Genomic DNA, 72,089 nt, shown 5'->3' with positions numbered 1-72,089 from the left:
GTCAAATGGGAAAACAAGTAAAGGCTTCTTTTAAATCAAAAAATATTGTTTCTACCACAAAGCCTCTACAACTTTTGCATATGGATCTTTTTGGACCAACTAGAACAATGAGCTTTGGTGGAAATTACTATGCTTTGGTCATTGTGGATGATTATTCTCGCTATACTTGGACTTTATTTCTTACATATAAAAGCGATGCTTTTAAATCATTCAAGAGACTAGCTAAGTTTATTGAAAATGAACAATCTTCAAATATTGTTTCAATTAGAACCGATCATGGTGGAGAATTTGAAAATCAAGATTTTGAAACCTTTTGTGAAGAAAATGGTATTGAACATAATTTTTCCGCTCCTAGGACCCCACAACAAAATGGAGTTGTAGAAAGGAAAAGTCGTGTATTGGAAGAACTTGCTAGAACCATGTTAAATGAAAATGATCTTTCAAAATATTTTTGGGCGGAAGCCATTGGCACCGCGTGTTATGTTATGAACCGTGCTTTAATTAGACCTATTTGAAGAAAACTCCCTATGAACTTTACAAAGGAAGAAAACCCAATATTTCATATTTTAATGTCTTTGGTTGCAAATGTTTTGTTTTAAACAATGGAAAAGAAATCCTTGGAAAATTTGACTCTAAAGCCGATGAACGCATATTTTTAGGCTATTCACTCACATGTAGAGCTTATAGAGTCTATAATAAGATGACAATGGTCATTGAAGAGTCTATTCATGTTCTATTTAATGAGACTAACAATACCTTGCCTAGAAAAGAACCTTGTGATGAAGATCTTATAGAAAGCATGGAAAACATAAACTTGGATGGCAAAGGGGAAGATGAAAGGAAAAAAGAAAAGGAAGCAAACAATGAAGAAAACCAAGTCAACAAACAAATGATGGAAACAATCTACCACAAGATTGGAGAGTAGCTAGAGGACACCCCATTGATGTGGTAATTGGTGATATATCCAAAGGGTTAACTACTAGAAACTCAATTAGAAATATTTGTAATCACCTAGCATTTGTTTCTCAAATTGAGCCTAAGACCATAAATGAAGCAATTAATGATGAACATTGGTTCTTGGCAATGCAAGAAGAACTAAATCAATTTGAAAGAAATCAAGGTTGGGAACTTGTGCCAAAACCAAATGATTATCCAATAATTGGAACAAAATGGGTTTTTAGGAACAAGCTTGATGAAAACGGAATAATAACTATAATTAAAGCTAGACTTGTTGCTAAAGGATATAATCAAGAGGAAGATATTGATTATGATGAAACTTATACTCCGTTGCTAGATTAGAAGCCATTAGATTATTACTTGCATTTGCATGTATAATGGATTTTAAACTTTTTCAAATGGTTGTTAAAAGTGCATTTTTAAATGGATATATTCAAGAAGAAGTATATGTTGATCAACCTCCCGATTTTAAAGATCATGATTTACCTAACCATGTTTTTAAACTTAAAAAAGCTTTATATGGTTTAAAACAAGCTCCAAGAGCATGGTATGAAAGATTAAGCAAATTTCTTTTAGAAAAATGTTTCTTAAGAGGAAAAATGGACACAACTCTCTTTATAAAGAAGAAAAATGATCATATATTATTTGCACAAATCTATGTTGATGATATTATCTTTGGTGCCACTAACGTTCATCTTTGTGAAGAGTTTGCTAATCTTATGCAAAGTGAATTTGAGATGTCCATGATGGGAGAGCTAAACTTCTTCCTTGGTCTCCAAATAAAGCAACAAAAGGATGAGATATTCATCAATCAAGCTAAATATTGCAAGGAGTTACTCAAAATTTTTGGAATGGACAACTCCAAGGCCATTGATACTCCCATGGGTACATCTTGTTATTTAGACAAGGATGAATGAGGTAAATCCATAGAAATTACTAAATATCAAGGTATGATCGGCTCACTTCTTTACTTAACCGCATGTAGGCCCGATATTATATTTAGTGTGTGCATGTGTGCTAGATTTCAAGCTAATCCTAAGGAATCACACTTAAGTGCCGTAAAAAGAATTATGAGATATCTTGTAGGCACTTCACAAATAGGATTATGGTACCCTAAGGGTGCATCATGTGAGTTAATAGGCTATTTCAATTCCAATTTTGTGGGATGCAAATTGGATAGGAAGAGCACTAGTGGCACTTGCCACTTCCTTGGTTGCTCTTTAGTGCCTTGGCATAGCTAGAAACAAAATAGTATGGCTTTGTCCATGGCCAAAGCCGAATATGTGGCGGTCGGAAGTTGTTGTGCTCAAATCATTTGGATGAAACAACAACTTAAGGACTTTGGGGTTGAACTTGATCACATCCTTATAAGGTGTGATTACACTAGTTCCATAAACCTCACAAAGAATCCAATAATGCACTATAGAACTAAACATATTGAGATATTAGACATCATTTCATAAGAGATCATGTGCAAAATGGTGATTGTGTCTTGGAATTTGTGGAATCTTCAAAACAATTGGCTGACATCTTCACCAAACCACTCCCAAAGGAAGTATTTTACACCTTAAGAAGAGAAATTGGTCTCATTGATCCATCCTATATATAGTTACATCATTATGTGCTTGATTTGTTTCACGTGCTTTAATCATTTGAATTCACTTATTCCTTGAAACATTTTTCCATGTTTAAAGAAAGCATTTCCACTTTCTTTTAACTTTTTAAGACACATCTTCCATGTTCATAAGGAATTTATTCTTTCCCCCTCGTCCCTGTGCCTCTACTGGCTCTAGTCTGCCCAAATCACTTTGGTAATCGATTACCATTCCATGAGTGTAACATCCCGTAAAATTTAAGAAAGTATATAAATTTCCATTCGTAATGTCAATGCATGTCTTGAATTCGAAATAATTGTATGTACATTCAGGGTTGAATTAATTGGACTTAGGGAAATTATTTTGTTTGCATGCTATTAGGGATTAGTATGTATATTTTCTGAATTTGAATATTAGTTATAAGTATGTGATTAATTTTAATTTAATGAATAAACTCCCTTAGTTAATGATTTGAGGGTACATAAAATAATAAGGCATGGGTTAGTTCATATGATAGGAGAGCCCTTGGACTTGAATTGTTGGACCTAATCATCCCCATAACTGACGGCCAAAGAGCCTTGAGGGGAACTTAGGTTCAGCCCTAACCTCTTATCTCATCCTCACCTTATCCTAAGAAACTTACAAGGCTGTCCATGATTGGCCTAGAACCAACACATGGCAAAAATTCAGCCATCTTGTATTCCCTTGTTCCATGCGCTTAGGGTGGAAGAAAAGCAAACTGATTGCTTGTGGGATTAGCCAAGCTCAACCAGCCTTTTAAACATGCAACCAATAAGAGAGGAGTGGTCAGTTTGCATGTGTTCCTATTGGGCAGAAATCTCACACTCTTTCATACACTCTCTTGTGCGCATAGGAGGAGCTACATAAGTTAGTTTGCTGGTCATTGATAACTCTCCCAAATGAGAGTTAATTTAGTATTTTCATGATGAATTTGTTGCATAAATTCCATATAAGTTGACCTCTTTGCATGATAATTGAGCTAAATATTGTATATTTATGATTAAGTGCTTTGAGATGACTAAGTATGGAAAATAAGACAATATCCCTTGATTTTGTGTAAGAAAAGATGGCTTTTTGAGTGTTTTTCTTTGCAGGAAAAATTGACGTAGGAATGTTGTAGCAGAGAAGCTGACGAAGTAATGATACAGCAAGCGCTACAACATGACAGCGTGGACAAAGGAACAACCGAACTTTTGAAAGTCAAAAGTTAGTTATTCTCCAACCATACACCAGCAAGCAAAGGAAGTTTCTGAAGATTTAATCCAGAAATCACAAGGGTCAAAGACAAATTCAAAGATTGAATCTAATCCGAAAATCCCAAAGAACAAGGACAACAACCTTGGTTTGGTCAACAACATTGGCACAAGAAATCCAAGAAGATAAAGATCTTATCCAAATAAGTGCCAACAAATCCGAAAATCCTAAGGAACAAGGACAACAAACTCAGCTCCTATTCGGTCAACAACAACATTGGCACAAGGATTCCAAGAAGATCAAGATTTTATCCAACAAGTGCCAACAGCCCAAGAATGGATACGATAAGGCTGCAGCAACAAGATTCATGGATTTTCACTCTTAACCCTAAAGCCCAATTATCCAACCACTTTTCCTATTTATAGAGGAGTTCCCCCACGGATTCAACAAGCGAGAGAGAGGTCAGAAAGGCAAGAAAGAAGGGAAGGGAAGAATGTAGTACCCCTCCCATGTTTTAGAGAGAGAAAGTAAGGTTCTTGGAGGAGGAAGAGCTGCTGGAGCAGTGCTGGAGCAAAGCAGTGACAACATTTTCCTACAGAATTCGTTTTCATCTTCTTTTCTGTTTTCCAATGAGTTCTTTCTTTCTTTTCTCTGTTTTATTTAATTCCATTATGAGCTAAATTGCTCTATTGGTTAGGTGATAAAGTATCTATGCTGTAACATTGAGATGTATGCCTAAACTTTGTTCTTATTAATGTTTAATCAGTTATTCAACGAGTTTTCTTATTCTTATTCATGTGTGCATGTCGAGAGATACACATGTGATATTGAGGAGGTTGGGGCCGAGAGGTTTCCGAATCCAGACCCTTGTTGAATTGTGTGGATTAATTAGGTTAATTATAACTTGATTAAGTTGTGGGTAGAGAGATCATTCACACCACATCGCCTAGAACTTGAACTTGAACAAATTCAGTGATTAGTTTGGCCATAGAGATGTGGGAATTAGTTGTTGGGTATATATGTTAGGTTGGCCAAAAGCCCCAGCATACCTTAGTGTTCGGTTACTAATTAAGCATTGATGTAGCATCGTTAAAGCATCGTTTCGGTATTGCTGTATCAGGGAAATTGAATCTGACCTATATCTCATCCATCATCTTAATACCTTTGAATTTAGTTTACTGTTTTCTTATTTTTAATTGTCTTTTATTTTATAAACTCCACCATAAAAATCAATCTTTTTATAATTTCTTTACTTAAATAATTATTGCTTTATAAATCATCTCTGTGGGAACGATACTTGGACTCATATATCCCTTTATTACTTGTGACACGTGCACTTGCGTATTTGTGTGATTGATTTAATTGATTGCAAATTGCACAACAGTCATCTCCTTCAGAAATATACTACACAAACTCCTAATTCCCCATCCTCTCTACACCGCCAGCCCAGTAAAGGAAGAGCCCAAAGACATAAGACTCCATCTCATCCTCACTTTCCACACAAAAACCGTAAACCATCAAACAAGAACCCTCATCTCAACTTCCAATTCTTTTTTTTCTCCTCTTCTCCTAGCTAGGCCGTGAGTTCCATGAGCAGGGAGTAAGGATAACTCAGCATCATCTTCTTCTTCTTTTGTTTTTTGTTGGCCGAAGACCCCATTCAAGGAGGTGAGTTATTTTCTCTTCTCCTTGTTCCTCTCTACACACTAAATCGGTTCTCATTGGGTTGTCCTTTTTGAATGAACAAGGTTCTGTCTTGATAAGTCATCCCCTCCGCTGCATGTGGTTGGATTAGAATTCTTGGAACGTTGGAGGGAAAAGTTGGCTTCTTGTCCGATTGGTAGCTTTGGTGTGTAGAGCCAAGAAAATGTAAGTTCATCTCAAACCCTTCCTTTGTTTCCTTGTTGTTTGACCGTGTCTTCATGATAGGAGAATGTAATTCTGGGTGTCATTCTTTTCCTTGTGATTCTGCCCTTGTTGAACCGATTGAGCTTTGTGCTCTCAAGCACAAAGGATTATTTTTGGGAGCTTGGAATAAAGTCTCCATTGTTGAGTTTGCTGTTTTGTTAAATTAGATGAGGTATCTAGTGTTGGAATAAGTTGTTGTATCAAGCTTTACATGAATTAAATTAATTTGACAGCATGCTATATGTTCCCCTTTAGCGCACCATAGGTCTAGTGGAGTGGAAAACATAAATAGAAATCATGAGACTATTTTTAGTGTTGAAACCGAATTGTCATGCTTGAGAAACCTTGGATTGTTCACTGTTAACAAGTTGATAAAATTTATTTGAAGTCAGAAACTTATTAGAAAAAGAACCCTGTAAACCGATTGGGAACTAAGGGTAAAAAAGAGTGAAAACATATGCTACGTATAGGAAAAAGATGTGACGTATAATTCTGACTTGCTGTATTTTGCTTAGGTTCGCATATTCCCTAGTGTCTGGGCCGAGTTTGGTGCTGTTTGATTAATATTTGGGCACACAAGGTAAGTGTTTAGTGGTGAGGCCTATTGTGACTATTAGCTAGTACATGTAATTTTGAACTGTTGCTCACATGTGCCTTTGGATTCGTATTCTATTAAATATTAATTGTAATCTGCCTTGGATTTGACATAATGGAAATTTTGTTTGGAAGTATTCGTTATTCGAGATATTGGTATTAAAAATCCATGTTATATATGGTACTCTGATTCTGACTCTGTCATGCTCATATACATCATTACTTCATCTGTTTCTTTTTGTGCGTGCGAAACATATCATGGCATACATGCACTATTTTCATGTTGTTTTGTGAACTATGAATATTTATGAAAAGACACATGTGTTTGAGCATGCATCATGTAGGCATCCCTCATGTACCAGGGAACGGAACCGTGGCTCAGTTCGCATAGGTCACAGTTGGAATTCCCCTCTGATGGGCCAAATGGAATCTCCACTGTGTTAGTTAGTTAGTACGTGCACTGCAGTGCTATGAACGTACATTATTCTAGCATTATATATGCACTCTGATTATATGTTAGTTCTGTCAGAGTTTTATTGTTGCTGCGACTGTTTTGGAATTCTGTATCAAGTCTAATATTGTTGCATTACTGGTTTTGCTATCACACTACTGGGATTTTTCTCACCCCTTTTGGGGCTCAATTTTAATAAAATTGCAGGAGGAAGAAAAAGCATTTGATGACTTAGTTATTTTGGATATTTGCTGTTGACTGCAGCTGTTTTGGCATTCCTGCTGTTTGCATGCTATTTCTGTTGGATATTGGCTGACTACTTTAAATTGATGTTATGTTTCGGAAGATGGATTATTGTTGGAAACCTGTTATGATTCGCTGTATTTTGGGATTTTACTTTCAGCTGGAAACTTATGTAATTCTGATGTTTAATTTGACAAAACACTTTCTGTCTGTTTTACCATTTTAAATTCTGAATTTTGAAACTGATTTAGTGAGAACTTTGCGAGTTCTGTTTCTGGGGATACAGACCTCCGATTGACATATAATTTATATGCAGGTAAAGCCCCAGATGTCTAGTTTCTGATTATATAAACTTTGTGCCCAAATTATGAGAATTCGATTTTATATGATTTTTGCAAGACATGAGGTTTTCTGGAAAAATTTACAATTACAGCAAGCATGCGTTTTTTATAAATGTTCAGCTGTTTTTCTGTGAAGCCGATTTTAATACAAGGTTTTTTATTGGGACTGAAAATGCAAAATTTTAACGAATATATTGATGTTGCGATTCTAATCCGCTTAGCAGACATCTCCCTTGGATGCATACAGGGGAGGGTGTCATAATGAGTAATCGATTACAAAGAAGGGTAATCGATTACCCATCAATTGGTAATCGATTACCAATCGTGTGCATCTTTTAAAAATTACGCACAGAGACGTTTAGTTTCACTCCTTTTATCTCTAAATCTCTTCACTATTCAAACGAAAAAAGGAGAAACCGCTCAAACTTCCTGAAGGCACATTGGTTCCTGTAAGTTCATCCTCTCAATTTGGGGATTTCCATCTCACTCTCAACGTACAGGTTCGTCTTTCCCTTTCTTGGCTTCTGATCATCTGATTAAACTCCTTCTTTCTTTTCTCGCTGGTTTGATGAATATGTTGAAAGCATTTAATCAAATTTTTTTTTGCTCAATCGTTGTACTGTTTAGGGTTTCTTACTCAGTCTCTTCCACTATTGGTTACACATGTCTCATGCATTTCATCGCTGGTTTGAATCGCTAATTTCTCCCTCGGCTCTCCCATTCACGTTTCCACAATCACAGTTTCAAAGTCTCCTTTGCATGATTCATTGTTTTACAAAAATTTTCTGCACAATGGTTACTATTCAAAAACGATGCTCCAATATTTCATATCTGTTCTTCATTTTTCTCTTTTTTTTTTTTATCGAAATTTTTATTTCCTTCTTCTGCACAGTAGGGTCTAATTATATAATCATGATTTGTGGCTGTGTATTCTTGAATCTGTGATAGTTCTCTTTTAATCAATTATTTTTATAATTCTGTATAATGAGGGATTATTGGACCGTATTTTGTGTTTTTTATTCTTTTACTGTCCATGGCAGATGTATGATAGGCAACTCAGAATCCCTCTGAAATTTGGTTTTGGATATATATGCCCATTTCTTGCTAACCTCTTCATATATGCTGATTCCCAGACTCGTTTTTCATTCACAGTGGCTGCTGACATGTTATATGCTCAATTCCCTTAATCGCTCCTCATGCTGCATCCCATCTTCACTTGCTACTCGATCATGTTTGGGCATTTGGGCATCAATCTTGCTTTTGTTAATTTGGTCCTTCCATTTCTGTGAACTCATTTTCCCCTATTTAGTGATATACATGCTATTTCTGTCTTGCTGTCCTTAGGCTCGAATTTATTTTTGGTGATATACATGCTTTGTTAATTGCTCTCTCAATTTCTTTGTTCTGTGCTATTTGGAAATTACCCCTCAAATCAACTTACCTTTGATTCTGTGACAACTTCTATTTGAGTACTCTCTTTAAATTTTTTTTTGGTTTGTTCATTCGGTCATTTTCGTGTGGATATAAGCAGATACCCCTACTGAATTTGTGATGGCTGCCGAATGCTTATATGTAATTTGTGTCATCTTTCTTCAATCATGAATAAGCTATCTACCGAATGCATACTTATTTGTGGTATATATGCATGTCTATGATTCTGTTTAGTCCTCACTTGGTTCTATTCATATTGTGTTATTCATCTTGTGACTTGGATGGTGACAAGTTCTATTATTCTGAGATATATATATTTGGAACCTAACTTCATGAAATTCTATTTTGTAGGATTTCCATTTGCCCTTGCTACTGTTGTGAATTTAGTAACTCTACTAGTCACACAAGTAATAAAATGATGAGTAAAGATCGTTCCCACGAGGATTTGTGTTCAAGCACTGACTAACCATATATACTTAAGTTGAATCAACCAAAAGATTATTAATTGCATTGATTTCTTGTCACCAAAAATTTAGTTGAATTGCATAAAAACTTGATAAACAAATAAAATGTGATTATAATTTAAACAAGTAGTCAGATGTCAATTTCTCTCAAGCATGAATTTATGGATGAACCAATTTCCATAATGATTATCTACTATGTGATGTTGATCAACCTTTTTCTTATCATCAAGATGTAATGTCTTACTACCCTGATTGATACATTAATCAGAAACCCCAATGTCTTGTTGATTCCCTTCTTAATACATGCATTAATTACTAAGGTCTTAAGATCACATCAGAATCCTAGCATCAATGTCTTGACTCCTAGAACACTGATGATGAAGTTGTCAGATACAGAAACAATGTAAACATGTCTGTTCTACACTATTCCCTTAATAGAAAGAATTATCAAGACAACTTCATAGAATCACATAAGAGATAAACAAAATATCTAATTAACTATTCATAAATTCACACTTGAGTTCCATTGAATCAGACTACAAAGGACTCTACTCAGACATAATTGAAATATAAACAAGAGAAGAAGAAAGATCAAACTCCATATTCACGATAGTTGAGTCTTCAATCTTCAAGTACAATTACATAGAATGAACTAACTAATACAAGAACTAAGGCCTAAAGAATTTGGAAAGTCAGAGAAATAAAGTGTCAGATCAGAGGATATGAGATAGGATAGGATAGATGGGATATGAGATATGTCAGAATGTGAATGCCCTTTCCTTTTATAGAGTTACAAAATACAACTGAAAACTGCCATGGACGCTAAAACGTTCATTGATGGGCGTCTTAGCGGTAATGTTTGACGGATGCCCAACTGCTTTTAACTGATTCCAACGCTAAAACTTTTGACTTGGACTTTTTAGCGTTCAAGACCAGAGTCTTTTCCCACATCAGAGCGCTAAGACGTTTGATCAGGAGGTTTTAGCGCCCAAGACCAGAAACTTTTCGTACAACAGCGCGCTAAAACGTTCTGTGTGGACGTTTTACCGCTCGGCACCAGCAACTTTTGTGTTCATTTTGCAGCAGCGCGCTAAAACATGTGTGGACGTTTTAGCGCTCAACACTTAAGCATTCTCCCTTTCTTCATAATCTTCTTTTTCTCTCTGCTGCTCCTTGAGCTTCATTTCCCTACAAGACAATGTAAATTTTCCACAAAGCTTTCAGAACTTGTACTTGAGAGATTTCCAGGACATTAACCTCTTTTCCATCCATTTAATCACACAAATTGATATTAATTCATGCTTAAAAACCTGATGAACTAGGGGTTTATCATAATTCCCAGATTTGGACATTGCTGTCCTCAGTAATGAACTTACAACAGAGAGGGATTCAAGATTCTTTACAGATGAAACTCATGAGGATGGACTTCATTTAACAAAAGATCACATTGATACAAACTTATAACCATGGAATCTCTTATTTCCTATAATTTGCCCAACATCACATGTGACTTTTCAATAGATCAGTAAAGATGATATACAGAGACTTCCAAACAAAACACCCCCTCACTAGGAACTTCTCAAAAATTATGAGAATTTAACTCTCTTGCACACTAGTGTTTAAGGATGCACTTATCACTCTCTCTTCACTGCACTCAAACTGCAATAGGTTTGCCCATCTTCTCACTATTCATAGTAACAATGATTTATAAGGCAGATCAAAAATGTCTTGGTGTGATTAGCAATGAGGCTTGGTATGTGGCTTGACTAGAGGTAAGGATTTATGTTAAAAGGGATGTTCAGATCAAATGAATCAGATTCAGATAAGAGGGAAATCACAATATTTATCTAATTCTTCCTAATTCCCCAATCTTTCTTCCTTTTCATTCCTTGTGCTTTTCTTTGAACTTTTCTTCCTGACACTTTGTGTCTTTAACAAAAAAAAAAATATATTTCTTTTTCTTCCTTTTCCTTTCAGACACTTTGTACTTTAATACTTCCCTCTGTATCTTCCAGACACTTTGTGTCTCATACCTTTTTCTTTCTTTTCCTTCCCTCTTTCTTATATTTCCAACACTTGTGCATTCATTTATTGCAAAACACTCTCCTTCCCACAGAACACTCCATCCATTATCACTTATCTGAAACTTTTAATCTGAAGGATTGGAATAAATGTGATTCTTGGTTTTATAAACAACAGGCTAGGCTCAAGGGTTTCATGCAATGTACACATTAAGGATTGGCCATTTGACTTTCTGATTCAAGAAGGAGATGTCTCTTTCATTTCTACCCTACACATCAGCAACCATTTCAAGCAAGAAACAAGGCAAGTTCTAGAGTTACTCATGCAGTAAAGTGCTCTCTGAACAAAAATTTTCTGTATAGGCTCAATTTACTCACAGTTCAGAGTACATGCTTGACTTTCTCTCTATGCATCAAAACTAATCTCTCTACTCTTACACATTGAATGAGTCATGCAATCATTTCATTTCTCAACAAGCAAGGCATAACATTGTATCCTTAATTTGATCAATCATCTAAAATTCGGATCAGTCAAATCCTCATGGAATTTCATATAACAAAAACTGAAATCCAAATTCTGAATCACAACTAACATCTAAATTACACTAAAAACTTATTCACACAGAAAACGTAAAGAAAAGAGATTGAGATGTTTCCCTGTTTTGGCTCATCCACTCGTGTGACATCTCCATGAAGTTCGCATGCCATTCAATCACACCCCAATTCCCAGATTTAAATGTTGTTGTCCCTAGCAACTAATTTAAATCTAAAACAGCAGTGGATCACTGAAACACATTCATATATATCTCAATAGCATCAGTACTATTGCAATGTGCATCAATCAAAACAATGAATATCTCAATGTACTAAACCAATTTACAGCATAAAACTAACACAAAATGTAATCAATGTAGACCAAAATAAAACACTTTAAACTAAAATGTAAAAACATCAGGAGTCTATGTCAGACTTTGATTCCTCCTCAGTTGAAATGAGGGGATGGGATCCTGGATCTGTGGTAGGTAGCGGAGTGTACTCGTCATCAGCAGCCTAGTCCTCATCCATAGCGGACGCATCTCCAGCAGGCTGATCAGCAGCAGTCTGGGCATCAGTAGGAGCATCAGCAGTCTCTCCCTCAATAGTCTGAGCAGCAGCAGTCGAAGTACTCGTACCCATGGCAGCCTCATACCTATCAGCACGCTCCTCAAAGTATGTTGTGGCAGCAGCCTCAAATTCATCCTCCTCCTCAGAACGAGGGTAATCTGCAGGCTGAAATGCAGCTAGCTCTAAGCCCTGAGCTTCACACAGATCTGTCAACATCTTAATCATCTGGGTGTGAAATGTACTCTGGCTCGTCTGCATGAACTTGAGACGGCGGCGTAAAAATCCTAGATGAACCTCAGTGTTCACCATACACTGCTCCCCAGATTGCACCTTCATTTCAAACTCAGCCTCTTCCTCAGTCATAGTTTTCTTTCCTGGTTTTAGCCCTGTGGGTCCTTCTCCTCCAATCCTCAATTGTCCCCTGATGAGCTTGGAATCAATGGTGGGGTGCAATTTAACTGGCACCCCATTATCAGTAACATCAACACCAGCTTTTTGACACAGAAGCTGGATCAAAGAACAGTGACCCAATGCAGCAGAACTGCTATCAGAATGGGCCATGCATAGATGCTGTCCTGAAGAATGATGGGAAGCTCCACTGTCTTCTTGGTCATAATAGTGTAGATGAGAACAGCCCTCATCAGAATTACCTCCGCTTGGTTGGAGGAAGGCATAACATTGGAGACTACAAAATGGTACCAAACCCTGGCCTCCCCATTCAGTTGCCTTAACCAAAGCAACTTAGGATTCACCTCATCCTCTGTCATTTGCCATTTTTCATTGAGCTTGGCTATGGTTTGCAACACAGGCTCAGCTGCCCCTAACTTGGTCCAAGTCTCAAATTCTGGGCTGCTTCTCCTTGGAGGAATGTCAATGTTTTGCCAATTTCTCCTGAACTGGCAGTTTTGGTTCTGAATGTAGTCACAGTGTTTGATCTTCAGCAGCTTTTGAATGGTGTGAGCATCATATTTCACTTTCTTCCCCCTCACCCAACTGGAGAAATGTCTCTGACCACCCTCATCACCATTGTAGGCATTAGCATAAAATTCCTTACATATAGCCGGGCTGCTGTCAACCAGAATCTAACCAAAAGTCACCCAGTCCCTTTTCTGCAGCTGGGACTGGAACTCCGGGTACTCATCCTTATTCAGGATGAATTTCCTTTCCCGAACAAATGGCCTGGAAGAGGTCTTGGTATTGAAACAGACCTCATGATCAACACTCTTCCAGAAATGGGCATCAAAGGCAGGTGGAGGTGGTGTAGGCTCAGATGCCTGAGTCAGCCTGGACCTCTTCTTGCCTGTTTTCTTGGGTGGAGGTGTAGACATGATCCTGAAAAATCAGAGAAGTAGTCAGTATAGCATTCGAACATGTGGATCCAATTCCCAGATTTAAAATTGAAGAAGTGATGGAATTAGATCCAAATTCATGTAAGTAAACACCCCCCAATGTCCAACTCAGCGGCTTAAATCATGTACGCAGCAGGGCCTGGGCGCTAAAACGTCCACACTGAGCGTTTTAGCGTCCTGGCCTTATGCGTGTGTGAAACTGGTCGAGCGCTAAAACGTGGAGTGACCAGCGTTTTAGCACCTTGACTTTTCTGCGTCAGGCATTCTGTCGAACACCTTGTGTGTGTGTGCAACATACAATAGGTGTAAAACGGATGAGAAGCACTCAAAACCCAAAAAAAAAAATGAAAAATCAGTAGCAATCACAATCATTAACATACATGTAACAATTAAAAACATTGAATCTCATAGATAGTGCATGTGATGAAATTGTTGGAACCCTAGATGATATGCCATATACACAAAAATAATACAAAGAATGGAAAAGAGAAGAGAAGTGATACATACCTTGATGTTAAGAGGAGTAATGGAATGGAGAAGTGAAATTCAGAAAAATTTGCAAATGGGAGAATAAGAGAGGAAGTGAATGAGGTAGAATGAGAGTGAGGGAGAAGTGAAGGAAAACCGTGTATTTCAAAATAAGTGACAAAGCGCTAAAACGTTGAAACACAACGTTTTAGTGCCCAGGACCAGAAATATGTGCACACGTTGAGTGCAGCACCGCGCTAAAACGGTCACCAAGGACGTTTTAGCGCGCTGGGCCAGAGTGCTTGCAATCTGATGCATAGGGGAATGCTAAAACGGTCAGTATGAACGTTTTAGCGCTCTGGGCCAGAGTTTTTGCATTGTGATGCAACTCTAGACCGCTAAAACGTCAAGAATGGAAGTTTTAGCGCCCAACACTTGTCAAAAAAAATTTCTTAAAAATTTCTAAAACTTTTCCCCCTTATCTTTTTTTTTATATGTTATATGTTATGAACACTAATATTACATACCTGATACAGTGGGTTGCCTTCCACTCAGCGCGTGTTTAACGTCACGAGCCTGACGGTTCTTATTCTAACTTACCTCCAACAAAGTGTAACACCCTCTTTATATACTCAATCCATAGGTGTTAACATTGCTTAACTTCCTACTTAGCGCGGAAGACTTATTCTAAGCGTGGTCTACTTTGGATTCTAAGAGGGATTAATTTCGTTCTTCTTCCCTCCAACCTAACAATTGTAGTTATCCATTTAGTCATGAGTTCTTAGCGTCTACGGTTTCCCCAAAGCCTAGGGTACATTATGTCATGATTCGTATTCATAGGAATTTCTAATTCATCTTGTGATCTACTTCTATCCATCCTTACTTTAATCACCATGTACAGTTTTATTATTAGGTCTTCCTATTATTCTGAAATTCCAGCCACGCATGCAATGACCTTTGAGTTCTTTATGAAAAATTACTACAAGTTAAATATCCCTTCTTGGTTTCCTTAATAAGTCGTAGGTATCATGGTGAAGTCTTAGCCTTATTCATACCCCCTAATGCATTAGGTGACATATAAAACTTAATCAATTACCCATAAATAACAAGGCAAGGCCGAAATCTATAAGTCCTACTATTTAATTGCCTAGTCCATAAAATATAAGGCCCTTTAAGTCCAAACACTCAAAGTATAATACCTTAACCGCAGGTTAAATGTCTAAAGTAGCATAAGTAAATAATCTATTAGAGTCATCCAATTATAAATAAAGTGCATCACTCAATCCATAGTGTAACGCCTGGCCACTTGCAAGAATCAATGACTGTCCCCACACACTAACACGAGACTTTTCAGTGTTCTTTGTCTTCACTCGCACACTTCCCGGAAAAACTTCCCAGGAGGTCACCCATCCCAGAATTGCTCCAAGTCAAGCACGCTTAACTATGGAGTTCTTCCGATCCGGGCTACCGAAAAGTAGATGCATCTTGTTAGTATAGGTAGTACCAATTAATTCTTATAAGTCATTCATAACTGTACCGTCCCATACCAGCACAGTCTATGGAATCCCTCTCTTTCGGGTGTTGATTCGATTCATTCATGAACCCCTAAGCTGTAAGATTTGGCATGAGCTGCTCATTGTCCGTGCCCTTTCGCACCGGCGATCACTCCCTGCCTTTGCCAGCTCTTGGGATGTTACATGCCCACCAGCTTCCGCCTGGTTCGTCCTCGAACCACACCGTACTAGAAGAGAGACCCTGCTCTGATACCACTTGTAACACCCTCTCTTGTAGGCCTCCAAGAGAGTTGTTTGCTAAGCGGAATTAGAGTTCTTTAATAGTATTTTAGAGACTGAAAAAAAAAAAATCGCTTTTACATTGCCAACTAAAGAGGGGATCTGGTTAATTACAAAATCAGAGTACACAAAATTTCTTAAACTTATTAAAAATATAAATTTCCTGATAAACCTTGCTGTCTTTAAAAATTCGTATAAAATCCAGTTCAACGATTCAAAAATATATTCTTTGTAATATGGAAACTAGACATCTGGGGCTTCACGTTCATATAAAATAATCGTGATTTGGAGTTCGTTCGCCCCTCGAAACATAACTCGCAAAATAAGAGATAAAGTAGTGAAAATATCACAAACGTCCTGGCTGGAAAAATTTCATAATAAATCAAGCTTTCAGAATTTCTTTGCAAGGTTTATATATAATGAAATTAGACACCTGGGGCTACGCGTGCATATAAATTATAAGAAAATCGGAGGTCCGTAGCCCCAGTACGACAACTTACAAAGTGCTCGCAAAGACTTTTCAAAACTCAGCATTTAAATAACATGTCAAAATCCTTTTCGCAAACGTTTCAACATCTGTTACCAAAATACTTGCTGGTCATAAAATCGTAATGCAATAATAAAATCATAGTTCACAGTAATACAAGCTTCTCAATTTCATACAGTCATCCATAAAATATCACATCAATAGCAGCATGCCCAAACAGTAGAAGCCAACAGCAAATATCCAAATCCTCAAAAGCTTTTACGTCCTCCTGCCATTTTGTAAAAATAGCAGCCCCAAAGGGGTGAGAGAAAATCCCAGTAGTGTGGCAACAAAACCATAATGCAACAATATTAACTAGGCACAAAATCATAAATAGTCACTTCAAACATTTAATCCTTTTCATCATATATCATAACGCGTATATAACGCCCTTTTTCCTTTACGCTCATAGCACCGTCGTGCGCGTAGCATCACAGTGGGTATTCCTAATGGCTCCCATGAAGGTGAATCCCACTGTGGAACCTATGCGGACTGAAGCCAAGTGTCCCCTCTCCTGGTACCAGGCATGCCTATATGATGCATGCTCAGTCACATGTCCTCAATACAAATATATATATATTCAAGATGTCATGAATCACGTATACATGCCATGTTATGCAATCGCACCCAACAGAAAAATGTATTATGATGTAAAATGCATGCATATATCATATCATCTTTTCCTATTCTTACCATTGGCTCATCATCATCATAACATACATAGAACAAATGTGAGCAACACATCACAATTCCATACACTAGCCAATAGTCACATTAGGTAATACCGCCTACACATACCTCGTACGTCGAAAATTTACTTTACCGATTCACAACGAAACAGTCCAATGTCTCAAGGATTTTTCGCACCTAATTTAGAAGTTTAATTAATTAGTATATGTTTCACTTTATATAAATGATTTAATAACAAAACTCCAAGTGTACAAGTCCTTATACCATTCGTCCATGTAGTCCCATTTTTTCCTAACATTATTTTGACTCTTAATCAATTCTTTTGAACGCTAAACAGTGGGGAAAACAGTGGGCGTTTTTTACTCAAAACAGTGAGCGAAACATTGAGCATTTCTCAGCAACGTTCTTCCGTAAACAGTGAACAAAACCAACATATTCAAACAACAACCAATCAACAACCAGGCACAAACAATAAACAATTCCTCAAACACAGCCACCTTGAATCAAAACTGCTCTGATACCAATTATAACGCCTGGCCACTTGCAAGAATCAATGACTGTCCCCACACACTAACACGAGACTTTTCAGTGTGCTTTGTCTTCACTCGCACACTTCCCGGAAAAACTTCCCAGGAGGTCACCCATCCCAGAATTGCTCCAAGTCAAGCACGCTTAATTGTGGAGTTCTTCCGATCCGGGCTACCGAAAAGTAGATGCATCTTGTTAGTATAGGTAGTACCAATTAATTCTTATAAGTCATTCATAACTGTACCGTCCCATACCAGCACAGTCTATGGAATCCCTCTCTTTCGGGTGTTGATTCGATTCATTCATGAACCCCTAAGCTGTAAGATTTGGCATGAACTGCTCATTGTCCGTGCCCTTTCGCACCGGCGATCACTCCCTGCCCTTGCCAGCTCTTGGGATGTTACACATAGGGACTCAGTATAGTCATAGCCTCCAAATAATTCAAGCCATATAACATGCATAGCCTGCTCAATCTGTCCTTCATTATAAAGCTTAAAAATTTTATCCGAAAGTGACTGCGTAGCATCATCTTCAAGCCGTACCAATCTCTTGCATTTCCTTACCCACTTGGTCAGTTTTACCTGAAATGGGGATCCCCAAAGAGGGGTGAGATTGGGGGTCTCATTAAGGACTCACAGTTGGAGCAACCTCCAAACCATGATGCTTACTCCTGCAACTGTCATATAATAACATATACAATAATAGAATGGAAAACATTTGAAATATAGTTTGGAAGATAATCATGCTTTCAAATCATCATACCAATCCTGCCATGGCAATTACTCTCCATGGTCTTACAGACGAATACCCAGGGTCCTCGTCAGGTTGCCTCTGTGGTATTAGTGCACAGGCCATCATAACAAATCTTGCATGAACAAGACATCAGTTCCAAACAGCCAAACATATCACTGTAATGCACCATATAACAGATTGCAGTCAAACCAACACTTTACATAATGGGGTGGCAACCATAGGGAAACTACTACAACAACCATAAATCACTTACACTACTGTCTTGTCTTTTCACTTCTCAAGAGTTTACGTTCGGCCACGTGGGTTTCTCGAATGCTCTAATCTTCCCTTGCACCTTTGGTTCGGCCTAATCAAATAATAAAACTTAATAGGTGATTCTAAAACTTACTTGATTCATTCATCTCATTTAGGTTCGGCCTTTAAGGATGTTAGGTCTTAGGAGATGGTCCTAACAACATGGGTTCATGCATAGCATTCTAACAATTCAGTTAACATATAATTCCCACTTAACAAGGTTTTCCTTTCTTTTAGTTCTCAAGAATTCGAATGAGGGAAGAGGATTTGTATTCCTTTAGTCCTTATAAAATCGAAAATCTTAAAGAGGGATGGAGGTTAGAACTTGAACATAGAGACTAAGGGACCTTACCTCAAGTGATGATGTTCAATGGAGTGTTTCTTCTACCAATATTTCTTTTAAGTGCCCATCTTCCACGAGTTCTTCTATAGATGATGAAGGAGGCTTGGGAGTTATTTTTGATGTTCCTTTACCCTTGATATGTAACTGGCCGAAGCCTTGGGGAGAGAGAGAGGTTGGTTTTTCTTGTGGGTGCTTGTTCCTTGGGGAGAAGGCCGAAGCCTTTGAGAGGGAAAGAGAGAGTGTCTTTGTTTTCCTTTGGTTCCTTGCTAATCTTGAGAGTGTGAGGGAGTGTTTACGGTTTGCTTTGGTCTTCTATTTTATCTAAGTCCTCTAATCATTACACCTAAGAGGGGGAAGGGTTAGGTCTAGGTTGAGTGTGTGGGTTAGCAAATCTCCCACCTTGTTCAAGTGTCATATGCATGGGAGGGACTCTTGCATTTCTTACCTAGAAACCAACTCATCATTAATCACTTGGGAGTGATGCGTATAAGGAGGAGAGTTCTTGCATGTCATGCCTTGGTTAGGGAGATTCATCATTATTTGGGGAGTGAGGTGCATGGGGAGGGGAGTTCTTGCATTTTATGCCTTGGTTAGGGAGATTCATCATTATTTGGGGAGTGAGGCGCATGGGGAGGGAGTTCTTGCATGACATGCCTTGGTTAAATGCTTTAATCATTACTTGAGAAAGGTTGGTTAGTGTGTAAGGCTTTTTCCTTTTAACTTTCCTTAATTGAAATCCTAGGAGAAAGTGTCATTGTGATTTCACAATGCATGGGGTTGGGGGTCACCTTGAGTGTCCCATACTCAACGTAAAGTGTGTGGAGAATCCTTCCCTTTTAATGATAATTATTGCGCCTAGGGAAAAGAGGAAAGGTGGCTCCACCTTTTTAATCATAAATAGGGAAGGTTTAGGTTTATGAACCCTGTGGTGTGCGCCTAGGGGGAAGGGAAAGTGAACCTACTTTTAATGAGGAAAACCTTGATTTATGATCCCTTAGTGTATCACCTAGGAAGAAAGAAAGACACTTGTCTTCTTGCTTCTACATGGTCACAGCTTTGCCTTGGGAATAGTCAAGTTCCATTCCATTCCTTTTCCTTTATTGGTTGCATGTAGTGGCATCCATTCATCATGTGCCACGTCACTCATCATAGGTCTATGGACTTTGGACTTGTTGCCCACTAGGGGTCCACGGTTTTGGGTTCCTAATGGGGTGGGTTTGCTTTGCATTTGGGCCAAGGTCACACTAAGTATTGGGTTCAGCCCACTTGGTTTTTTGGTGTAGGATTTCCATAGAAATAAATAAATGGGCTTACTCTTGTTCCTTTACATGTTGGGTTCGGCCCAAGGAGTCTCTTTGGTTGGGCTACTTATGTTTACCATTAATGTGGGCTTAGTCTAATATTTTATAACTTCAAGAGCCATGCGTTTGGGCCATTGAGGCCATTACTTGGTGTGGGTTTATCCCATCATGCTTGGGCTTTTAATTTGTTCAACCATACTTAACTTGGACTATTCAATATAACTATCATCAATTAATTTGCCCACACAAGATTCATTAATAAATAAGGCTACATAATTTAGGGTTATTACACAAAGCAACTGAAATAAGTTTCCTGTCCACAGCACATCCAATGTATAGTTTCAACCTCTGACCGTTGATAGTAAAACTTCGGTCAGAGTCCCAAGAACAAATTTCTACCGCTCCATAAGACTTCATGCTCTTAACAAAATAGGTATCTCTTGAGTATCTGTGATAAGATCACGATCATGAGGGTTCAAGGATACCAGATGTTTATTCCTAAATTTTATGTTCCTAGTCTAGAGACACTGAGAATGGGGATCAGTGATCTCGGGTAAGACTAGCACGGCTCATCTACTTGTATTCAGATACAAGATAAAGACCTCACGAACTAAAGATATGGAGATATCTTAGCTAAAGTCGTGAGTGGACCTATAAGGGTATAGCTCGCACTGAACAGACCCACAAAAAGACTCTATGAGGAAATCTCACAAACAGTATCATTAGAGCAGCCTCTTATTATTTGAGTATGTTTTTCCTTAGACCAGAAGTTTTCACCTAGACTGTGTTCTAGAAAGCATGTTTTGATTGTATACCTCGTCTTCCAGAAACATGGAGATACATAGGTATATCTTTGGGCATGTCCTGAAAGAACACAAACCTAGAGTGATAAGCTGAAGGAATTCGTCAAATCTATGTGAGGGATTAGGTTATCTGTAAACCGGAGAAATCGGGATGACTTTTACGGGACTCGAGAATCTATGCATAGTAAAAGAGATCATGAGATGATCTGCCTTTAGAGTCAGTAAATTGAAGATTCCCTATTTCGAATTAAAGCTTACCCTAAACCGCAAGGGTTGATACATCTCCTCACCCTAGGTTTAATGGGAAGGTAATCGAGACGAAAGGAAATACATATAGTAACCAAATTCTTTTAATAGGATGATGATGTCATTAACCTAACTAGCTCTGGGGAAACAAAGCATTGCTAGTGCTCTGTGTTGCCATTAAATGGGTTGTTCTCTTGTTGGGCCCAAGCCCATTTATGTCAGTGGCTATGTTGGGCCTAATCGGTCACACACTAACACCTTATTGTCTTGACATTATAGCATTAAAGGTTTTGGATCTAATAATAGTTTTTAGCCCAAGAAGAAGTTTGGAAACCTACCTAAGAAGAAAAGAGGCGCATGGATGGTGATAATGGGCTTGGATAGTCCAAGACATTATTAATTAATTTAAATAGTTAAATTAATTATCTAATATTTAATTTCATAATTTAAATATTTGAATTTAAATATTTGAATTTGAATTGACTATAGTAGTTTTGTTTCATAACAAAAGGATAAGATAAGAGCTAGATTTGAATTTGAATTCAATTAGCATCTTATCATAATCATGTCCTTGATTTTAGGAGAGGATTTTATGGCTGAATGGGGCGCTGAAATAGGCAGCCATATGATGGTTGTTAGACCAATAAATTGACTTGGTTGTCAGCCTTATTTCGCTCCATGATTTGTGCGCTCCATGATCTGATTTTGGAGTGATTTGATGACTCAAAATCAGCAGCATCTAATCCTCCTTTAGTCTCCTTTTAAAACAGAATTCCGCTAAGGGTTGAGTGTGAAAAAACCTGCCATTTCTCCTACCATTCTATGCGCCACTCTTGTGATTTTTCTTGCTGAAAATTCACTAATCTAAACACCTTGAAACCTTGCCTCCTTCCTCTCCTATTGGGATGCCTAGCTTGCTTCCTTTTGGGTTTTCGATTGGTGGTTTTCAAGAACGGTTCTTGCATCTTGACAAAGGGTGGTGTGGATCAACATTAGAGGGTTTGAACCTTCAAGCATAACATTGATCATCTTCGAGGTTTTGAATGACAAACAAGGTAACTGAAGGTTTGAAAAACTGCACCATAGTCATACCATGGTGCGCATACATGGGTGGAAAAACAAAAAAAATTTCGCAGCGGAAGCATAGACCATCTATACACCCCATGTATGAATGCTTTACGTTGAAACGATATAGGGTTTCAGAATTACCTTTTCACTTGTAGGCGCAAAAAGATGACGCCCTCCAACGGTGATCCACACGGTTATCTCCTTCTTGCTAGCGAGAACTCTTTCTCCTTGATCCCTCCTTATCCTCGGTGGCTGGCTAGGCGCATGCAAGGAAGAGGCTACCAAGTGTTTTGATTATTTTATCAAGACTTTAATGGTGTCTTAAGGTTAGGTGATGGTGCAACAAGAGAGAGAAGAGGAAAGGTTGGAGCTTGTTCTTTTTTTTAGAATCACACTCTTAGGAGAGATGATGCATCAGGTTTTTATAAAATCTGATCAACCACATGAGCCCCCTTTGATTAGGCGCACAAATTAAAGTGATGAGAGAGACTTTCCTTGATTCTCTCATTTTCATTATGCGCCCCACATAAGCTCCCTTTAATCAGGCGCATACATTAAAAAGATGAGAGAGACTTTCCTTGATTCTCTCCATTTAATTATGCGCCCCTTTAATTCCTTTCCTTTCCTCAGAAATTTTGTTGCAACGATATTCATTTAAATTACGAATTCAAATGAAAGAGTAGTTGAGAGAATCTTCATCCAATCTCTATTGGATTATTCCTTTAAATAATTTTAAATTATTCTTAACAACCTAACCTCATAGAATTTCAAATTCAAATTCAAATTTCAAATTCCAATTTGAAATTTAAACTCAAATATAAATTCAATCTTATCCCAGTTTGTAATTCGAATTCGAAATTCAAGTTTTAAATTTCAAATTTCAAAACTTGCCCAAACCTTATTTTGGTCAAGTCAACTCTTTGACTTACTAGGATTCATGCCCCAAGGTTTCTTTGGCCTACCATCATATTTGGGCCCATTAGTTGAGAAAACTCTTTCACCACTAATGCCCAAAAAGGGAGCCTGGATCAAGTGGGCTTGGAGTCCCTACTCCAACCCAACTTGACTCATAGTCTTGACAAAGCCCAATCACTCACTATTGGTCCAAACTTGCTATAACTTGCAATAAAGAATAACCTTTGTGTGTGACCCATTAGGCCCAATTAGTTACTGACATAAATAAACTTGAACTAGTTAAACTTCCTTTAAAAGGCCCAATCCATTTAATGACTACATGATACACTAGCAATGCTCTGTAGCCCCAGAACTAATTGAGTTGATCAAGTGATCTACCTTTCTGATTTGGATACCGTGCCAGCATTGTCCCTCACATCGTCATTCACATTTAATCGAGAGCAAGGATAGAGTATCATCTCTCTTTATTGACTAAATATAATATTTCACAGGAACTAGGAATCTTCTTCTATTGACTCTAAGACAGATCATGACTCTTCATGATCTCTTACTATGCATAGATTCCCGAGTCAACTAGAAGTCATCTCAGCCCTACCGATCTTTGTGAACGACTAATCCCTTATAAGGGATTGTGAGTCCTTTCGGCATGTCCATCTATACTCATGTATTCGAGTTATACCCAAGAGTACATTGTTCTCCCCATTTTTCAGGCGGATAGAGTTGTACAGTCAAAGTAGAACTCTAGGACATAGTATTCGATGACATCCTTAAGTCTAGGACGATTCGCACTACCAAACTTTTAGAGACTTTACAAATCCAATGATACTCTCCATAATGAATCCTTGTGGAGTCTCTAAGCGGGTCAGTTCAGTGCTATCTGTTCTCCAACAGATCCACCCACGACCTCAGCTAAGGCATCACCATGCCTGCATTCCATGATGTCCCTACCTTGTATCTCCATACAAGTAGATGATGTCGTACCAGTCTTATTGAGATCACCAATACCCTTTCTTGGTGATTCAAGACCAGGAACAAATTTTAGGTAATCGACATTCAGTGTCCTCGAGTCCTCATGATCATGATCCCTATCATAGATCCCCGAGTGAACACCTGTTCTATTCCTAGGCTCTTTATCTTTAAACGCATATTAACAATAAAATATTGACGAGACATAAATATGATAAAGATAAAGTATGCTCAAATTTATTAATCATGAAATACCAAATAGAAAAGGTGTTCATTTGATAAAACATATTGCCTCTAGGACACCTATATACTAACAGTAACATTTTGTCCTAAAGCATGTATCTTGAATTGGTATGTGTAATTCTGCTTGAGAAATATATTTTTTTCCCTCTCACATGCTTACGGCCTTCAAGGCCCTTTATTTCACAAGGGCCAATAAGTTTAAAGAAGTTCTTAGTGGGTTGATCCAGCAAATGTGGGCTAATCATGAAAGACTTCAAGTCCAAATTTATTCAGAATCAGAATTTAGTTAATGCCATCAATGCAAGGGAGGTTGAGTGGAATGAGTAGCAATTTCCAATGTCAATTAATGCTTAGTGGGGTTGTTTCACATTTCCAATGTCATTAATGTTTAGTGGGCTGATTAGAGTCTTTTCCTTTTTCAATGTTGTCAACTTTAAATTAGTGTCTTTTTATTTGTTTGTCTTTTCTTTTTCTTGGAGGGATGTTCCAAGTATAAATAAGGGAGGATACAACTCTTGTAATCAGATTTGGAAGTTATAATATAATTGTGAGGTTTCTTCTCTTTGGTTCTTAACTAGAAATCTGAACTTATCAAGAAGCTTGTTCTTGTGGCGTTCAAATAAGACTTATCACTCACCTTCTTCTTTCTTGAGTGTGGCGTCTTTAACTTTCTTATGCCTTTGGTTCTTATCTTCCATAGATAACGGGTCATGGTTCTTATTTCTTGTTTAAATTTTCTGATTGTAGAAACAATCGTAACTAAATTAGGTTTGATCTATTTTTTTTGGTGAGGTTCATATCATTTGGTATCAAAGCTAGTCTTCTAAATCAGGTTTGATCTATCCTTATTTTATTGTTAACCCTTTTTTTCTATTTTATTCTCCTTCATGTGTCAACTACTCCCATTGGTACTGTTAAAAAAAAACATTCTTAGTATTTGCAGAAGCAAAAAATAAAGGAAGAAAGAAAAGCGAAAAAAAAGAAAACAAAATCTAGTATCTTCATAAGCAAAAAAAAAGGAAGAAAATAAAACGAAAATAAAAAATCTGATCTAGATTCCTTGAAGTAAAACTTGTTTCTTTTAATTCTTTTCAGTTTTGTTCTTTTTCTGTTTTAGTGTGTACTTCCCTTCTTACTTAATTTCAGTTATGGGTTAAATTTATTGTCATTCCAACCTTTCTTTGCCCCTAATTCTTGTCATCAAAAAAAGTATTCTCTTGTTCTTCTTGTCTCTTTGTATTACATCTTGTGATCTGTTTGGATTTCTTCAAGAAAACTTCAATTGAGTTCAGCTAAGAACTAAAAGAGGTAATTCAAAAGAGGGGGAAAAGGCAGGAGTGAGTGAGCTTATAAGAGGGTAAAAGCCTAATTTTGAAACACGAGTGTAAGAGCTATTAATTGGGAGAGAAACATGTGAGGGTGTGTTTGTGAGGATATTAAAACTTTGTTTTTGCAGGAAAAAAATGCCTCAAGAGGGTGATGCTCAATTTCCTAAAGATTTCAAATTCTACTTTGAAGCCATGACACAAAGATTTGAAAGATTGAACTTCAGGTTTGATGAAATGCAAGATAGAATAGAAAGAGTTGAACAAAGGGACAACCGAGAACTTCAGAACATCAAAATGAAGATGACACCAATTTTGCAATTGATATGAGGCAGAATGAACGTCGAAATAAAGGAAGAAGAGTGTGTAATGAAGAAAGGGTTGATAATAACCTAGGAAGTATCAAGATGAAGATTCCCTCCTTCCAAGGCAGAAATGATCCACAAAGCTTACTTGGAGAGGGAAAGAAAGATGGAGTTGGTGTTTGATTGTCATCATTACTCTGAGTTGAAAAAGGTAAAATTGACTGCCATAGAATTTTCTGATTATGCTATTGTTTGGTGGGATCAATTTGTGTCAAACAGAAGGAGACATGGTGAAAGACCCATTGAAACATGGGAGGAAATGAAAGCTGTCATGAGAAGGCGATTTATTCCAAGTCACTACCATAGGGACTTGTTTAAGAAATTACAAAGTCTCACACAAGGTTCTAAAAGTGTTGAAGACTATTTCAAGGAGATGGAGACAGCCATGATGCGAGCCAATGTAGATGAAGATTGCTTGGCTTAAATCGGGACATTGCAAATGTGGTAGAATTACAACATTATGTGGAGTTAGATGACATGGTGAACATGGCCATAAAGGTGGAGAGGCAACTAAAAAAGAAGGGTACCATGCCAATGGGGCAGAATTCAACTTCATCTTCAAGATCAACATGGAATAAAAATGAAGAGAAACCTCATTTCAAATCTCCAGTTGGTTCCTCTAAAACCAACCAAGTTGTAAACACTTCCAGCCAAGGTAAAACTGAATCTCAATCCTCTAGAAATAGAGACATAAAATGTTTTAAGTGTTTGAGAAGGGGTCATATTGCTTCTCAATGTCCAAATAACAAAGTCATGATATTGAAAGATAATGGTGATATTGAAAGTGAAGGTGAATCTGATAATGAATCCATGTAGTATATATGTTGGTAGGAAGTGTATGTAAGTAATGTAGAATAACATGATCATGCATGTAGTATGTATGTTGTACCGAGTCTCTGGCTAGTAGACAGTTTTACCTTCGGGCGTTTCAGACTTCCATTGGATAGGTCTCCGAGAGGGAGTTCCGGTTGACCTAGGGTCGTGGTGTGTGATCCGGATAGGAGCACCATAACAGCCCGTTGTACACCGGTATTGTTAACATTAATTATGATATTAAGCGCAGTTACAATCACAACAATTCATTTATAAAAATGCGAATAAACTTTTTCCGATTATTACGCTAGCATTTAAAATTATAAAAAGCGTAATAAAAAAAATTTGCGACCGTAACTGTAAACTCTTGCGGAATACTTATTTAAACTATTTTTATGTCTTACTTTACTTATTATAAGTTACTAAGGGGTTCCCATAAACCCACTTAGTACGTTTTTACCTTTCCGAACATGGTTCACTAATTATTTTTCTGCAAACACACCGCTTAAAACCAGACTTTCCTCTTGGGTTATATTTTTTCCTTACTTAATTCCCTTTCTAAAAAGCTATCACACACATTAATCGGAGCTCGTTTGCTCCGGTTATCGCCGTTTGAAGTTGGATAAGCAAAACAGCCAACCAACCCCAAAACAGCTCAAAACGTCTCTCACTCCACGAATTTCTGCAGCAAATCCACTCATCCAATTGTTCTCAAATTTTTATGCTACAAACTAGGAACCTCAACCTTCAACTTGATATATCACACGCTGAATTTTACGGAGAAACGAAGCGGGAATTAATTTCCCAAAAATTGCCAGAAACAGCCCCGGCATTAGGGGGTTCTGGACAGTCCGTATTAAACATATCCTACAGGGCTTCGTACAATCCAAAATGTACTCATATTTTAACACAATGTAGAGAATATCTCAATCTTTAAAATGATGTATGGCACGTCCCTATCAGACTCTTGTGGAGGGAGATATGCTCTCCCGAATTCGTCTAAAATCTACCAATTCTACAGAAAATTCGCCAGAGTTTCCTTTGTTTTTCCTATAATCCCCAAATTTGCACAAGCTCACTAGTACCTCAATGTACCTAATAATCCAATGGGTGGCACACACAAGGACCAACAATGCCTTGGGACACTTACAACCCAACTCAGTTTATATTTATTACACAACATAGCTCACTTTAAATCCTTAAATGGTTTCAATCAACAAAGTCCTTTTTCATGCATATTTTCAACATACAAGGAATCATAAACCTACAATAGGCCTAAAGCCCTTCCATCATAGTATATCATGCATTTCTGGTACATTTACAACATTCGACTTACAATTACAACTTACAACTTCAACTTTAATTACAATCTTCCAAATATTACAACTTCAATTACAAATTGAAACATAAACTTAAATGACATAACTACTAGACTTAGCCAAAATGACATGAACAAATATGCTACTGAAACTCATCCTACATACATATGAGATGTTCATGCCCTAAGTCTAGCCTAGGCCACATGGCCAACAAAATGCAAAATGGTAAAGGTGCTCCCACTAGTCATCTTATGGGCTTCTTGCCCGCCGCTCCACTGCCACTGCTACCTCCTGAAATAGTGCCCCAAGACGGGGTAAGATATACGGATATATCTCAGTAACCCAGAGATTCTGGAGAAAACTTTGCCCAATGGTTCACTTCGATGCATATAAGTAATATAAAACAACCACTTTCAAAACGGGATATAGCAAGAGATTTAGAGAAACTGGGGAATATCGGGATATAAAATACGACGAAGCGGGATGGTAGCTACCAATACCACACAACGTCCTCGGCATATATAAGCCTGCGAGTATCATCCAAGGTGTGTTCCAAGAACCACAACCAAGGTACCCCTTCCATCCATATACACCTGAGACATTCCTTTTGAGAGGACAACTGCTTAGCGAGAGCATCCAACTGTTGTTGTTGTTGTTGTTTTTGCATTTGCATCATCTGATCATTCTTGGCTAACAAAGCATCATATCCATCAAGTTTTATAATTACCGTTCTTCTGTCATCTACTGGAGCATTGTCAAATTCTTGAGATACTAGAGATTCAAATATGTCAAGGGCTTCCTGAGGAGTCTTGGTTGTTAATGAACCACCAACTGTGGCATTCACCAATGTTCTTGTGTTGGTTGTCAACCCTTGGAGAAATATTGCTGCTTGATTCCACACTTCGATTCCATGTTGTGTACATTTTCTCAAGAGCGTTTTGAATATTTCCCAAGCTTCATAGATAAACTCTGATTCTTTTTGTTTGAACCTTGTGATCTCATCCTTCAATTTCGCCCTCTTTGATGCTGAAAAGAATCGGGCTAAAAACTTAGTATGCAGATCATCCCAAGTTGTGATACTTCCTTGAGGTAATGATTGTAACCATCTTCTTGCATCATCCTTCAGTGAATGAGTGAACAATCTTAACAAGATAGCATCTCTAGTCACACCATTAATCTTCACCGTATCGCTCAAAAGTAAGAAATTCTCAATGTGCAGATACGGGTCTTCTGCACTTGTGCCAACAAATTGTTCTTTCTGCACCAATTGTACTAATGTAGGTTTCAACTCAAAGTTGTTAGGTTCCACATTGGGTCTAACAACACTCTCAATCGGTGGAATTACAGCGGGAGTCATGTAATCTCCCAATGTCCTCTGTGGTGGTGGTCTGTGATTTTCTTCCATGACCTCTTCTTGAATTGTCACACTGGATTCACCCATTTCTTGTAACTTCCTTTGTCTTGCTGCCTTTTTGTTCTTTCTAACTGTCCTTTCTAATTCTGGATCAAACAACAAAGAGTTTGGATTAATAGTACCTCGCATACACCAGAATTGGAATTGAACAAAACTTCACACATAAATATAAATTGCTGAAAAAGAAAGAAAAAGAAAAAAAAATTCAATCTCAAATATTAATGGTGTCTGTTAATGATGAAAGAACAAATCCCCGGCAACGGCGCCAAAAACTTGTTGTGACTTTAGCAAGTGTACTAGTCGTACAAGTAATAAAATGATAAGTAAAGATCGTTCCCACGAGGATTTGTGTTCAAACACCAACCAACCATTTATAATTAAGTTGAATCTAACAAGAATTCATTGAATGCATTGATAATTGTCACCAGAATTTGAATTATATTTGGAATCAGCAAAATAACTAAAATGTGAATTACAATTTTAAAACAAGTAGTAAGGAAATCAATGTCCCTCAAACATAAACTTATGTAAGAATCGATCCAATCATGAATTATCTCCAATGTGATGTCAACGAATCTTCTTATTATCACTAAGATGTAATTCCTTACTATCTTAGTTGATACATTAATCAAGAAACCCAATCTCTTGGTGATTCCCTTCTCAATACATACATTAAGCACTAAGATTTTAAAGATTACATCAGAGTCCTAGTTCCAATCCGTTGAATAATAGAACACTGATGATGAAATTGCCAGTTACAGAAATAATATAAACATTCCTGTTTTACACTACTTCCTTAATGGAAAGAATTAATGATAAACCCCTAGTTCATCAGGTTTTTCAGCATGAATTAGTATCAATTTTTGTGATTAATTGGATGAAAAAGAGGTTAATGTCCTGGAAATCCCTCAAGTACAAGTTCTGAAAGCCTTGTTGAAAATTTACACTGTCTTGTGGGGAAATGAAGCTCAAAAAGCAGCAGAGAGAAGGAAGAAGATTCTGAAGAAAGGGAGAGTGCCTAAGTGTTGAGCGCTAAAACGTTCACAAAGAACGTTTTAGCGCGCTGCTGCAATCTGAGGACAAAACTTGCTGGTCTTGGGCGCTAAAACGTCCAATATCAACGTTTTAGCGCTCTGCTGTTAGAAAAAGTCTCTGGTCTCGAACGCTAAAACGCCCAAGTCAAACGTTTTAGCATTGGAATCAGTTAAAAGCAGTTGGGCATCCGTCAAACATGGACGATAAAACGCCCATTAATGAACGTTTTAGTGCCCATGTTAGTTTTCAGTTGTAATTTGTAACACTATAAAATGCAAGGGCCTTCACATTCTGACATATCATCCATCCTATCTATCTCTCCTCTCTCAGATCCTCTGATCTGATTTCTCTCTCTTATTTTCCAAATTCTTAGGAGTAGTTTTGTAATAGTTAGTACATCTTATGTAATTTTACTTGAAGATTGAAGACTCAACCATCATGACAATGGAGTTTGATCTTTCTTCTTCTCTTGTTTGTATTTCAACTATGTCTGAGTAGAGTCCTTTGTAGTCTGATTCAATGGAACTCAAGTGTGAATTTATGAATGGTTAATTAGATATTTTGTTTATCTCTTATGTGATTGTATGAAGTTGTCTTGATTAATTCTTCATGTTAAAGGGATAGTGTAGAACATACATGTTTACATTGTTTCTATTTTTGACAACTTCATCATCAGTGTTCTACTAGTCAAGACATTGATGCTAAGATTTTGATGTGATCTTAAGATCTTAGTAACTAATGCATGTATTAAGAAGGGAATCACCAAGATATTGGGGTTTCTTATTAATGTATCAATCAGGGTAGTAAGACATTACATCTTGATGATAAGAAAAAGGTTGATCAACATCACATAGTAGGTAATTCATTATGGAAATTGGTTCATACATAAATTCATGCTTGAGGGAAATTGACGTCTGACTACTTGTTTAAATTATAATCACATTCTATTTGTTTATCTAGTTTTTATGCAATTCAAATTAAATTTCTGGTGACAAGAAATCAATGCAATTAATGAACTTTTGGTTGATTCAACTTAAGTACATATGGTTAATTAGTGCTTGACACAAATCCTCGTGGTAACGATCTTTACTCATCATTTTATTACTTGTTTGACTAGTACACTTGCTAAATTTCCACAACAAGTTATTGGCGTCGTTGCCGGGGATTTGTTCTTCAACATTGACAGACACCATTAGTGTTTGAGATTGAATCTTTTATTTTCAGCATTTTATATTTTTGTATGAATTTTTGTTCCATTTTAATTCTGGTGTATGAGAGGTACTATTGATCCAAATTCTTTATTGTTTGACCCAGAATTAGAAAGGGCAATCAGAAAGAACAGTAGGGCAGCCAGAAGAAGACAGATACAGGAAAAGGGTGAACCAATTATAACTGTTCAGGAAGAGATTATGGCAGAGAATCATATGCAACCACCACAGAGGACACTGGGAGATTAGATGACTCCCACTGTCATTCCACCCATTAGAACTGTGGTTAGACCTACAGTGGAACCCAACAATTTCAAATTGAAGCCTGCACTAGTACAGTTGGTGCAGAAGGAACAGTTTGCTGGGACCAGTGCAGAAGATCCATACCTGCACATTGAGAATTTTTTGTTGTTGAGTGATACTGTGAAAATCAATGGAGTGACCAGAGATGCCATTATGTTGAGGCTTTTTACTCATTCACTGAAGGATGATGCCAGGAGATGGTTACAGTCACTACCACAAGGAAGTATTACAACTTGGGATGATCTGCAGACCAAATTCTTGGCAAGATTCTTTTCAGCATCCAAGAGGGCAAAGTTGAAGGATGAGATCACAGGATTCAAGCAAAAAGAGTCAGAGTCTATCTATGAGGCCTGGGAGAGGTTCAAGACACTTTTGAGAAAATGTCCACAACAAGGTATAGAAGTGTGGAATCAAGCAGCAATATTCCTCCAAGGGTTGACAACCAACACCAGGACATTAGTAAATGCTACAGCTGGTGGTTCATTGACAACCAACACCCCTCAGGAAGCCCTTGGCATCTTTGATTCCCTAGCATATCAAGAGTTTGACAATGCTCCGGTGAAAGACAGAAGAACATGAATTATTAAGCTTGACGGCTATGATGCTTTGTTAGCCAAGAACGATCAGATGCAGCAAGTGCAGAAACAACAACATCAACAACAACTGGATGCTCTCACCAAGCAGCTTTCTTCTCAGAAGGTTGCTTCCGTGGACACTAATTCTGTGTGTGCCATTTGAGGGAAAAACCATGTCACTGATGAGTGTGATTATGGAGGACCTGCTGAACAAGCAGAGGTTAATGGAGTATGGTATGATCAGAGTAACTACAACAAACAAGGGCGAAATGTTTATGTTCCACCATAGAAGAATAAGAATCAACACCCAGGGTTTAGTTACAGTTCCAACCATCAGTTGAATGGTCCACTACATCCTCCTCCAACACACTCATCACAGCAAGGTGATACTACTGCATGGGAGAAAGCTTTTGCCCAGTTATCAAAGACTACTCAAGATTATATTCAGGGGTCAAATTCTTTCAGGGAAGAAACTTTTGCTTTCATGCAAGAGACCAAGACAGCATTCAAGAACCAGGAAGCATCCATCCGGAATTTGGAGACACAAATTGGCCAGTTGTCTAGACAGATATCTAAGAGGTCACAGGGAAAGTTCCCTGGTGATACCATGGTGAATCCAAAGGAGCACTGTAAATCCATAACTACAAGAAGTGGACTTGTGCTTCAACCGGTTAATAAGAAAGTGGAAGAGAAGAAAGTGGGAGAAAAGGAAAATGCGGAGGAAGTTGTTGTTGAAGATGTTGTAGTTGAAAAAAGTGAAAAAGAGAAGGTTGAGGAAAAGAAGAAAGAAGAAGAGGTAGTGGTTGAAGAAAGTTCTTCACCCAAGAAGTTGATGAAGTGGGAGAAGAAGAAGATGGCTGACAAGCAGGACCAGCCAATCAACCTATCTCCATATGCTAAAGTGCCTTATCCTCAACGGTTGAAGCAGGAAATCCAGAAACAACACTATGCAAGGTTTCTGGATATTTTTAAGAAGTTGCAGATTAACATTCCATTTGTTGAGGCCTTGGAGAACATAACTCATTATGCCAAATTCATGAAGGATCTTCTGTCTAAGAAGAGGAAACTGAAGGATGGTGAGACTGTGGCCTTAACATAAGAATTTAGTGCCCTGATCCAAAAGAAGCTTCCTCCAAAGTTAAAAGACCCAGGAAGTTTCAGCATTCCTATTGCCATTGGAGATGTGGAAGTAGGGAAGACACTTTGTGATTTGGAGGCCAGCATAAATTTGATGCCATTGACCGTATGTAGATCTTTGGGAATCAACACATTGAAGGATACCAATCTTATTTTGCATCTAGCAGATAGATCCATCAAGAGACCAGAAGGGGTGGTAAAAGATGTTCTGGTCTAGGTGAATAAATTCATTTTTCTAGTTGACTTTGTGATTCTTGATATGGAAAAGGAAGATACTGAAAGCCCTCTACTTCTAGGGAGGCCATTCTTAGCAATTGCTAGATCCCTAATTGATGTTGAACAAGGGAAGCTAATGCTAAGGGTGAATGAAGAGACAGTTACAATTGATGTGTTTGAAGCCATCAAACATCCTGTTGATGTGGATGATTGTTTTAGGATTAATGTCATTCAAGAGGTTATGGAAGAAGTGACAGGAGAAGAGGACCTGTTATTAGAGGAAGACAAATGTAAAGATGAGATGAGTGGGGAATATTATCAGGAGGAACCAGTAGTTGAAGAGTTGGAAAAGAAGGTGGATGACATTCCTAAGGGAGCACCTAAGGTGGAATTGAAAAAACTTCCTTCAAATCAGAAGTATGTGTTCCTTGGGGATGATGAAACCTACCCAGCCATTATCAATGCATTCTTGTATGAAGGGGAAGAAGTGAGGTTGGTTGAGGTACTCAAGAAGAATAAGACAGCCATGGGCTGCTCATTTTCAGATCTTAAGGGTATCAACCCTTCCTTCTGCACTCATAAGATATTGATGGAAGAAGAAGTCAAACCAGTGAGACAACCACAGAGAAGACTCAATCCCACTATGAAGGAAATAGTGAGGAAGGAGGTGGTGAAGTTGCTTGATGCTGGGATGATTTACCCTATTCAGACAGTGCTTGGGTGAGTCTAGTTCAGACAGTGCCCAAGAAAGGAGGGATGACTGTTGTGAGGAATGAGAACAATGAACTGATCCCTACAAGAACAGTGACTGGCTGGAGGATGTGTATTGACTATCGGAGACTCAACAAAGCAACAAGGAAGGACCATTTCCCTATTCCATTCCTAAACTAAATGCTGGAGAGATTGGCAAGACATGTTTTCTACTGTTTCTTGGACGGATACTCAGGCTACAACCAGATAGCTGTGGCTCCGGAAGATCAGGAGAAGACTGCATTTACTTTCCCCTATGGAATCTTTGCATATCGGAGGATGCCTTTTGGGCTATGCAATGCACCATCAACTTTTCAAAGGTGCATGCTTTCCATATTCTCTGACATGGTAGAAAGGTGCATTGAAATTTTCATGGATGATTTTTCTGTGTTTGGTCCTACTTTTGATGCATGTTTAGAAAACTTGGATAGTGTTTTGAAAAGATGCCAAGATAGCAATCTTGTGCTTAACTGGGAGAAATGTCACTTCATGGTGACAGAGCGTATTGTTTTGGGACACAAAGTGTCCAACAGAGGGATTGAAGTAGATAAGGCCAAGATCTCTGTTATTGAGAAATTACCCCCTCCCATAAATGTTAAAGGTGTGAGGAGTTTTCTAGGACATGCTGGATTTTACCGTCGTTTCATAAAAGACTTTTCAAAAATTGTAAAACCATTATGCAAGCTGTTAGGGAAGGATAAAGAATTTCTGTTTACTGATGACTGTTTGTATGCATTTAATGTGTTGAAAGACAAGTTGATCACTGCACCAATACTCATGGCACCTGATTTTTCATTACCTTTTGAACTTATGTGTGATGCCAGTGATTATGTTGTGGGGGTAGTGTTAGGCCAAAGGAAAGAAAATTATTGCATGTCATTTAATATGCCAGTAAAATTCTTAATAAGGCACAAAAGAATTATGCTACTACAGAAAAAGAGTTATTGGCAATAGTGTATGCATTTGACAAGTTCAGGTCATATCTGTTAGGGTCCAAGGTTATTGTTTACACTGACCATGCAGCTTTGAAGTATTTGTTAACAAAGCAGGATGCTAAGCCCAGGTTACTCCGATGGATGAACACCCTGTGAATATCCGGAATATTAACATTACATCGTATTAAGCGGTGCTTAATTAAAAATACGGAATATTCTTTTTCTTTTCAATTATGACGTCATTATCAATTACCAACTTGATTACTTAATCAATTTCATAAAATATCGTCTGTATGTAAATTGCAATAAGACATCTACTGAAATACCTCAGTATATAGATAAAGTGTGTCTCTAAATCACAGCATTACATCAAGTAATCCGGACAATATCCTGATACATTATTACAACTCCAAAAGACTCAAGACATAAACAAGACATAACAATACTATGTGTCATGGACAATCCCCATGCTCACCAAATAAACATAGTAACCAACGAGTCTCAACATAAAACTCCAATACATAAACTGAAGCTATAAGCATAAATGCAGCAAGCAAATCCAGCATCCAATCAAGGAAGCATAGTATAACAGTAATCTAACTCAGCTCCGGCCTCCTGCCGCCTGAGGTCTCTACATTACCTGACCCTGAAATAAGCATTCCCCAAACGTGGGGAGAGATCTCTAAACTAGAAATCTCAGTAAGACAAGGGGTCCTCAAGGATCTTCCACCCCAAGCTCACTTACATGTGCAATATAAGTTCAAAAAGCATTTATATCATTATCAATTCCAAAACTATGTAGTGCAACAGATATCTATGGCATGTGTGTCTATCACTATCTACTGGCCAGAGAAATGTAGGAATACGTTTATTCCCTACATGTAGTACAAGGAACACCGCTTGCACCTCACCCACAGCCTCACCCTCTTGTATGTTCTACATACTCAGGCTTACCGTATAGGTGAAACACCTCCATGCATATCAACAAGGCACTAACATATAATAGCTCAACAGCATTTCCAAAACATCAAAAGCATGTAACACAGCATGCATATACCATATCCCCATGAGACATGGTGGAACCACAACATGGCTAAACCGAGGATACAAAAGCTTACCTCTAAGCTAGCTATCCAATGCCACAAGCTCAAAGTCCAATCACAGCAGATCACAATCTGATATGGAGCAAATATAAATCAATAAACATGTACCACATGCATACAAAATTAAAGACAACGTCTTTTCATTACGTTTTCAAGTCTTAAAGCTTCTAACAAAGCCACAAGCCCTTAATCCCATGATTCTGGCTTAGTCCATTAAAAACAGAAGTTCAACTTCATCAAACTAGGGTCCACAAACCCCCAATAGCCTACTGTACACACAGCACAGCTACTGTTCTGCGAAATCCCAGAATATCCGGATACTCCTCGGGACCATATCCGGATATGCAATATCCGGATATACAGATTCATATATCCGGATATACAATATCTAGATATCCCAAAACCCCATATCCGAATACACATATCCGGATATCCAATATCCGGATATTCCACGGGCAGATATCCGGATATTTCACGACAGAATGCAGTTTCTGCATTTTCGTGAAGATATCCCAAAAAGATTCCCTTTTACCGATTTTAAACACCTATTCATGCATTTCTAGGCGTGTTCAACATTACCCAACAACAAGTTATCATCTTTAAGTCATTAGATGCATCAAGGTACCATTTTTAAGCCTTAAAACTCAAGTTAAAGGTTGGTGATCATACCACAGCTCAAAAACAGCAGAGGGAAATGCTCTTGGAGCTCAATACAGCCCCTCAAGTCTGACTCAAGGAAGATGCACGAAAATGGCTTCACAAAGGTTGGTTCTTTCTCACTAAAGGTCACCACTTGGACCTCAAAATGCCATGACTATGGATTTCAACACCCAAACCACCCAAAACCAGCACCCTCACCCACACACAGAGGATGGAAACTCAGAATACACCCTCACACTTCCTCACCATGCATGTTCTTAAGTGTATACAAGCTCAAAGAGGGAAGAAATCAAGTAAAGGTGACAACTTGAGTTCAAAAATGGTGAAAGGAGGCAATGGAACAGTGAACCACCCTCAGCCCACCAAGTGCTTCACGTAGGAATTCTGGTATGCCTAGGGTTATGTGCTAAAATGCATATATATAGCCAAAACTCACTTAAGCGCACAGTATTAACTTTAATTGCTACGCTTAGCATCTTAATCCCAAACTTTGGATTATGAAACTACATAATTTTCTAAGAATTAACATATTTTTCTTATATTTTTCTGAGCAACTTTTTCGGTACGCGCTTTTCAAAGCCAATACCGGTTTCTAGCACCAGTTCTCAATATTTTGACTTGAAACTCTTTTTACAAGTCCTACATCTTATTCTAGTAATTATCATGCACTTACATTAATTTTCCGGGATACTTTTTGTTACACATTTATACCGACTAGCAGAACCGGTATCTGCACTTTTCTTCCGAAAAACGACTTTCAGCATTCTTAATCACTTATTATGATTATTAAGCCTCATAAATAATTATTAGGGTCAATTACGGAATCATTTCCTATTTTTTTATAATTAATTAATTAAATACCTTAATTAACGGTGCGGGTTCTTACATTCACCCCACCTTTTTAGGATTTTGACCTCAAAATCAGAAATATATCTGGTCGACACTCGGGGTACTGCCGGAGAAGCTCGTCCTCACGCTCCCAAGTACACTCCTCAGGAGTTCTTCCGGTCCACTACACCTTGACCATTGGAATATCTTGCTCCTCAGCTGCTTCTCGCCACGATCGAGAATTCTGAGTGGTCCGACAGGAGTCTTTAGGTTCTCCCGAACCTCCACATCATCCGGTTGCACCACGTGCGACGGATATGCTATGTACTTCCGAAGCTGAGACACGTGAAACACGTCGTGGATGTTAGCCAGGTTCGGAGGCAAGGCAAGCCGGTAGGCAACAGGTCCTACCTTACCAAGGATCTGGTATGGCCTAATATATCGCGGGCTCAGCTTCCTCACTCCGAGTGCCCGACCTACACCGGTGACAGGTGAAAGTCTCACAAACACGTGCTCACCCTCACTGAACTCCAGCGGACGATGCTTGATATCGTAATAGCTCTTCTGGCGATTCTGCGCCTGCTTCAACTTTTCACGGATCATCTGAATCTGCAAGGTGGTATCTTGGACAAAATCCAAGCCAAAAAGCTCCTTGTCCCCAACCTCAGACCAACAAGTAGGAGTCCGACACCTCCTACCATACAGTGCTTCGTAAGGCGCCATGCCCAGGCTACCATGAAAGCTGTTGTTGTAAGAAAACTCAACCAACGGAAGGTACCTATCCCATGCCGAGCCCTGCTCCAACGTGCAAGCTCGCAACATGTCCTCCAAGGTTTGGATGGTCCTCTCAGTCTGTCCATCAGTCTGAGGATGATAGGCGGTACTCAATCTCAAGTGCGTACCAAAAGCCTCCTGCAGCGCCTCCCAGAACCGAGATGTGAACTTCGGGTCCCTATCACTAATGATAATCTCGGGCACCCCGTGAAGCCTCACGATCTCGCGGACATAAAGCTTGGCCAACTGCTCTGTAGTGAAGCTCACCTTCACTGGAAGAAAATGGGCAGACTTCGTCAGTTTGTCCACAATGACCCAAATAGAGTCACAACCCGCCTGAGTCTTCGGCAATCCCACCACGAAGTCCATGGAAATACCTTCTCACTTCCACTGTGGTACTTCAAAAGGTTGAAGTTCACCAGACGGTCTCTGATGCTCAATCTTCACCTTCTGGCAAACCAAACACTTGGACACAAAGATAGCAACATCTTTCTTCATGCCCGGCCACCAGAAGTTCTTCTTCAAGTCTTGATACATCTTAGTAGCACCAGGGTGGATAGAAAACTGACCATTATGGCTTTCTGCCATAACCTCCTCTATCAACGGGCCTCGAAGAACTACAATCCTCTGCTGAAACAAAAGCAATCCATCATTATTCCAAGACACACCGTCTTGGTTCTTCACATAATCCAGACACTCTCTCTGAACTTGTGCCTCTTTAATCTTTTCAAGCAGCTCGTTCACCACATCAGATGCTTCCAATCCGAGAAGTACACTCTCACACGGAGCGGTCACTGCCAAGTTGCGGAACTTCTCAACCACATCGAAGTTACCAAGTAACAAACTGGATGAACTACTGGATTTCTGACTCAAAGCATCAGCTACCACATTGGCCTTGCCAGGATGATACCTTAGCTCGAAGTCGTAGTCCTTTATGAACTCCATCCATCTCCTCTGCCTCATGTTCAACTCCTTCTGGTCGAATAGGTACTTCAAACTCTTGTGGTCACTGAACACCACAAACCTCAAACCAAAAAGATAATGCCTCAAAATCTTGAAAGCAAACACAATAGCAGCCAACTCCAAGTCATGAGTAGGGTAGTTCTCCTCATGAGGTTTCAACTGCCTCGAAGCATAGGCGATCACTTTGCCCAACTGCATCAACACACAACCTAGCCCCTTCCCGGATGCGTCAGTGTAAAGCTCAATCTCAAGCGCAGGATCAGGAAGGACCAACACAGGAGCAGTAGTCAGTCTCTCCTTCAACTCCTGAAAACAGACCTCACACTCGTGAGTCCACACAAATGTAGTCTCCTTCCGAGTAAGGCGAGCCAATGGCAAAACCAAGGTGGAGAATCCCTTGATGAACCTCCGATAGTAACCTGCCAAACCCAGAAAGCTCCTCACCTCCGTAACTGTCTTGGGTCTCTCCCAATCCAGTACGGCCTCAATCTTGTTCGGATCCACTGCAACTCCCTCAGCAGAAATAACATGCCCAAGGAACTTCACAGACTTGAGCCAGAACTCACATTTGGAAGGCTTCGCATATAGCTTCTTCTCTTTCAGTACTTGCAGAACAGTTCTCGAATGCTCCACGTGCTCTTCCTCCGTCTTGGAGTAAATCAAAATGTCGTCAATGAAGACGATCACAAACTGATCCAGGTACGGCTGGAAAATCCGGTTCATGTAATCCATGAACACAGCAGGTGCATTGGTGAGACCGAACGGAATCACCAAGTACTCAAAATGACCATATCTCGAGCGAAATGCGGTCTTCGGGACATCCTCCGGCTTCACCCGAATCTGATGGTATCCGGACCGGAGATCAATCTTGGAATACACACAAGCACCCCTGAGCTGATCCAACAGATCATCAATCCGAGGAAGGGGATACTTGTTCTTGATTGTCACCTTGGTCAGCTTCCTGTAGTCGGTGCACAATCGCATTGTCCTGTCCTTCTTCTTCACAAAGATAACCGGTGCTCCCCAAGGAGACACACTCGGTCTAATGAAGTCTTTCGCTGAAAGATCCTCAATATGCTTCTTTAGCTCCGCCAACTTCGGTGGCGACATCCGGTATGGAGCTAAAGAAATCGGCCCCACACCAGGCAACAGATCTATGGAGAACTCTATCTCCCTCTGTGGCGGAAACTCAGGAATCTCTTCAGAAAACACCTCGAGGAACTCCCTCACCATAGGAATGCCAGTGATATGCTCCTGTGTACCACTCACCAAATCTCCCAACATGACATAACCAAATGCCCCTGCTCTCAAGGCTCTCCTAGCCTGCAGCAACGAAATGTACGGCGAGGAACTGGCTGTGGAATCACACGGAGACAACACTACACGCTTGGCACAACAATCAATCATCACACAGTTTCTGGACAGCCAATCCATGCCCAGAATAACCTCCAAGTTGGCCATCGGCAACCCTATCAGATCTACCGAGAACTCACGGCTATCCCACTGAAATGCCACATCGCGATGAACAGTGGTAGCATCACATCTTTCTCCGGTGGCGGTGGTCACCCGCATCGGTGGAGAAAGCACATCACTGGGCAACTCAAGCCCCACAGCAATCGGGGTAGCAACAAAAGAATGCGTAGCCCCAGAGTCAAACAACACATCAGCAGCTGATGAACCAATCGTAACAGTACCTCTGACAAGGTTTAGAGCTCGATCCGACTGCTGATGATCCAGAGTATAAACTCTCCCAGAAGATGGTGGCACTACCAGTGCCAAAGTAGGTGGAAGGGGAACCATCTGAAGTGGCACTGCCTGCACTGCAGTAGCCCTCGCTGTCGCTGATGGGCAGTCTCTGGAGAAGTGGCCCTCCTTGCTACACTGAAAGCAAATCAACTGGCCGGTAGAGCACGACCCAAAATGAGTCTTCCCGCATCCCGAACACCTGGGAGCAGGAGGTCTCGCTGCACTCCCCTGAACAGAAGTCCTCTTGAACTGACTCGGCGCCTGCCGAGCTGCCAACTGTTTACCCTTGTTCTTGCTCCCAAACTTCCTGTCTCGCCAAGAAGTGAAACTACCAGCTGCAACCTTCGTCGCCTCAGCAACCTTGGCCTTCTTGGCCTTAATCGAGCTGTAGTAATCTTCAATATCAGGACACTACTGAACCAGTGTCTCAAAATCCCTAGAAGCAGAACCAGCTAGGTAACCAGCAATATCCTCACTAAGTCCCCTGCGGAACGTAGCAGCCAGAAGTGTAGGAGTAGGCCTCACCATCCTGAAGTGTGCAAACTTCACCAACTGGTTGAACTTGGCCAGGTACTCGTCCACAGACAACGAGCCCTGAACCAATCTGTCAAACTCTCCCTGCTGCCTTTCCTGAGCGTCATATGGAAAGCACTGACCCAAGAAGAAGTCCTCAAACATAGGCCAAGTCATCACATGACCCTGCATCTCGTAGACATGAGAAAAGTTTGTCCACCACTCATGGGCATCGCCCTCTAGCATGTAAGTAACGAACATCAACTTCTGCGGATCTGTGCACTGCATGACCGGAAAAATCTTGTCTAACGCCTGAAGCCAACGTGGCGCAGCAACAGGATCAAAGGATCCATCAAAGACAGGTGGCTTATGCTTATGGAAAGCATTCAGCTGGCGATCGATCTCATCACGATCCTCAACAAAAACAGGGACGGTCTGCATGGCCCCCGTAAGATGACTGCCATCTCCCAACTGACTCTGAGAGTCATCCTGCAGACTGGGTGGAGGTGGTGGTGGTGGAGGGGGTGGCGGTAGAGCATGACCAACATCAGGGCCATTCCTCATCTCCTCCAACATGTCTCTAAACATCGTAATGTTCGCCAGAAGGTTGGCCTCCAACACGTCCTCAGTGGCCTTCCTGTTCGCCTCTCTGACGGCGTCCAGCATGGCCTGGTTTTCCATTCTCATGGCCTCCTGGTCGGCTAGTCGGGCCGCCTGCATCTTAGCTAATGCAGCCAGGACAGGATCGGGCCGATCCTTCGAAGTCTCGCGGTTTCTCCCGAGCCTTACCATGATTCTGCACAAGTTACACAAATTATGAGTTGATCACGCCCACGCAATGTGGTCACATATGCATTATCATAATAATACTCGACGGAGCAAACACGCAAAACAGACACAACCAAACATCCTAATCATTGCAATACATACAGGCTTTTCCCTTGAACCGTTGCTCTGATACCATAAAATGTAACACCTCGTGTATACCCGGAATATTAACATTACATCGTATTAAGCGGTGCTTAATTAAAAATGCGGAATATTCTTTTTCTTTTCAATTATGACGTCATTATCAATTACCAACTTGATTACTTAATCAATTTCATAAAATATCGCCTGTATGTAAATTGCAATAAGACATCTACTGAAATACCTCAATATATAGATAAAGTGTGTATCTAAATCACGGCATTACATAAAGTAATCCGGACAATATCCTGATACATTATTACAACTCCAAAAGACTCAAGACATAAACAAGACATAACAATACTATGTGTCATGGACAATCCCCATGCTCACCAAATAAACATAGTAACCAACGAGTCTCAAAATAAAACTCCAATACATAAACTGAAGCTATAAGCATAAATGCAGCATGCAAATCCAGCATCCAATCAAGGCAGCATAGTATAACAGCAATCTAACTCAGCTTCGGCCTCCTGCCGCCTGAGGTCTCTACATTACCTGACCCTGAAATAAGCATTCCCCAAACGTGGGGTGAAATATTTAAACTAGAAATCTCAGTAAGACAAGGGGTTCTCAAGGATCTTCCACCCTAAGCTCACTTACATGTGCAATATAAGTTCAAAAAGCATTTATATCATTATCAGTTCTAAAACTATGTAGTGCAACAGATATCTATGGCATGTGTGTCTATCACTATCTACTGGCCAGAGAAATGTAGGAATACGTCTATTCCCTACATGTAGTACAAGGAACACCGCTTGCACTTCACCCACAGCCTCACCCTATTGTATGTTCTATATACTCAGGCTTACCGTATAGGTGGAACACCTCCATGCATATCAACAAGGCACTAACATATAATAGCTCAACAACATTTCCAAAACATCAAAAGCATGTAACACAACATGCATATACCATATCCCCATGGGACATGGTGGAACCACAACATGGCTAAACCGAGGACACGAAAGCTTACCTCTAAGCTAGCTATCCAATGCCACAAGCTCAAAGTCCAATCACAGCAGATAACAATATGATATGGATCAAATATAAATCAATAAACATGTACCACTTTTAAGCCTTAAAACTTAAGTTAAAGGTTGGTGATCATACCACAGCTCAAGAACAGCAGAGGGAGATGCTCTTGGAGCTCAACACAGCCCCTCAAGTCTGACTCAAGGAAGATGCACGAAAATGGCTTCACAAAGGTTGGTTCTTTCTCACTAAAGGTCACCACTTGGACCTCAAAATGCCATGACTATGGATTTCAACACCCAAACCACCCAAAACCAGTACCCTCACCCACACACAGAGGATGAAAACTCAGAATACACCCTCACACTTCCTCACCATGCATGTTCTTAAGTGTATACAAGCTCAAAGAGGGAAGAAATCAAGTAAAGGTGACAACTTGAGTTCAAAAATGGTGAAAGGCGGCAATGGAACAGTGAACCACCCTCAGCCCACCAAGTGCTTCACGTAGGAATTCTGGTATGCCTAGGGTTATGTGCTAAAATGCATATATATAGCCAAAACTCACTTAAGCGCACAGTATTAACCTTAATTTCTACACTTAGCATCTTAATCCCAAACTTTGGATTATGAAACTACATAATTTTCTAAGACTTAACATATTTTTCTTATATTTTTCTGAGCAACTTTTTCGGTACGCGCTTTTCAAAGCCAGTACCGGTTTCTAGCACCAGTTCTCATTATTTGGACTTGAAACTCTCTTTACAAGTCCTACATCTTATTCTAGTAATTATCATGCACTTACGTTAATTTTCCGGGATACTTTTTCGGTACACATTTATACCGACTAGCAGAACCGATATTTGCACTTTTCTTCCGAAAAGCGACTTTCAGCATTCTTAATCACTTATTATGATTATTAAGCCTCATAAATAATTATTAGGGTCAATTATGGAATCATTTCCTGTTTTTGCATAATTAATTAATTAAATACTTTAATTAACGGTGCAGGTTCTTACACAACCCACTGTATCAGGTATGTAACATTCATGTTAATACCAATTAAAAAAAAAGAAGGGGGAAGAATTTTGAAAACCTTTAAGAATTTTTTTTTTGACAAGTGCTGGGCGCTAAAACTTCCATTATGGGCGTTTTAGTGTTCTAAGAGTTGCATCACGATGAAACTCTCTGGCCATGAGCGCTAAAACGTTCATACGGATCATTTTAGCGTTCCCCAATGCATTCAATTGCAAGCACTCTGGCCCAGCGCGCTAAAACGTCCTTGGTGACCGTTTTAGCGCGGTGCTGCACACAACGTGTGCACATTTTTCTGGTCCTGGGCGCTAAAACGTTGGTTTTACACGTTTTAGCGCCCCGTCACTTATGCAGATATACATGGTTTCCCTCATTTCTCCCTCACTCTCTTTTAGCAGCCATTTCTAGTCAACATTTTTTTTTCTCCTCACACTTCCGAATTTTTCTGGATTTGCATCTTACATTCCCTTCTTCTCATTACAATCACGGTATGTATTTCATCTCTTTTCTTTTCATCATTTTGTAATTCTTTTCATCTCTTCTATTTTTATCATTTAGGTTCTATATATATTGTTAAATGTATGTGGATATTTGTGGGATGCTGCTGAATGTTTATTGTTTTGGGGATGAGGGAGCTCCCCAATAGGTATCCACGATATGCCATATGCACACACACACAAGGTGTTCGAGGAAATGCCTGACCCAGAAAAGCCAGGACGCTAAAACGCTGTTCACCCAACGTTTTAGCGCTCAACCAGTTTCATATACGTTTAAGGCCAGGACGCTAAAACGTTTAGTGTGACCGTTTTAGCGCCCAGACCCTGCTACATACATGCTTTTGATTGCTGAGTTTAGCATTGTAGAGGTGTTTACTCACATGATTTTGGATCCAATTCCATCATTACTTCAATTCTAAATCTGGGAATTGGATCCCCTACTTTTCCATGCTATATTGACTTATCTCTTTTGATTTTTCAGGATCATGTCTACACCTCCACCTAAGAAGACCGGAAAGAAGATGTCTAGGGTGTCTTAGGCATCTGAGCCTACACCACCTCCACCTACATATGATGCCCATTTCTGGAAGAGTGCGGAGCATGAGGCCCGTTACACTGCCAAGACCTCTTCCAGGCCATTTGTCTGGGAAAGGAAGTTTGTCCTGGACATGAGTACCCAGAGTTCCAGTCCCAGCTGCAAACTAGGGAATGGGTGGCCTTTGGTGATTTCCTCGTCGGCAGCAGCCCGACCATAGCACGGGAATTCTATGCCAATTCCTACAATGGTGATGAGGGTAGTAAGAAGACTTTTGTTAGTTGGGTGAGAGGCAAGAAAGTCAAATGTGATGCCCACACTATTCAGAAGCTTCTGAAGATCCGGCATTGTGATTACCTTCACAACAAATGCTGCCAGTTCAAGAGAAATTGGCAGAAAATTGACATTCTACCCAGGAGACGGGACCTAAAATTTGAGACTTGGACCAAAATGGGGGAAGCTGAGCCTGTATTGCACACCATAGCCAAGCCCGGTGAAAAATGGGAGACGACCAAGGATAAGGTGAATCCTGAATTGCTTTGGTTGAGGCAGCTGAATGGGGAAGCTAGAGTCTGGTTCCATTTTGTAGTCTCAAATGTTATGCCCTCCTCCAACCAAGCGGAGGTAATTCTGATGAGAGCTGTCTTGATTCACACTATTATGACCAAAGGGAAAATGGAGCTTCCCATCCTTCTTCAGGACAACATATATGATATGGCTCACTCTGATAGCAGTTCTGCTGCTATGGGTCACTGTTCTCTGATCCAGCTTCTGTGGCAGAAAGCTGGTGTGAATGTTATTGATAATGGGGTGCCAGTCAAATTGCACCCCACAATTGATGCCAAGATGATCAAACAACAGTTGAAGATTGGAGGAGATGGACCGACAGGGCTGACACCTGGCAGGAAATCCATGGCTGAGGCAGATTCTGAGCTTGAAAAGAGGATAAGATCAGGGGAGCAGTGGCTGATCAACACTAACATTCGTATGGGGAATTTACGCCGTCGTCTCAAGTTTATGCAGACGAGTCAGCAATCATTTCAGACTCACATGATTAAGATGTTAACTGTTATCTGTGAGGCCCAGGGCTTAGAGACAGCTGCATTCCAGCCTGCTGTTTACCCTCATTCAAACGAAGAGGATGCATTTGAGGCAGCTGTCCGAACCCATTATGACGATCATGCTGATACAAGTGAGATTGATGATGCTGCTATTTCTTCCCATGCTGCTCAGGCCATTGAGGGAGAGACTACTGCTGCCCAGACTGCTACTGATGCTACTGCTGCTGATAATCTGATTGCTGGTGATGCTTCCGCTATGGCTGAAGATCAGGCCGCTGATGATGAGTACAACCCATTGCCTGCTACTGATCCAGGATCAGATCTTCTCTTCACTGATGAGGAGGAGTCAGAGACTTACTAGTCTCCTGATGTTTTTACAGTTTTGTTATATGGTTTTATTGTGCTTTACTTTAGCTACATTTTGTTGTTGGTTTTATTTTGTACATTGGTTAAGAACATTGAGATTCACTGTTTTGATTGATACACATTGCGATAGTACTGATGCTATTGAATGATATATGAATGTGTTTCAGTGATCCACTACTGTTTAGATTTAAATTAGTTGCTAGGGACAACAACGTTTAAATCTGGGAATTGGGGTGTGATTGAATGGCATGCGAACTTCATGGAGATGTCACACGAGTGGATGAGCCAAAACAGGGAAACATCTCAATCTCTTTTCTTTAGTTTTTCTTTGTGAATAAATTTTTAGTGTAGTTTAGATGTTAGTTTAGTTCAGAAGTTGGATTTCAATTTTTTTTATATGAAATTCCATGAGGATTTGACTGATCAGAATTTTAGATGATTGATCAAATTAAGGATACAATCTTATACCTTGCATGTTGAGAAATGAAATGATTGCATGACTCATTCAATGTGTAAGAGTAGAGAGATTAGTTTTGATGCATAGAGAGAAAGTCAAGCATGCACTCTGAACTGTGAGGAAATTGAGCCTATACAGACTAAGTTTTGTTCAGAGAGCACTTCATTGCATGAGTAACTCTAGAACTTGCCTTGTTTCTTGCTTGAAATGGTTGATGATGTGTAGGGTAGAGGCATTTCCTTCTTGAACCAGAAAGTCAAATGGCCAACCTTTAAGTTTCCATTGCATGAAACACTTGAGCATAGCTTGTTGTCTGTCAAGCCAAGAACCACATTTATTCCAATCCTTAAGATTAAAAGTTTCAGATAAATGATAAGGGATGGAGTGTTCTGTGGGGAGGAAAGTGTTTTTGCAATAAGTGAATGCAAGGTGTTGGAAACATAAGAAAGAAAGAAGGAAAAGAAAGAAAAGGTTGTGAAACACAAAGTGTTTGGAAGAAACAGAGGGAAGTATTAAAGATACAAAGTGTCTGAAAGAAAAAGAAAGAAAAAGAAATTTTTTTGTTAAAGACACAAAGTGTCAGGAAGAAAAGGAGGAAGAAAGGTTCAAAGAAAAGAACAAGGAATGAAAAGGAAGAAAGTTGAAGGAATTAGGAAGAAATTGATTAATTACTGTGAATTCCCTCTTATCTGAATCTGATTCATTTGATCTGAACTTCCCCTTTCACAGAAATCCTTACCTCTAGTCAAGCCATACACCAAGCCTCATTGCTAAACATACCAAAATCTTTTTGATCTACCTTATGGATCATTGTTACTATGAATAGTAAGAAGATGGGCAGGCTTATGGCAGTTTGAGTGTAGTGAAGAATGAGTGCTAATTACATCCTTAAACACTAGTGTGCAAGAGTGTTAAAATTCTCATGATTTTTGAGAAGATCCTAGTGAGGGGGTGTTGTTGTTTGAAAGTCTCTGTATATCATCTTTACTGATCTGTTGAAAAGCCACATATGATGTTGGGCAAGTCATAAGGAATAAGAGATTGCATGGTTGTAAGTTGTATCAATGTGATCTTTTGTTAATTAAAGTCTATCCTCATGAGTTTCATCTGTAAAGAATCTTGAATCTTTCTCTGTTGCAAGTTCATTACTGAGGACAACAATGTCCAAATCTGGGAATTGTGATAAACCCCTAGTTCATCAGGTTTTTCAGCATGAATTTGTATTAATTTGTGTGATTAATTGGATGAAAAAGAGGTTAATGTCCTGAAAATCCCTCAAGTGTAAGTTCTGAAAGCTTTGTTCAAAATCTACACTGTCTTGTAGGGAAATGAAGCTCAAGGAGCAGCAGAGAGAAGAAGAAGATTATGGAGAAAGGGAGAATACTTAAGTGTTGAGCGCTAAAACGTCCACACAGACCGTTTTAGCGCGCTGCTACAATTTGAAGGCAAAAGTTGCTGGTGCCGAGTACTAAAACGTCCACACAGACCGTTTTAGCGCGCTGCTGCAAACTAAGGACGGAAGTTGCTGGTCTTGGGGCGCTAAAACTCCCTTACCAAACGTTTTAGCGCCCTGCTGCTGCAAAAAGACTCTGGTCTCGAACACTAAAACGTCCAAGCCAAGTGTTTTAGCGTTGGAGTTGGTTGGAAGCAGTTGAGCATTCACCAGACATGGACGCTAAAACGTTCAAGAGCTCACGTTTTAGCGCCCAAGTTAGTTGAAAGCAGTTGGACATCCGTCAAATATGGACGCTAAAATGCCCATATAGAACGTTTTAGCGCCCATGTTAGTTTTCAGTTGTAATTTGTAACACTATAAAAGGCAAGAGCCTTCACATTTTTGAAAAAGGAATCCACCACGTCTCTCTCTCATATATCAGATCCTCTGATCTGACTTCTCTCTCTTACTTTCAAAATTCTTAGGAGTAATGTTGTATTAGTTAGTGTTTCATATGTAATTGCACTTGAAGATTGAAGACTTACTATCATGACAATGGAGTTTGATCTTTCTTCTTCCTTTGTTTGTATTTCAATTATGTCTGAGTAGAGTCCTTTGTAGTCTGATTCAATGAAACTCAAGTTTGAATTTATGAATAGTTAATTAGATGTTTTGTTTATCTATTATGTGATTGTATGAAGTTGTCTTGATTAATTCTTCATGTTGATAAATAGTGTAGAACAGACATGTTTACATTGTTTCTCTATTTTTGACAACTTCATCATTAGTGTTCTAGTAGTCAAGACATTGATGCTAGGATTCTGATGTGGTCGTAAGACCTTAGTGATTAATGCATCTAATAAGAAAGGAATCACCAAGATATTGGGGTATCTGATTAATGTATCTATCAGGGTAGTAAGACATTACATCTAGAGATGATAAGAAAAAGGTTGATCAACATCACATAGTAGATAATTCATAATGGACATTGGTTCATCCATAAATTCATGCTTGAGGGAAATTGACATCTGACTACTTGTTAAGTTATATTCACATCTTATTGTTTATCAATTCTTTAATTTTATGCAATTTCAATTTCGAGTGACAAGAAATCTATGCAATTCAGAATTTTTCGGTTGATTAAACTTAGTAACATTTGGTTAGTTAGTGCTTGACACAAATCCTCGTGGGAACGATCTTTACTTATCATTATATTACTTATTTGACTAGTGCACTTGCTAAATCCGACAACACTAGTAATTAGAATAATTAAGGATTTTTGCATAATTATTAAAGAATAGAAAATGACAGATAAAGTAAAAGAGTTTTTGAGAAATACATAAATTTCTTAAAACTTGTGATAATTAATGAGAAATTAATCTGCAAGAAAATTATGAGAGAAAAAACACATTATTGTATGCTACGTGTTGGCTAGAGTAGAGAAAAAGAAGCAAATTAAGACTGACTCACAGCCCCTACTTGCTGCCATGCTTGCTGAAGTGAGCTGCCCAGGGAGCGTTGTATGAGCTCGCTGAAGAGAGATGGCTAGAGAGCATTCACGAAAAATTAGAAAATAGAGATAGTTTCAGTCTCCCAATTAGAAACACCTCTTTATGTTCTTCAACCACCGAGAGAGAGGCCATAGAAGGAGAAAGAAAGAGCTTGAAACCCATTTCTACTAGGGACATTGAAATCTCATGAAGTAAACATGAAAACCACTTAGAAACCTACCTCATCTTCCTCTCACTCTCAATTTTCGATTTGGTGGCTCAAGGGAGGAGATTTTGCTTGAAGGAAACCTAGGGATTTAACCATTTTGAGGGTGCTTGGGAACAAGGAAACTTGAAAAGCATCTTTTCCTTCATCCTTGACTTAATTGTGGTATGATTTCCTAACCCAAAACTTGTTTCTATGAAATTTCACATATGTTAGGGTTCCTATGAATAGTTCCACAAAATTCACATGGAATGTTATGTTTTGATCATGGAATCTTTGATGAAGAATGCTTAGAATGTTGCTTTGTTGAAGAAAAACCCATAAATTGGTGGTCTGTGTCATTTTGACAAAATGACCTAGAGTTGATATTGGAACCTATGATAATTATGACATGAAATAAGTATGTTGATGGTGGTTGTGGTGTAGGTTATGTAGTTATGGACATGGAGGCACCTTGATTGTGGAGAGATCATTGGAGACTGCAATTATTGTAGAATAAGACTAGACTTTAAAGAATTTTCCTAAGTGGGTAAGTCTCATTTCAAGAGAATTTGTGTTGTCTAACCAATACCTTAGCATGTTGTGTGTTGTAATATGATTTACGATATGTATGTTGATCACAATATCACTTTGTGCCATAGGTTGCCTATGTGAGGTGAATTGTGATTGTGAGACGAGATCAAGAAAAGTGATATGAACCTCACCAAGAATAGTAAGACCAAGATCAATTTGGTTAGGATCATTTCTATAATCAGGAATTGAACAAGAAAATAAAGAACCTTGACCCGTTATGATATATGGAAGATAAAAACCAAAGGTATAAAGAAGGATAAAGACGCCACACTCAAGAAAGAAGAAGGTGAGTGATAAATCTCGTTTGAACGCCACAAGAATAAGCTTCTTGATAAGTTCAGAGTTCTAGATAAAAACCAAAGAGAAGAAACCTCTATTGATATTATAACTTCAAAGTCTCATTACAAGAGTTGTATCCTCCCTTATTTATACTTGGAACATCCTTCCAAGAATAGGAAAAGACTAACAAATGAAAAGGCACTAATTTAAAATTGACAACTTGGAAAAAGAAAGGACTCTAATCTACCCACTATACATTGATGACATTGAAAATGCTAACTAGCCACACTAAGCTTTCATTGCATTGATGACATAGAAAATGCTCAGCCCACTAAGTTATTATTACATTGATATATCAACTTCACTAAACCTTTGGGGCTTTGACGCTAATAATTCCACCCAACCTCCCTTGCATTGATTACATTAACTAAATTCTGATTATGATTTAATTTGGACTTTGTGTCTTCATGATTAGCCCACATTTGCTGAATCAACCCACTAAGAGCTTCCTTAAACTTATTGGCCCTTGACCTTATAATTGGCCCATTTGGCAATTGTAATAGATCATTTGGTGTTGTCTCCTTATTCCTATCATTCCCTCCCTCTTCAAAAGGATTTGTCCTCGAATCTGCACCTACATCATAGGAAGATAAATAAAAAAACATTAAAGCTTGCACTAACATTGTACTCACTTAGAAGGTCAAACTTGTAGGCTATCATTTATCCTTTCAATCACTTGAAATGGTCCATCACCCCTTGGAAGCAGTTTGGAACGTCTTTGAGCTAGAAATCCTTCCTTTCTCATATGTAGCCAAACCCAATCTCCTGGTTTAAAAATTATTTTCTTGCATCCTTTATTAGCTTAGTTGGCATATTGTTCAGTTTTTCTCTTAATATGTTGCCGAGCTTTTTCATGAATCTGCTTAACAAGTTCAGCTTCTTCTTTTCATCTAAGTTAACATGTTCACTTACCGGTAAAGAATTTAAATCCAAAGGAGATAATGGATACACAATTCAAATGGTGAAAACTTAAATACTGAATGGATTGTCCTATTATATGCAAATTCTGCATGTGGTAAACATTCTTCCTATGATTTCAAATTCTTTTGAATTTAAGAAAGCAACAATGCATATAACAAGTATGCATTACGCAAGGAAACACCGTCTTGCAACATACCGTATGAGGAAACATTCTCTCTTACTATGCATAAAGAAATACCATCTTATGCCTCACAAAAGGAAACACCGTCTTGTGTGGCACAGAAACATATATACATATACATGCAACATATAACAAGTCATATCCACATACAATGTAAAAGTATCATCCTCCCTCGGAGTCTGGTGGAACAAATGGGAGATTAACCCCAAGGACCGAAAGCTTATCTGGCAAGCAATGTCCTCCAAAAATCTCGTGTCCACTGAGTCACAATCACGATCTCTCACAAGGTCACAACCTAGTTCCAAGATGTGAACACAATTAGTACGTAACTAATCTATCACATTCAATTTCTAATACTACATATACAAGACACTTACACTTGATTTTGAGTCCAATTTATCAAAGTGTTCTAAATGACGATTTCATAATTTTTTCTTTTACGGGAACTAATCCCAAGCATTTTTAACAAAGGGACTCACCTACAAATCACCCTCCAACTACTCATACCATTAAATTTTCAAAATTGACATATAGCCAAAAAAAACATGATTTTCTATAGTGAGCTAAACAATGATTTTTTTTTTGTCTTTCATCAAGAAGCAATCCAAAGCATTTCTAGCAAAGAAAGCTATATACAAATCACTCTCTAACTATCCATACCATCACATCCCAATTATACAACCCTAAATTCATACATTTTGTCCAAAATCACAAGGGGGTTTAAGGCATTTATCTTAGGAGCCTTAATCTACTATATGGAAGACAACCAAGCTTCCAATCCAAGAAATGCACCTCCACAAATCTGAAAATGGGTCCTTCAAAATGTGTTTCGCTCACTACCAAATACAACAGCACAACGGAAAAAGATGAACAAATGTGTGAGATGAGAGGATTTATGGTTGGTTGCCTTTGTTTCTCAATGGAATGTTGAAGCAAAATGGAAGGAAGAGAGAAAAGCTCCAATTGGTGGAGGGGAAGCAGCCGCGGGGATGAGAGAAAGAATGAGAGAGAGTTTGAGTGCTTTTGGTACTTAAGTGATTCAAATAACCCCAATGGGTATAAGATCATCTATCCAGCTCACTTAATTCTTATTCTAACTTTACACATTGTTTTACAATATTTTTATGGTAATAATTACCATTTTAATTTTCACTTTCGAGTAACTTTGCCTACCCACATTTTTATCCCTTAACTGTCATTTTAACTCATTTTTCACGAAAGATGACTTTATTTATTTTTCTTACACTTTCCCCTCTAATTATTTTATTTATTTTTCTTGTACTTTCCCCTCTAATTATTCTTCAATATTATGATAAAACTATTTATCCCTAATTAAATCCACAATTACATGTGAGAGTTATTATAGTAAGGACAACTAAGTACAAGATGAAGTGATATGGGGAAAGGGGTTAAATTATAAACCCCAGCTCAAAGAGAGATATTACATTTCACTACTGTCACGATGTGACACCCTCCCCTGTACGTGTAACATCCCATCTAATTAGGAACCTATTTAAACTGCAATTAGGGATGGGGTAGAGTACTTGTCTTCGGATTATATGAATGTTTGTTTTAGAATGGAGTTAAACTAAATTAGGGAATTGTTGGTATCATCATGGAAGGTGAGTACCTATCTTATGCATGTGAAACTCTAGTTATGAGCATAGGAATAATTAAATATTTATATATAGAAAACATGACACTACTTAGAATTATATGAGTACTCATTAAAAGTATGCGAGTAATTTTATTCCAAAAAATAAACCTTAGTTAATAATTGGAGGGTACATAAAATAATAATGTACGAGTGATTCACAAGGTAGGAGAGCATGTGAACTTAAATTTTAGAACCCAATCTCCCCTAAGTCGATGGCCCATGAGCCATTAGGAGAGACTTAATTCAGCCCTAAAACCTTGTTATCTTAGCCCTATCTTAAGAGTCCTTCAAGGCAGTCTATGATTGGTTTAGGATCTACACATGGCAACTAATATCATCAACCTCTTGCATGCGTGACACTTAGCCCTCCTATTCCCTTGCATAACTGCCACATGTCCTTCTATTTCTCTTTTGCTTGTCCGCCACACTACTCACAAAGGGGGACACTTGGACATTTGCTCCCTTGCTCCATGGTTCGGCCAATTACCCATTTGTCCCCAAGGAAGTATCTTTTAATCCCTTAAATCTGAATACTCTTTTGTTCGATTAGTGAGAGCAAAGGTGGTAGAAAATTCTGGTCTTTTAGTAATCACTCTCTGCCATTTGGTTCCTCCTTTTCATATGCCTTGTATAGTGAGAGAGTGAGTTGAATAATTGCCATGATAGCCTAAGGTAATCAGCTAGCCGCCCCTACAACCAATGGGAAGAAAGTATTTGCTTGCATGTTCCTTGATTGGCCAATGTTACACACATAACCTCCTTTCATCTTTTACAATTTTGGGCGCTCATTGAGGGAAAGACAACGTGAATTCTGGTCATGGCATTCTGAATACAAGCATGGAAAAAATCGTGGTTTTGGGATGCACAAATCTACATGTTCACCACTTTGGGGGTTACTACAAGGAGGTAAAAGCTGAACCTTTAGCTCCTTTTCCATTCATTGCTTCGGTTTGTAGGTGCATGTTAGGGGAATAATGTTTTGTAGCAACACCTGTCGAAATGTTTAGAGGTCACTTTCATCCATTTGGATTCTGCCCCGTTTAGAACAGCCTTAGGATGTAATATATGTGAAACTTAAATCAATTTTGGTATTTAAAGTAAATTTGGTGAACAAGATGCATCTACTTTTACGGTAGCCCGTGTTGGGATTGGAAGAACTCCACAATTAAGCGTGCTTGACTTGGAGCAATTCTGGGATGGGTGACCTCCTGGGAAGTTTTCGGACAGTCATTGATTCTTGCAAGTTGTCAGGCGTTACAAGTGGTATCAGAGCAGGGCCTCTCTTCCAGTACGGTGTGGTTCGAGGACGAACCAGGCGGAAGCTGGTGGGCATGTAACATCCCAAGAGCTGGCAAAGGCAGGGAGTGATCGCCGGTGCGAAAGGGCACGGACAATGAGCGGCTCATGCCAAATCTTGCAGCTTGGGGGTTCATGAATGAATCGAATCAACACTCGAAAGAGAGGGATTCCAGCGACTGTGCTGGTATGGGAACAAGATGCATCTAATTTTCTTTACTTTTCGGTAGCCCGGATCGGAAGAACTCCACAATTAAGCGTGCTTGACTTGGAGCAATTCTGGGATGGGTGACCTCCTGGGAAGTTTTCCCGGGAAGTGTGCGAGTGAGGACAAAGCACACTGAAAAGTCTCGTGTTAGTGTGTGGGGACAGTCATTGATTCTTGCAAGTTGTCAGGCATTACAAGTGGTATCAGAGCAGGGCCTCTCTTCCAGTGCAGTGTGGTTCGAGGACGAACCAGGCGGAAGCTGGTGGGCATGTAACATCCCAAGAGCTGGCAAAGGCAGGGAGTGATCGCCGGTGCGAAAGGGCACGGACAATGAGCGGCTCATGCCAAATCTTGCAGCTTGGGGGTTCATGAATGAATTGTGATAAGATCCTCTTCAGCATTGTCAGTCCTTCCCCGAGTGGAACCGCGATTACCTGCCATGATTCTGCACTCACAATATCACGAAATGAGCTGATCAGACTCACTGCAGGTTATTTATGACAGCAAATTCCAAGTAGGTACTCGAGTTCAAATCGGGTAAGTTAACAGTGCATCGGTCCCTTATCACCGTCTAAATCTAACAGTCTAATTCCAACAGTCAATACCTAAATTTAACAATTAACGCAGTCCATCATACGGCAGATAGCAAGTAGTGAATATTCAGCAAGCAAATCATTCGGCAATTAATATCAATCAATTTAAACAAGCAGCAGACAATTCAAGCAAAAACAATCACCATGAATCAAAACTGCTCTGATACCAATTAGTGTAACACCCTCTCTTGTATGCATCCAAGAGAGTCGTTTGCTAATCGTTATTAGAGTTGCGGAAACAGATAAAAACTTTTTCAAAAAAAAGATCTTTGAGAGATTGTTGTGGAAAGCTGAGTCTAAGAAAAATTTTGATGGAAAGAGTTTAAAATGTGATGCTGATAAAAATGGTGAAAATTTAAGAAAACCGTATTCCTTTAAATATTAATATCAAATCAAGTTTTCAAAATATTTTTGTACGGTTTCCAGAATCTGAAAGTACACGCTTGGGGCTTCGCGTGCATATAAAATAATAGTAAATCGGAGTTCATCTGCCCCTCGAAACATAACTCGTAAGTTGTCCGTAAATCGTTAAAAATTCAGCATTTGATAAACGTTAAGAAAGTCCCTTTTCGCAAAACCTTTCCGATTTCTTAAAGCAGTCGCTATTCATAAAAAGACTTAAAGCAGAAATAAGTCATAGTTTTACAGTCATCCAGAAATCATGAAGTACCACATAATACCGTCATCCCAAGCTTAAAACAGTCAACAGTGAATAAATCCAGACAGCAACAAAAATATAACAGAGTTCAACATCCAAGTCCTCAAATGCTTTTACGTCCTCCTGCAATTTAAAAATTGCAGCCCCAAAGGGGTGAGAATAAACCCAGTAGTGTGGCAACAAAACCAAATGCAACAGTATTAACTAGGCACAAAATCATAAATAGTCACTTCAAACATTTAATCCTTTTCATCATATATCATAACGCGTATATAACGCCCTTTTTCCTTTACGCTCATAGCACCGTCGTGCGCGTAGCATCACAGTGGGTATTCCTAATGGCTCCCATGAAGGTGAATCCCACTGTGGAACCTATGCGGACTGAAGCCAAGTGTCCCCTCTCCTGGTACCAGGCATGCCTATATGATGCATGCTCAGTCACATGTCCTCCATACAACTATATATATATTCAAGATGTCATGAATCACGTATACATGCCATGTTATGCAATCGCACCCAACAGAAAAATGTATTATGATGTAAAATGCATGCATATTTCATATCATCCTTTCATATTCTTACCATTGGCTCATCATCACCATAACGTACATAGAACAAATGTGAGCAACACATCACAATTCCATACACTAGCCAATAGTCACAGAAGGTAATACCGCCTACACATACCTTGATGCTTTCAAGTACTAACCAAACAGCAGTGTATAAGCCCAACGTTTTAAGAAGGTTGCGCACCTGAGCATAAGTATACAAGTCAGAATCGTATTTCTCTTATCTCTACCTACAGCACATATATTAGCCCGTATCTTCCTCCAATTTCCTACTCCGTTTTTTTTTTTTTTTTTACCTTGTTTCTTTCCAATTAACATGTTGACTTTACAATAATTTTTCCTAATATTTTACAATGACTAATCAATTCTAAACAGAACCGGTTTTGGCACATAGGAGGTCCTCAAGATTTTATGATAAAATTTCTATTTTCCTGCTTAAGGTGTGCGCAAATAAAGACCCATTTAGCATGCTGTGCTTATAATTAAATTTGGACTTAGTACCCACCTAAATTTCCAAAACAGATTTGGTCCTAAAATGTAAGTGACAAAATGTTCTCAAACTCCACTTGTCCCTAATTGATGCGCTACAGCAAGGGGTCTAGGTATGCAGTCTCAACCTTTATTTCATGAAAATTTGGGGTATAACCAAACAGTCCCATAATTCTAAAAGACTTTCCTCTCCTAACATGGTTCTATCATTATTGTTTATTTTTATCTCTGAGTGAGTATCCAATCGGTTCATGTAGACAGAATTAAAAGAATACAATTTAGAGAATTTACTCTCTAACATGATGAACAGCCGAATAATAGAAGGAAGAGGGGATCTAAATATGAGTTTTAACTTTACTGTTTTATACTTTCAACTAAAGTCCAAGGTACTTAAGAGGGCAGGAATAATAGAGCTAACAAAATTTCTAAGAACAGATTCCAATCATTCACGACGACTTGAGCAGAAAAGGAAAAAGAGACTTTGAGCTTACCTTTGCAAGTCCTCAAGAGAACTTAATTAACATCAAGAGCAGTACCAACGTTTTCTACACTCTACAAACACAGCAACTCAATCCTACAAGCCGTGACTGTGTGCAGCAACAAAGAAAATGAGTTTCTTAGACTTCAATCCTACATGCAAGGGAGTATTCCCATCATTTGACGTAATAGGGACAAATCAACAAGATGAGGAACTTCTATACCTTCTGGTTTGAAGGACCTCGGCTGGACAGGGAAGGAATGGATGAATTCTTCAAGAGTATTTGCTCCCAATGGTCCTCGGTTGCAAGGAAGGGTAGGTAGATGCAGTTTGGTGATTATTTCTTTGAATGCCTCTCACTGTCTCTTACGGTCAAGGAGAGAAGAAATGGAACAATAGGATTTTTTTTTTCTTGTTGTGCCTTGACTCACGGTTTAAGAAGGAAAGAAGCAAGGGTTGATTTCCTACACATTCAACGCTACAAGGGAGAGGAAAAGAGATTGGATACTGAATTGAAGTGTTGATAAGAGCACCAAGAATACTGAGTTTTCTTCTCCCTTTATGCGCACCAAGAGGGCAGAAATTGTGAAAGATGTGTGACCAATAACCTTGCATGCAAGCTGACTTCCATAGCCTCATTGGTTGCATGCAAGTAAAGCTGAATTGCTTGTTTAAAGTAACACTGCATCAGCTCTTTGTTCTGCCCAAATCAGCGCAAACCACAGGAAAAGGAAAGGTTGAGTTGGTTGCCATGTGTGATTTCCACCCAATAGGAGACTCCTTTGTTGGATGACTTAAGATATTGTGAGGATAACAGAAGGGTTTGGGCTGAACCTAACCACTCCTCAAGGCCCTTTAGGCCTTCGGCCATTTCAGAGTTTTAGGCAATAAAACTTACAAATATATTACGGTTTCTCCCTTAAAGCCTAGCCCATAAAATTATAAGTATCTAGCCTTTGAAATATTTTAATTTCTACATATGTTACTATTAATTATCTCTACATGTTCCAACTATGGCCTCTCATATTCCAAAATAAATCATAATTCTAATAGTTTTCCTAACTCAATCTTAACTCCAGACTAGTAGCCATATAAGTCCGAAGTCAAAGCATCTGTAGTCTATTACAAGCATTGCCATAATTTTCAAAACAATTTATATAATTATGTACACCTATTCCTATTAACGTGGGATGTTACATAGACTCTGACTTAAAATGAATCTGTATATATAGGAAGTCTTGAATTACCTTGCTGTTAATTAGTGTCAAATGAATATTAAGCCAGAAATTTGTCTTGGGAAAAATCATGGTAAAACCGAACCTGTATGTGTTGGGTTTCATTATTGTAATGAGCTACTAAATTTATAAGAAGTCAGAAATTCATTCAGTAAAATGATCATGAAAACCGAATGGGTATGTGTTGGGGACTTAGGATTTTGTTATGGTAATATGTTATTAATTAATGGGAAGGCAGAATTCGGTGAGCACAAGAAGCATGGTCAATCGAATGTCATGTAAGAATAAAGAGGCATGGGAATTTCTTATAAATAATAGGAATGTATGAATAAAATTCTGACTTATACCGCATGTATTTAGGTGCACGTAACTATTATTGAGTGGGCTGAATTTTGGTGTTGTTGATTATTGCATGGACATAAGGTAAGTGTCTGGTGACATTACTTTCTGTGACTGCTAGCTAGTGCATGGATTATGAATTGTTGCTCTCATGTTTTGGATCTGGATTCTGTATACGATATTCGTATTCTGTTCATGGATATAATATGCTGGATATTATGTTGAGGAGAATAATTGTTATACAGCATTCTGATATTGGAATCCATGAGATATATGTATCTTGATTATTATCTTGTCATGCATATACACCTCATAATGCATTTGTTTCTTTGGTGTGTGAAGCATATCATGGCATACATGCACAAATCTCATGCTGCACATGGACTAGAATATTTAGATAAATATGCATACGATTGAGCACGCATCATATAGGCATACCTCGGTACCAGGGCAGGGGACACTTGGCTTCCGTCCGCATAGGTTACAGTTGGAATCTTTCTGTTGGAGCCACCCAGGATTATCCACTGTATCTGTTAGTGTTACGTGCACAGTAGTGCTATGAACGTACACTTCTGGTGTTATATACGCACTATGATTATGATTCAGTGATACGTGCACCATAGTGCTATGAACGTACACATCTGGCGTTATATAAGCACTATGGAAATGGTTAGTACTTGACGGATTTGAACTGATGTTGTGACTGTTTTGTAATTCTGTATCTAGTTAGTACTGTTGCATTACTGGTTTTGTTATCACACTACTGGGATTTTTCTCACCCCTTTGGGGCTGCTATTTTTACAAAATGGCAAGAGGATGGAAGAGCATTGGGAGACATGATTATATGGATATTTGTTGTTATGTGCTGCTGTATGGACTATTGCTGTTGCTGTTTATTTGATGGATGACTGTATTAAATTGAGTAGTTTGTATTACTGTTGAATTATGATTTTATTACTGTTTTTAAGACTTTTGTGATCAGTAAGTATTTTGAAAACAAATTCCTGAAACGTTTTGCGAAAATAATTTCTGAGGTTTTTGAATGCTGATTTTCTAAACAGATTTAACGAGCACTTTACAAGTAATATTCAGTGGGGCTACAGACCTGTGATTCACTTATAATTTATATGCACGCGAAGCCCCACGTGTCTATTTTCAGAATATGTAAATGTTATAATGGAATTTTGAAAACTGGATTTTAGACGAATTTGGCGAGACAGCCACGTCTGCCAGGAAAATAACATTTTCAGCGACTTTTAAAATTTTGAAAACATACTCTGATTTTTGTAAGTAACCCGTTTTCAATTATAAGTTTTTAATTAGCAACATAAAAGTTATTTTTCAGTAGTTAAAATGACATCAAAAACTCTAATTCCGCTTAGCAAATGACTCTCTTGGATGCATACAAGGGAGGGCGTTACAGTACGCGTCCAAGGGAGTTGTCTGATAAGTGGATTAGAGTCGAAATGTTAATGAGTAAAATTCTTGTTCAGTAAAAACTGTTTCATATTACCAATTAGATAAGCTTACCTAGAAAGCTGACTTTGAAAAAGTAAAAACAGCAAATGAATTTTTAAAAAAGCTTCTGCTGCGCAACTCTGATTTTCATGAAAACAGCATGTCTTGAAAAAATAATGTAAATTCAAAATCAACAGCTTTAAAAAAATATTCTTTGACGCAAGGAAACTAGACATCCGGGGCCTCGCGTACATATAAATTATAAGCGAATTGGAGGAGAATAGCCCCACGAAACAGAACTCGTAAAGTACTCAAAATCCAGTGTATTTTTCTAAAAACCTCATGACTTGTAAAAATCATAATAATTCGAGTTTTAAAAATTTCATTCTAAGGTTTACATAATATGAAAGTAAACAACTGGGGCTTTACATGCATATAAATTATATCTCATTCGGAGGTCTGTGGCCCCAGAACGGCAACTCGCAAGGTGCTCGCAAAAATAGTTTAAAAATTCAGAATTGAAAACGTGCATGAAATATTTTGCTAAAGGACAGCAGATTTTCACAAGTTACAAACAGACCTCAACAATCCAAATGCAGCAATTAAAAAATGTTCTAACATTTTCTTACAACATCTCAAAGACAATTATTACAGCTTACTAGAGCAATCAGCCATCAATCAGCAGAAACAACATGTCATCATCAAAATTCCCAAAACAACAGCAGCAAATAAACAAGACATCTCCAATACAAGTACATCATCAAATGTCTTTTTGTACTCTGCAATTTATAAAAATTGAGCCCCCGAAGGGGTGAGAAAAATCCCAGTAGTGTGGCAATAAAATCAGTACAGCAACAATATTAGACTAGGCACAAAATTCCAAAACAGTCGCATCAACATTTAATTTTCCAGACAGATGCTAACATATAATCATAGTGCGTATATAACGTCAAATTACTAATTATGTTGCGTATATAACGCCAAAATACTAATCAAGATGCGTATATAGTGCCAAAGGTGTACGTTCATAGCATCGTCGTGCACATACTAACAAGCACAGTGGAGATCCCATAGTGGCTCCTCAAGAGGGTTCCAACTGCGACCTATGCGGACTGAAGCCAAGTGTCCCATACCTTGGTACCGGAGGGATGCCTACATGATGCGTGCTCAGACGTATGCTTATTTTTATTATATACTTCAGTCTCCAAGATGAATGCATAATGTTGTATGCTATGACATGCTTGACACACACACAAACAGACACAGGTGAGACATGATGTGCATATGCATGACTAGATCATAATCATAATAGCATATATCTCTTGTATATTTAATACCAAGCTGCCGAATAACAAATACTTCCATAGGCAGAAATTTTCCATCATGACAAGTCCAAGGCAGAATACATATATCACATAACAGAATACTAATCATAAGGCACATGTGAGGATCAGTTCACAATTCCATACTGTAGCTAATAGTCACAGTAGGTCTCACCACCAAACACATACCTTGACACTTTAGCTTTTTAACCAAGTATTCCAAACATCAACAAACAACCCAATTATTTGGGACCTTGCGCACCTAAATAAAAATATACACCAAATCAGAATTTACATCTATTTTTCCTATGATTTACAATCAGTTCCCATGCTCCCTAACCCTTAGGTTTAATCAAGATCTATATTTCCAATGTTGATTATATATTTCTGCCTCTACTTTTGTCCTATCAATTTCTAGCAAGTAACAAAAGATGCATTTTAAGGACCTACACATGCAGGTTCGGTTTAGCCAACAACTAGGTGCACGTAGCTTTTTCATTTATACAAAAATCACAATCCACAATTCCATTAAGCACATAGGTTCGGTTTTTTTTTTGATTACTAGGTGCTTATAAATTTATCTATTACATGTGATGCCCTATACGTTTTAAGGTGCACTAGTGAGGCCAAGGCAAACTGTCCAATTAAGTTCTTACATGCCAGGGTTCGGTTCATTATTAGGTGTTCATATTTTATTTTAACACAACTCTACCAATGTCATTTAGTCATTGTTAATTAAATTTAACATGCTGTCTATACAGATTCAGAACATGCAAGGCTGGATTATTATACTAATTCAAATGGACAGCCCCAACGCATAACAAAGAGTTATTTTTCCAAATTCACCAAATCTATTTCGGCTAGTCTGCACCAAAATCCAAGGCTGGTCCAATGGGCAACATCAAACGAAAGTAACTGACACAAGTTTATTCTTCCTAGACCACACATATAAACCGAAACAGATAAGGAGCAAGGAAGGGTTTGATGTTTGGCTTACATCATTCTCATTATTAATCATATATATTCCTTGATCAATCTTATACTCTATAAGACAATGATCCAAAATTACATAGATATTCAATTGACAACCACCCATGTCCTGTTTTCCTGTATGGCCGAGAGTAATACTTATGATTATCATGGATTTTCATTCATTTCCTAATAACCCCATATTCATATCAACTCATAACTTATAAGAAAACCATATTTAAATCAATGCAAGGTACACTTTTACCTGGTCAAATAATTAACTTTCATCAATTTAAAACTCCAGCTCATGAGCATAAAAACCGACAAAGAACAAAGGAAAAAATAAAGAGGTTTCCTAGGAGTTTACCTTGTGGTTTCTAATCAGTATTTTCACTTCAATTAATAAAAAAACAAAATAAGAGGCAGCTCACACATACCCTCCTACGCTGAATTAGGAAACAATTAAGGTGTGGATTACTCACTTGTTCTTGCATACAATGGAAAGTAGGTCCCAATTTTAGAGATGATGGTCTTCCTAGACAGAAGTCGAGTTTTGCAGCTACATGCCGAGGGTGTTGTGACTCCATCAAGACAGAATCATGTTTCAAAAAAAAGGGAAAGATTTACTCAGAAATCTGTTTTATAGATAGGGGAACAAGGAGGCAGCGAACCAAGTACCCTACCTTCTCCTACTTGGAGTTGACGGTGGTTACAAGAGCAGAAATAAATGTTGAGCTACTGTTTCATCTCGCAAGCCATCGGGACTTCTCATCCAGTCGAAGGAAGGGAAGATGAGCAAGGAATAGCGAAGAAGGAGCTTATGGCACACTTTCCATGGCTGTTGTAACTCAGCCGAACCAATGAGGTCAAGGAAATGGAACTTAAATGGTAGCTCTCCTCTCCATAAATTCACATTTTTTGGAAAACATAGAGAGGGAAGGGAACATGCAATCTTCCTATACGAGGCACGGTTGATCAAGGAGGGATGGAATGAGAAGTGGTTGAGTGTCTTACTTCATTCTTAGGTGCTCACGACTTTTGGGAAAAATGGCAGTCTTGGTGCTCTCTCCTACGCACAAAAGGGACTAAAGGAAGATCAGATTTTTAACTCATGAGAATAGAATCCTTGGTCATGAGGGGCTTAGCCAAACTATGTAGAAAAAATCCAAGTGGCGAACATGCAAGGGAATAAAGGCTAGGTATCGTACATGCAAAGGGATTACTTTCATCTAATAGGCTGCAAGGGGGTGGCAAGGCTGATTACTTAGGACACTAATACAAGTAACTAAAATTTTCCTTTTCTTTACTTCTATACTTAGCGCATAAAAGAACAAGTGTCCAGTATTATTTCAACCAATAAAATATATACAGTCTGATTCCCCAGTCACCTACTAGGCGCATAGGATGGTAGAAGGGCTGACTTGATTTTCCTTTGGATACTTACACAAGTGATTAGAATTTTCTTTAAGATAAGCTAAAGGTTACTAAAGGGTCCGACTATCATCTCTTAATGAGCATTGCCTACTGTAATTTATTAATTATCCTTTCATATGCCATCTAAACATTATCTAGAATTTTCATAGGTTATATTAAATTAATCCTATTCTTTTAACTAGATCTTTGAATTCTCAAGATAAATATACATATACACTCACTTACAATGCAAATCAAATAATTTTCCTAACTTAAATAAATTCCACTCTAATCACAAGTTTAATTCGAATTTCAAGCATGCTTTGCATTCTAAATTATAATTTATATAAGCTCCTAATTATGCGGAATGTTATACTCGCCCCACCAAATTTGAAGTTTGTCTCCAAACTTCGTCCTACCAATTCCGCTACTACTCAAGATGAATGCCAACACACATGCATTCATGCAAGACATTATATCACATACAGTTAGGCAGTCATCAAAGCCATCAATTAATTCAGAGTATTACAAATAAATCGCACTTCATAAGTTCACCAGATGGTATAAATCGAAATCTTACTTGTACGGAAGGAAATAGAAACTTTCCTAAACCTATTCATAACAATCAAATTTCTGGTTCCTATTTAAACAAGGTTAAAGACTATATGACAACAAAGATGAAGTAAAACCGACCAAGAAACTCCAATTATTAATAAATTGTAAAGAGGCTCAGGGTTTTGGTGTATACTTAGAAGGCAACTAAACAGATCTATTTGCACTATAATTCTGCACTATATAAATTCTATGTTTCATAGTTGACCGAAAAAGAAACAACCACCTATATCTCTATTTTCATTACCTCCTATAAGGCCCAAAGAAATCCTATTCTAGTGCTCAAACAAGATGTGAACCTGGTCTCATGCCGGCATACAGTTGTGATTATCTTTTAATGTTATTATCTACGTTTCTTGTTCATTACGTGTGTCATGCCATTTCTCTTATTCATCCACCTGCTATACTTACTTTACTAAAAATACATGTAATTACCTACAAGGTGACCCTAAAATTTTATGCCTGCTAAGTTGAGAGTCAACAATTCAGTTCACCAGATTATTTCACAATTGATAACACCAACAAAATTTTACAATCCCGAATTAGACAATTTTAAAGCAACTAGGTGTAGCCCATTACTTGTGCAGACAGAAGACTAATTAACTGAGACCATCAATAACAATTATTTTATCTTTGCAGTTTACATGTTACAACTTATACTTTCATCCACTCCCTAGTTACTCCTTACACATGATAGAATTCAATTCAATAAACACTTCACAACCAATTACCTGACTTGACAAACATCATGAGTGGAATTTCACAATTTAATAATCTACAGGAAATCAAGTAAGTAAGACAGAACACATCATATTCCAATTTACAACACAGAGGGGTCTTCATAATTTGAGAAATTTCATCACAGACAGAGTTTCAGTAAATGTTCTTATTTTCTAAAGATCTTAGTCCATCACTATCGGGGTATAAAAATTAACAGCATCAATTAAGTGAACAGTACAATGTTTGACGCTATCTTACGGAAGAAGAATTACATAGTTGAGTAGTGCTTTTGTCTAGAGCTTATAGTTTAGGGACACCTCTAATTAAACTCCAACTATGAAGCCCAATTGAGGACACAAGTAAGGGTACCTAGATTCCTGGGTACTAACTTCTAATTGCCATGATTACAAGAGGTGTTAAGTTTGTTCGTTTATTCTGTAGCTACTATCTAATATTTTTCTAAAATCAAATGTAACCAAGTCTATCCTTTTACAATGTACTCAACAAAATCAAGATACCAAGCAGTCATGTATGCAGTTAATTAATTCTAGCATGCTCTTCGTACATATCACGTACAGTGGTACCTCGCATACAGTTCGTCAAAACACCTTATGAGGAAACTTCCTCGAGCTTTCCGCTGTCCTAGGTACCTCAGATGTAATTGACTCCACATATCAGAGGATCCAGTAACATGACATGAACTTTCCAATCATTACACACATTACAATTTGAACAGCTACCAATCATGATTCATCAAATAGATCAGGCTTTCATAATTCAAATGCACAAAACCACACTTTAATTCCAGATTTCAACATAAAATAAAATTCACAAAATCAAATGCTCAACACAGAAAAGTTAACCCAACCAAGTTCACAAAAACGAAAGAGTCTCATGTAGTAATTAGATTATAACAGAACATACGCATTCACATCATGAAACACATATAATTTCCCGAGCACAACACCAAAATCGATTTTTAACTAAGTATCACTACTATAGAGTTCACATTCTAGACGGTTAAAACAATTTAAGCAGTTCATAAACTCAAATTCTGATATATTACCAAAAATTCAATTTCAAATACTTCTTTTTAATTACTATACCCAACAAACTGATACCCAAAGCTAATAATATATTTTCATAATTTCAATTTATCAAACCGAAGACTCCTCATTAAATTTCTATCCTGACAAGCCAATACCAAAATAAAAGTTTTCATGTATTCAATTCACCAAACAGAGATCACTCATTTTTTTAATACAACTTAAACATCAATTCATTACTACGTCCACTCATATGGTTCTACAAAATTTAATTTACTTATTCTAATTATTCAAGTCATTCCCAAGATTAAATTCCTAACTAGTTTTAAACATGGGTACCAAAACCACCAACAAAATTTTACTTTAATTGATTCTCGGTGGTTGACAGTTTGATACTACCGGGTTACCGGAGAATGTGTTGGCCAGACCCATTCCCAGTTACAGCTAGAGTATCACCTCATCACACACTGGGAATCAGCAAATTCCATACTTCATTATTTATTCTTCATTCAGGCATTAATCAATTACAATCTACCACACAACATGCTTCTTTCTCTTGAGGAGGTTTCCGTGTCTCATAAATACTATTCTACTTTCGTCATGCCAAGCAACGAGCGGATCCTACTCACCGCATGACATGCACGACAGTAGTTTCAAGATTGAGACACGGTTCCCACTTCAGGACAGAATCTCAAATAATCAATTATACAATTAGACATTTCAAACATTTCAATTCACTGCAGCATAACACTACCAGACAATTTATGCGCAGTTTAGTAACAGCAACCATTCAAGTCAAAGATTTCAATGCAGCGAAAGGACATCACAACCTAACAGAGCATAGCATAAAAAAATACATAGTATTCAACAACCCTAACCACATTCGCTAATATCAACAGCAAAACAGGTCCATCCAATTTAGCAGATCAAATTCAATTCAAATACTTCATTATAGTGTATAAACAAAAAAAAAACGAACAACACACATACTAAAACAATACACGACGCACAACACCCCAAATACGTTCAATAACACCAACAGCAAATCGAATCCTTGCAATACAGTCTAATACCTCAAGTAACCAAGCTCTACTTTACACAATCCTCAAGAATTAAAAACTTCTCCAAGTAATAAATTTCAAACTGCTTTAAGTAAACAATGTCACCAAGTGATTTCTGTATATCTCAGGATAGCTCTAATATTTCAGTTATGCTAACTTTCACAATTTAACAGAATAATTCAGCACGTGCCAATCATGAGTCAGATAGTACAGTGATTTAATCCTAACAGTCAGCAACCAATAAACAGTTCAACAGTTAGATTCAAACAGCAATGATCACACAAACATATACAAACAGCAACCAATGCAGCAATCATATACAAACACCTTGAATCAAAACTGCTCTGATACCATTCAGTGTGACACCCTCCCCTGTACGCGTCCAAGGGAGTTGTCTGCTAAGCGGATTAGCTTTTTCATTTATACAAAAATCACAACCCACAATTCCATTAAGCACATAGGTTTGGTTTTTTTTTTTTGATTACTAGGTGCTTATAAATTTATCTATTACATATTTTGTAACTTAAGGGAACTGGTTATTGTAGTACTTGGTTTACAATCCCTGTGGAGACGATACTTTACTTACTTTCTATATTACTTGTGCGATCGGTATACTTGCCGGAGAGCATCAAGTTTTTGGCGCCGTTGCCGGGGATTGCTAATTCCAATATTACAAATAACCGTTGATCTTTGAGATTGGATTTTTTATTTTATTTTATTTTGTTCTATCTTGTTTTGTGTTTGCAGGTGTTACTAATTATTTTGTTTTCTGAGTTTATGCGAGGTAGACTTGCTCCTACAGATTTTGTGATTGATTCTGAAATTGCAAGAACTGAGAGGAGACTGAGGAAAGTTGCCAAGCAGATAATTTGGGAAGAATTCAAGAACATACCTGTACAACCAATACAAGAAATGGCGGGTAACAACAATGCAAACAACCCACCTCCAAGATTGTTGGACACCATTCTGACTCCGGTGTTCAATAGGCCAAATTCAAGTATAATCAGGCCGACGGTGGAGGCAAACAATTTTGAGTTGAAGCCATCGTTGATTACTTTGGTGGAAAAGGTTCAATTTTCTGGTGCTGAGGAGGAAGATCCTCATGAGTTCATAGATCAATTTCTGATGATCTGTGACACTACCAAGCACAATGGAGTGTCTGCTGATGCTATCAGGCTACGATTATTCCCTTTTGCTGTTAAGGGAAAAGCTCTCAGATGGATAGAGAGGCAGCCAGCTAATAGTATCATGACATGGGAAGACTTGTCCACAAAGTTCTTTGCCGAGTTCTTTTCTATGGAGAAGTACAACCAGCTGGTAAATGAAATCACAAACTTCAGCCAATTTGAAGGAGAATCGTTGTGTGCAACCTGGAAGAGATTCCAGGAACTTATCCGGAAGTGTCCGCACTATGAGGGAGATGATGACAGAAAGGTAGCAATCTTCTTTAATGGCATCTCTCCTTAAACAAGGTTGGTGATTAATAGGGCAGCTGGAGGTTCTATTCGGCAAAGTACATCTGAGCAAGCCATTGACTTGATCAAGAAACTTGCAAGAAATGAGAATGAGAGCTCCCCAGTGCAGGCAAGGAAAGGAGTAATAAAGATGGAAAGCAATGATGCTATGCTTGCTGAACAAAAGCTGTTGTCCAAAAAGTTTGACAGCTTCAATGAGAAGTTTGAGAAAATGCAAGTGTCCAAGGTTCAATCAACTTCTGTGATGTGTGAATACTGTAAGGAAGCTCACGAGTCTAATGAGTGTCCCACTTTAATGGGTGACAATCCACAGCAGTTGCAAGTGAATGGGGTTTGGTATGAGCAGAAGCCCCAACAAAATTTTCAAAGAAATCAGAGTTCTCCTGGCAAGAATAATTTTCAGAGGAGAGGTCAAGGAGGTGGTCTTGATTATAGCTCAAACAACTTTCTGCAACCTCCTCCTATTCCACAGAAGGAACTTTCTGATTTAGAGAGATTAGTTGGACAAATGGCTCAACATTCCAATGCTTTTATGGAGGAGACTAGATCCAATACAAAAAATACAAATGCTTTCATGGAAGAGACTAGGGCTAATACCAGAAACATGAGTGCTTCAATCAGAAATCTGGAGAATCAAATTGGTCAGCTGGCCAAGCAAGTTGCTGATAGAACTCTAGGTAGTTTCCCTAGCAACACAGTTATAAATCCCAAGGAAGATTGTATGTTTGTCACAACTAGAAGTGGCAAAGTGGTGGCTGCTCCAGAAAAGCTGAGCATAAATGTGGAAGCTGAGAAGAAGCTAGATACTGCAGGTGATTCCGAAAAAGAAAAAGAGATTGAAA

General features: G+C 38.5%; 2 non-coding genes across 2 annotated transcripts; one reads left to right on the top strand and one right to left on the bottom strand.

The window, feature by feature from the left end:
• The first annotated feature begins 29,337 nt into the window (after nt 1-29,337).
• Nucleotides 29,338-29,444, top strand: LOC133290345 (small nucleolar RNA R71). The gene has a single exon (XR_009748637.1). It is a non-coding gene; the product is annotated as a small nucleolar RNA R71 (small nucleolar RNA).
• A 3,239-nt stretch (nt 29,445-32,683) lies between these two features.
• On the bottom strand, nt 32,684-32,790 carry LOC133290344 (small nucleolar RNA R71). The gene has a single exon (XR_009748636.1). It is a non-coding gene; the product is annotated as a small nucleolar RNA R71 (small nucleolar RNA).
• Nucleotides 32,791-72,089: the final 39,299 nt, after the last annotated feature.

Source organism: Gastrolobium bilobum, unplaced genomic scaffold (genome assembly GCF_033153095.1).
Source record: "Gastrolobium bilobum isolate Gb01-03AN ecotype WA unplaced genomic scaffold, APGP_CSIRO_Gbil_v1 utg10113, whole genome shotgun sequence".
In the NCBI taxonomy this organism is placed as follows: domain Eukaryota; kingdom Viridiplantae; phylum Streptophyta; class Magnoliopsida; order Fabales; family Fabaceae; genus Gastrolobium; species Gastrolobium bilobum.
The sequence above is the reverse complement of the archived record's forward strand: the minus strand, read 5'-3'. Positions and strand labels throughout refer to the sequence as shown.